The sequence below is a fragment of the Phoenix dactylifera genome, unplaced genomic scaffold, assembly GCF_009389715.1.
Source record: "Phoenix dactylifera cultivar Barhee BC4 unplaced genomic scaffold, palm_55x_up_171113_PBpolish2nd_filt_p 000503F, whole genome shotgun sequence".
Lineage (NCBI taxonomy): Eukaryota > Viridiplantae > Streptophyta > Magnoliopsida > Arecales > Arecaceae > Phoenix > Phoenix dactylifera.
In genome coordinates, this window is record NW_024067920.1 from 17,129 (window position 1) to 89,217 (window position 72,089).

Consider the following 72,089-nt stretch of genomic DNA (forward strand, 5'->3'; position numbering starts at 1 on the left):
TTATACGGATATGGATATGGTGTGTGTAAAGCATCTTCTAGTGGCTACTATCTTATGCAGCTCGGAGCATCTCATGAGTTGGATTTTGCTGTTGGCATATTTGGATGGGCTCCTACACAACCATATTATCAATCAGTAAGATACCCGAGAGTGCTTATAACCCAGCGTGCGTTACTTATGGAATAAATATATAAGACTACAATGTCGCTTGGTTAGAGGAGTAGATTGATTTTTCTTGTCATTACTTGAATTGAGGATACTTTATGTTATTCTTTATAGCATGCAACATCTCACTAAACATTATATGATTTGTATAATTTTAAAACAATATAATGCATCATTAGGTTAAATCGGGCTTATAGAAACGTCAAGAAATATCAAAAAAAGGCCAAAAAAATATCAAATTATATTTAAAATTATTGAAAAACTTCGGTGATTTGGATTACAAATTAAATATTTTTCAAAAGTGAAAAAAAACAATGAGTGTGCCGGTACGGAACCGGCATGCCTTAGCCGTACCAGTTCTAATTTGGTACCGAACCGGTATCGAATCGGACCGACCCCCTACTGGTACGAGTCTCGGTATCGGTCCGGTGGTCTTTGTGTGAAAGTACAAATTATGGTATATAAGAGCAGATCAAAAGTTTTTTTGAGATCTCTACTAGGTCCCAGGCTCAATTTATGGTTCCAATATGCCCTGGCTTTAAAATTAGTGAATGGGCTATAACCGCCCGCCCTTAACTGCACCTTTTAACTGTGTGGTGTTGTAACTGCTACTTCCTATCCGCCCGGGTATTGAATATGCTTGCCACTTGTCTCACTGCTATTGGGCAATTGATCGGAGCAGTGACGGCTGTTGGGCGCTGAATTGGGGCTATATCATCTATAATTTGTGGTGCCTCAATTGCATCTAGCAACTCATCACTTACAAATTTAATAATAGGACTGCTGGAGCTGAACGAAGATAAATTCAGCTTCATGCAATAATTAACGTACATCAGAGTCAACTTTTACTTCATACTCTAACGAGCACATTACCAGAAACATAACCACGCAAAAAAACAAACGCATTTCCACTGTGCAGTTACAAATCTGCTCAGAAATATGATCAGGCAAGGCTTCTGATTGTTGAAGTGGGAAGAGAATGTTTCGCTGCTTTTCCTCGCAACTCCATAATTCCATTTTTCCACTACAAGATAGAGAGAGCCTTTTGTTGAGGATTAGTCCCACATTGGATATGTTGAGGATTAGCTCCCTTTTGCCTTATTTTCTCTTTGCCCTTTTTTTTGTTTGATGCCTCCCACCACCTTTTATTGGCTGAATGAATAGAGGTGGTGATTCACCTCCCTTACATTCAACAGGGAAAAAAAATATCAAAGTCCAGAAGTCTTGAGGCTGTTTCATTGTTTGGTTGTATAAATAGATCACCATGCAGGGCACCTCGTAAAGAGTTTTTTTGTTATTTGTCTCCACTAAAAAAGAAGGAAAAAAATATCTTGGAGTATAACCCTACAAAATTTGAATCCTAAGTCGCAAAATTGGACTCCGTTGCCTCATTTTATCAAAGATTCCTCGTATTCCTCCCCCTTTAAAACAATCTGTCTTTTGAGTTTTTTCTCTCCATCCATTGCAGGTTCAATAAGGTTTTTTTTTTTCCTCAAAAACATAAGGAATAATTTTTGTTTGATAAAATTAATCAGTGTGTCAATGTCATTTGTTGCCTTTACCTGAGTCACAAAATATCTGACCTTCCAAGAATTTTCTTAGAATCACCAGATATTTCTTCTAAATATGCATCTGCATATTTGATCACTTCAAAGGAATTAAAAACCTGTATATTTGATTACTTTTAAGGGGATTAAACATCCAAAAGCCTTAAACTATGTCTTTGATTCATTGCTTGAGCAATTTCCCTGAAAGAAAAGATTCTCTGCTTGAATAAATGGCCCCAAAGTTACTATACATATATTTTCTCTAATGTTGGTTCTACAAGAATCTAGAGAAGTAAAATAGGAAAACCTTACCCAAACTATCCTGCAAAAAAACAAAAAAAAAAGGCTATATTCAATTGCTTGATACTATTTTTCTATCATTTGATTCCTGCCACCCAACCTACTGTTTGACCACCACTAGTTCACCTTTCTGAAACTAATTGAAGTTCCTCTGCGCAGATCTTTTTTCCTTGAGCTGTATAGTATGTCGGCATAGATCTTCAGTAACTTCTGTTTAACTATGTCAAGGACTGCAGACAAAGCATTCTGGGTTCTTTTGTTTGTTGAACAAATTATAAAAATGGACGATGATAGTCGCCATGCATCTTTTGAAATATAAGCTCAACATGAATTATTAACCAGGTTTGATTGTATAAACCAAGGACTTGCCAACAGAGGAAAAAAATTCGCTATAATGCTGTAGCTGAATATACATCTACCCCCGGCCGCTGCACTTAAAAATAAAAATAATAATAATAATAATAATAAAGACATGAGGATCCAAACAAATCACAATTGCCTGATCTTCAACAATAACAAAAGCTCATCCTGAAAGTCTTTCCTATCTGCTCCATCTGAAGGAAAGCATGTTGAACTTGGAATACCCCTCCAAATTGGCTTCTTCTATCTTAGACTTTGTATGTTAATCGTGGCTCTTTGATGATGCATCTACCCTGTTTCTGTAGCTCAACAAGCATGGCAAATGCCACTGCGTCCCGTGAGCTCTTCTTATCTGTTCGTGGCTCACCCACCAGATTTATAGCTCCAGAATTGGGTATATGCAATGTGATGCTTGATGTGTAACTATTGAATCCTGTTACCCCATCCAATACAATTGGCGTTCTGCTCAAAAGTTAAGGGAACAACATAAAATAGACTCAGATGAGGACTAGTATAGATAAAAGAATAAGATTCGAGTTTTATTGAAAAAGATTGATCCAGTTCACTTATAATATTTGCTTGATAGTTGTGATAAAGGATAAGTTCTTGTTTCACTGTGATATGAAATCACTAATGTCAGGCTTCACACTAGTACACCTAACTCACATTTCATCACTTTCCATCCATGGTCATGTCGATGGATTTACTTCTTTGTTGTTTAATTCAAGTGTTGGGGCTATACGGACCTGAACTTTTGTTCTGTTGATTCAAATTTAGGCATTGGCCACTTTGATATTGCACAGAGCTCAAATAGAGCATTCCTTGGTCCTCCTTTTTCCTTCTTCAATGAAAAAACTGGAACATCTGAGATTCATACACCAATCAATAAAATTGTCAGATCATGTAGAGAGAGAGAGGAGCCATCATCTTCTTTTCTTGTCTGTTTGGGACGTGTTTATTTTAGTTGTATTATGATGAGCTCTTATTTGGGGAGAAACTTTCTTCTTTTGTTTTGCTTGACTGCTTGGCATTGAGTGAAAAGCTCATTAGAAAAAGAGGTTGGCTTGCTTGCAAGGTATCTATGCGCTGAATGTTATGAACTTATGATCTTTCATGTCATGTGTAGCTGACCTGCATTTGTATTTTAAAGTTGAAGTTTCAGCGCACACTAAATTTTCTATGGACCATTCGGTAGGCTAGCATGTGATACATTTTGATTCTTACCTCACTTACATGTTCTTTAATTTCTTTTCATTTTCTTGATTTAGACATGTTTGTGGTGTATATGAAAATATAGAACTTGTTGACCAATTAACATGTTCAGGTAGAATACAGGGTACATGATACAGCTTGGTGGTGCATTTTGCACTTCCTTTGGATGAATTGATCAACTACAAAATCATGGAATAGTAACATCTGTTCTTACATTCCGTAAGATTGAAGTGCTGAGAAATATATTTGACAAATGCAAATGTGGATTTTGTTTATTACTCAGTGCAGATTTTGTTTATTACTCAGTGCTCCTAGTATCAGGTTAATAATTGACATAGCACAGATTAGGAGATCTACCAAATCGAATTGTCAAGACCTACCACAGTTTACATCGAACCAGCGAACTTCTGGAGGGCACAATCTTAACACACATAGCAAATTTTAGTGATATTGGAGTTGTTGAAAATGTATCATGAGATCTACATTTATATCTCATAGCTCCCAGCCATATTCTATTGTTTTCTGGGTCAGAAAGTGGCTGAAATCTAGAGCTGTGATTTAGGGACAATTTTATTCTGAATTTTGGAATCAGAGTCATTTTAAAGTCCTTCAGTCAGATGTGGAGGCGTGAATATATGTTTAGGGTTAGTAGCATCAGAGCTCTATTACCTAGCGAGCAAAAGGCTTGTAAGATTAGTTTGAATGCTGATGTGAATCCCCAAATTTACCATAACTTTTGACACTTTTTTTTTTTAAGAAAAAAAACAAGCATCACAGATGAGCTTGTTCAAAGTCAAATCTGGCCTTTTGCATTTACATTTGGCCCCTCTTGAAGTTGCCTTGGCTAGGAAGAATTCAATATGACTTCATAAGAGCAAGCACCAGGTCACGAGCTGCTTGAAAAAGCTTTCTCAACTTCCATGGATTATTTCTGAATCCATAAACCCAACTTGCTACCTATGGAACAAAACTAGCTGGTGCAGGTTTAGGGTCACATGGAAAATCTATCCCTATTCATACGGTTACAGAAATTTGAAAGGTCAAAACTTCTCCATCCTTTTTATTAAAAAAACAAAAGAAAGATCACATCTACTTCCTAATCGAGCAGCCATGTTACCATTATTACAAACAATAGTTTTTATCATCTTGCAGCTAGCTCAGACATGTTTTCTGAAAAGTCAGCAAGAGTGTTCACATATTCATATCCAAAAGAAGTACACAAGCACCTTTGTTTACAAAATTCTTATTTATTCTACACAGAATACTCATTAGTAAGAGAATTATGTCTAAAAGCAAATTTGACAGAAGATAGGTACCTGGCTCATTCAGCTTGGAAGTACTGATTTCCTTGACAAGATCATTTAATTGACAACTTTCCTCCAAAAAAGAACCTGGCGATGGTTCCAAAGACAGCAAGCACTCAGGCACATTTTGTAAGTTGGTTCTAACAATTTGCATGTCTTTGGGAGGCACACAGATTTTGACACTTGAAGCTGAACAGAAGTTATCATCTTGTTGCCTCCTTTGGGATAAATATTGAGCATGTGAAATTCCTCTCGTCTGCCACAAAAAAAAAAAAAAACTCCAGCTTCCAGTAAAGGAAAAAAGTAGAGAATTTTGCATTTTTTTTTATTTTTCTCCTTGCATAAATACATAGTTGAATACAACAAAAAATGGTTACGGAATAACTTGTCTAGGATGACAATAAACATATGTGCATCCAAGGAGAATCAACAAACCTCGAGATCCTTTAACAGCTGGAGAGCTGCTTGATCCTTCGCAGTCTTCCTCTGCAGGTTACAGCCATGTCTTACCAATAGATCTTCCTCAAGTTGTATACTAAGTTCAGCAACAACCTGCTCTCCTCTGTAGGTCACTTGTGTATATAGAGGATAACCCATACGGTTACATAACTTAGCTAACTCATGTAGAGGAGGTAATTCGAGCTTGTCAGGTGTAACCATGGGAGAAAGTAGTGGTTTGAAAACCTCCCAGACTCTATCTAGGTTGAGATCTGTATCAATCAGGACCGCTCCTGCAATACTTTCCAACAGATCTCCAAGAGCCTAAAATAGATAAAAGTCAGTAGCATCTCTGGAAGAGAAATAACTATTGAAATTGACAAGGAAACGCTTGCAAAACTCCTAGTTTAACATTCAAATTTATAAACTGTAAGAGAAAGGCTTCAATAGGACTAGGTCCAAATAAATTCAGCAAAGTAAAACAAATAAATAATCAGATCATAGCATGGACCAACCTTTGGCGCTTTAGGCATGGCAAAAGATGTCATTGAGTCACCTGTGCCTTGAAATTCTGATACGTCTTTACGATATTCTCTTAATTTCTTTGAAAGCCCTTCAGAAGAATGCCGAAGATGTTTTTCAAAGTTGTGTCTCACTGTAGCTTGAGCAAAATTTTCGTTACTAATTAATGCTGAACGCAAATCAGACAGTTCCCCTGGATCAAGATCCACATGAGTCTGAAAGAGATACCAAGTTATGAGCAGGCCCAGCACAGAGTCTCCCAGAAATTCAAGCCGCTGGTAGAATTACAAAAAAAAAAAAATAAGGGTGGATAAAACATTTTTTGTGCACATATGCTGCACTTGTATCACTATAAAAGAAACATTATTCAGAAAGGGTGCTGTGGGTGGAAAGAGGAGATATTTAAGCACTTGATTCATTGCATCAAACCTGATAACAGCATTTATTTCCTACACCTTGATGAGATGGATGCGTGATGGCTTCCAATAATAAACCCTTATTTGAAAACCTATAATCAAGTTTTGATTCCAACCAATCAATCTCATTGCCTCTAAGATGATGCAACCAGATAGATGAGTTCATTTTCGCTTCCTCAATCATTACTGGCTCAGGAGAGACATCCATGCCCAACCACCTTAGCAATGAAAGGGCAGCACGTAAACCACCACCAACATAATATGCACCTATCAGTGCTTCAACGCAGTCTGCAATAGTTTTTGAGCATATCCATCTATGACCCTTATCACAAGCCTTCCCAACCACTGTAGATGCTTCCTCAGACCAATATTCTTTTTCAAGAGGCACTTCAGAAGTGTCTACACCACACGTGCAAGGCAAGGGGCGCAAAGAGATTTGTCCAGGAGCAACCCAACGTCGTGGATCAAATGGGCAATCTTGAATATAACCCTGTAGATGGAAAGATTTAAAAGTTGCATCTGAAAGAATCAAGAAAGAAAGATAAAATAGAATTATGACAAGCACATAAATACAAATGAACCATTTATATCTTGAGAAATCATGATCAATTCATTAATAGAGCACATATCCTGTTGCACTTAATAACTCACTACACGTGTTGCACTTAATACACCTTTGTTTGTTTTAGACTTCTATTGGCCCATGATGAGCTGGTTCCGATCCTGCACTGTGCTATGAATCATATCCGTAGGTCAGTCACGGTACATAGCTTGATTAAATCCTTAGTTTAAAACTTAATTTGAAACTGAACCTCCTCACATCCTGCATTATCTACCACATCTACAGAAGCTTAGCTGAAACTTTTTATATGCAAAGTTTGCCATCTCGATATCAGACCCCGTACCAGTACACTGTGTCAGCACACAGTACAGTATGATATGGTGAGGCATACCAAATATCGGTACAGTATGAGACTACATACCGGTTAGATACCAAAACAGTATGGTACATCCAGTACGGTACCGACCGGTATGGCGAACCTTGTTTATATGCATATCCTGATCACATGATAAAATCTTATTTGCATGTCCATTTAGAACATTTTAGAACATGCATCAGAAGATCTTTTTTTGCTGCCCCTGAATTTAAAGCGTAGATCTTTTAGAAGGTGTGGTCCTACGATGAGCGAAACAGAGGAAAAAGATTCATTAGCCAACCCTAACTAGTTTGGGATTAAGGCCTAATTGAGTTGAATTGAGTCGTCTTCTTCCTCATGTTGCAGTCATATTTGCTGCCAGCCTAGTCATAAAATTTACATGGTGACCAAATTTGATCAACTTCAGCTGCTTTATTTATAATGGCATACAAGTTTTGACATGGAACAAGAAAAGAAAAATGAGACCATGTTTTCCAAACAAAGAAGATTCAATGACATTGAAAGATGTTACCCAACTCTATTTTCAGTTGGGATAAGACTAAGTTTGCTTTCTGTCCAAGGTTTCACCCATACATATACATACATTCACACATACATATATATATATACACATATGTTTCAGTAGACGAAATATGTATATTACTACCACAATGACACAAAATATTCATCATGAGAGCAAATAAAACTACACAATAAGGTAAATTGGATAGACTTATTTTAGAATTGAAAATTTAATAAGCATTGGGAAAAACATGAACGTAGACGCACAAAAAAAGGACAATTACTGTGGAATTGTTTAATCCTTACTTGTTTACTAAAATACATGCCGATACCTTAATCATGTTTACCACCTTCAAAATTATAAGACGGCTACTTTATAAACATCTTGGCCTGCTGTAATTGTATTTCCATTCAAATGATCTGAAGTGGCACATGTCTCAACAATATGGAGGACAAACATGTCACTTACCTGCAGGTAGCGATGGGTACCTAGCTTGTGAAGTGTCGAGTTAGAAACTATCCAAGATCTGTACTCAGATAATTGTCCTTCACTCTTCATAGGATACTTCAGAAAAAGAAGACAACTCACAATGTACTTTAACACTGAATCTCCCAACAATTCCAGACGTTCCATAGAAAAGTTGTCAGAGCATCTTGATGTTGTTATTGCTTCCAGAATCTGATCAAAAGAAAAGCGAAATGAGGATAGGGATAACGGAATAGTTGATAAACAGTATTTTGAAAACAGGACAGACAAATGAAGAGGACAAACCAATGAACTCGATATACTATGGCCGCTGTAAATGCAACATGTTTCTTGTTGTAGTTGGCAGGCCAACATCATCGACTCCAATCGATGCATTACTGAAGGGAGTAAGTATGAAGACCTCAAAGTATCGCTTGATACATTAAGATGGACCAACAGCTCAGGAGGAATATGCACAAGAATGTTTGATTTCTCACTTGAACCGAAGTAACCATCTGCAACTGACATGAATGACATTGGCATATGAAAAATTGTGATATCAGCCTTTTAGGCATAGAAAATGCTGCATTACGCATTCAGTGTTTAGAGCAAAGTTGATAAAAAGTACATGCACAATTTATATATTGGAAGTATGCATAAGTAATTTAGAGAACTAACTGAATAAAATTTATAGATAAAGATAGTAAGACAATACACAATTCTAAGCTTAGCTAATAAATCCTCCATAAAAGTTACAAAGGAAAAGTAAATTTGATATTTAACAATGCAGGAGATCGCTTTGGAAGAGCTTGTATGTCAAATCATTATATGCATGAACTTGAATAGAAGCAACTTTAGATCTAGCAGTTGAATATATCACAAGGAGATTCCAAGTGATGCTATGCAAGTAAATGATTTATATTATATACTAATATTTATAAGATCACGCCAGCTCAAACAAATAAAAGTCATTCTATATTCCTTCTCCCCATTTAACATTTTTGATGTTTAAGCGGACGAAACAAGTTAAAAGGCGATGTTTATTGCAGCATGAAAAGGATTTGCCTGCCATGTGCATGTGCATGTTATATAAAGGAATTGAAGATCTGGTTATCATTAATATGTTACCCAAGCATAGTCATGATATGAAAGGTATTGGTTATTTTTCTACAAGTCTTCTGAACTTTAAAGAACAGTTTCGGATTTTCAGCCTCTTTCTTTAAGAAAGAGGGGAAAAAAGAAAGAGAATCTTTTAGCTTCCAGTAAGCTAGCAGGATAAATCAACTGCAATCACAACATTTTCTTTTTCTCAGAAATTTGCCTTTTGCAAACAAAACTAGAAATAAATATTTCCTAAAATAAAGAAATGGTGTAACAGACAAAAGCAACTGTAAAAATGTCGGGTTTTACATGCTTTCCATGTTTCAACTATATATCCATATCCAGAAAATAGCATTTCATACCTAAAATGGGCATATACTTATTACCAGGCAACACAAATTCCTCATTGAGGGCAGATGCTACACAAAACATGTTTAGTCTAATGATGAAAGTAAAATATAGAAAATTAACCTTTATACTTGGTACTTGGAACCAGCAGATTGTAAGGATAGTGACTTTGCTTCACTAATAACAAGGGCTGTCCTGGATGCTGAAGCACAATGTTGTACCTGGATAGGTACGTATAACATGAATAACAAATTAACTGAAAGAATGAAGAGACTAGAGAATATTATAATTAAAAATCAAAGTTCCAAGCACTTACTTCTGATGGTAATAGTGTGAAAATGAATTGAATTTTGACCGTTTACCAGGGTCATCAAATGGACTATCCGCGCACATATTGTTCATTATGTCAAGGACAGTGTAGATCCTCCCTGTATGAACTGCCAGAACCACCATACCTTTAATATATTGAGTGTAAACTGCTTCATTAGCCATGTGAATAATATTTGTCCCCTCACATTTTGTTGCATATGAGCTCATACTACAAGTTAATGAACTTCTATGACAATTTATTGAATATATATTTCTTAGAAACTCAACCACAGAAATACATGCATCAATTTCCTTCCAGTTAATTTTCATAATGCCAGTACTTGTTGGAACAGGAGACTCCATGGGTAGAAGCATGTACATGTATGAAGAGCTCCATGGAAATTGTTTTTCATCTTCAAGCAAAAATTCTCTTGGTGTTTTAGTATGGGAAAATAACTTCCCAAACAATCCATTGAAAAAGAATTCATGGAACAATTTTGATTTTGCCACCTGAAATGAGTAATTAATTTTTGGTAAGGACCTCTAAAGATAAGTGATGGTAAGAAAAAAGATCCAACTCAAATGTCAAGAATCACTTGGGCACAGAAACCTGGCTGGCATTTAACTCGATTTGCCCACATGGGGAAACAGAAGATCTGACCATCTTGTTCAAATGCAAGTGAAGTTCTATTTCTGCATTTGCTACATCGTCATCTAGTCTTGCCTCGGTTAAGAGAACAAATGGAGAGTAGTTACCACTGTCTACATTGCAAATAAACTTTATTTCATATGTATTTAGGATGACATCATTGGCTTGAGACGCCCAAGTTCCTGATAATGCCCGAAGAGTGGTCATCCCATGAAGTTCTTTTCTTTTTGTTGTTCCTTCAAACACCACAAATAGAAATGTTGAATCATTGGGACACAGTTGAATGGCATAAACTAAGGATAAGCTTACAGAAATCCAATCCATGTGACATGATCTTATCACATAAATATACTAGCTTGCCAATATCAATATTGGGAACAAGAACTGCATAAACAAAGACTGAAGAAGAAATCTAAGATAATGTTAAAAGAAAAAAATGCTGGTAAATTTTGCATTCTATATTTGTTTTTGAGCAAATCAGTGGCAAGCCATATCTCATTTCATGATAAATGAAATGCGACATGAACATGAAACAATGGAAAGCAAAAATAAAAAAATAAAGAAGAAAAGGAGAAGAAAGAAAGGAGATGGCAGGGGACCTTATGCATCCATAGACACCTCTCATTACATAAATGCATTGCTTCATCATAGCATGGGTTCATCTTATGTCATACAACCAGGACAATAAGTTCAGGAGCAGTGCAAGAGATGGATGCAAGAAACATTAGACTGAAAGATTCTAATAGCCCTTTTTTTTTCTGCAAGGAATTATAGTAATTTGTAATCACAAGTATGTGAACAGGGATGCTGAACTCATGACAAATATTTCAAGAAATGAGGTCACACTTAAGAATTTTCAAAGACCACAAAGAAGATAGGAAATTGAGGTCTGGTTTTCAGCCCTTGTTTTTAATTTCCATTTCATGCTTAATCCCTGGCCAATGCAAAGTTTTGTTTAAAAAAAGGGTATAGCTGTGGACAAAAACAGGCATAACTATGCGCAAAAGCAGGCCTAACTGTGTCAAAGGACCAAGCATCAACTGGCTGCCAGGGTTAAAATTACTAAGGCAGTCAAACAAATGACAGGATGTTAAGTTTCTGAAGAATTTAAAATAAAAAATCTATTACCATCACAACAACAAAGCCTTCTCCCAGGTGGCCAGGCTCCAAGACAGCCAAACATCTATACTGAGATGATAGAATCCTAACATAGAGTAAGCACTAACTGTGCATCCGTATATTGTTTGTTTCCTAATCCCCACCAATTTCAAATGCATAAATTTGTAGATTGCTAGGTTTAATATCAATCTCCACTTTCTAATTAATTTGAAGTAGTCAATCACAAACGTGACTTGTCAAAGAAATTCTATCTTTTCCTCCTTTATTATCATGATTGACTCTATACCTATATGATCACATATTCCTTTTCTTATACAGTTATACTTTTACTCCTAGATTTAATAATATTGCAACACCCCTTAACTGACTAAAAATAACTTCCGAGTAGCAAATCATTGCATTCAAAAAAAAAATGGTCTGATTAATCTTTTATACAAAATAGCATAGTTTGAAAATGATGCATATATTTTTCAAACCTCATGATCGTTCATATTTCTCTTAGATGCATAAACTGTTTTATGCTTGAGGATCAAAGAAAATTTAGCATCATAAGGCATCCATGCAAATCAATATTTAACTTTGAAAAATTGATTTCCTATTTTAAGTGAGAGTCCACATGGACTTTGGAACAACAAATGTAGAGAAGAGATGCAGCTATTTGGATTTAATGCATATGTTAGGCTCTAATTCGCTGTTGATGGATTTTTTTTCTCCTGCTGGTGGATCAGCAAACCACTCCCCAATTTTGACAAACACCAGTTTACTATGATGTGAAGCAATTAGTTGTGCAGATAAGCAGAAATGACAGCATCATTTACCTGCACCAGAATAATTTTCACTTGTTCTTTTAACAAAATCATTCTCCCAAGTCTCTACAAAATCATGACCCTTGACTGCTCCCACTTCATGTTGCCCCTTATGAACATTTAAGAAGACAGACTGAATTCTGCTGCAATTCATGCTCACTGGACTTATTCGTCTGTGGAAACTCTCGCTGGGAAGTAATTTCTTGCAAAAATAGAAAGATAAAGTACCTAAGGAAAATGTTTGGCAAATTAGAAGAAAAATAAAGTAATCAAAAGAATTTTAAGATCATATATACTCATATTTAATATTGATAACCATGGTCTACTATGCCAGTACCGAGCACCGTATCGGTCGCCCAGTGGCACAAGTCGGTACAGGCCTGGGTCATGCCGTGTCGGGCTTGTACTGACACAAGAAACCGTGGGAAAGAGGAAAAGAGAGAGTAAGCGGGGGAGAGAGGGAGAGGAAGAGGGAGAGGGAGGGAGGCCGGCAGAGGACCGAACCAGAGGATTCGGAGTAGAACCAGTGTGAACCAGGCTGTTCGAAGCAAAACCGGTGCGACTTCAAATCGAACGGTTCGCACCGGTTCGAACAGGTTCCCCCGTCCTCCTCCCTTTTTAAGGGGTGGGGAAGGCCTAAGAAGACTTCTCAAGCCTTCTCAGGCCTTCACGATTTTTCAAATCCCTCCCAGGCCAAAAAATGCACTGGCAAGCCTTCTTAGGCCTTCACGGTTTTTTCACCCCCCCCCCCCACCCCCCCACCCACCCAAGCCAAAAAAAAAGCGTTGATTCGGCGATTCAAGGAAGATCCAACCCAAAACAAGATATGTTCCCCCTCTCCTACCCCATTTCCATTTTTTTTTTCAACACCAAAAAATGCCAAGAAGTTTCCCCTCCCCTACTTCATTTCCTCTTTTTTTCACCACCAAAAAATACCAACAAATTTCCAAAATTAGAGGTCATGCCAATTTTTTTTATTTTGGCATGATTTCATGATATGTTGTAGATCTATGGATGATCTACACAATCCTACTAAAATATTAATTTTTCAGATTATATATAACTTTTTAAATTAAAAAATATATTTTTATATTAAAATTTAAAAAATAATATTCAAAAAATGACTATAAAAGTATAAGCTTATTTAGGGATATGCAAGATACTTTCCAGCAAAATTTGGTGTTTATTTATTTAATTTTTAATGTGATCATGTGCATCATGGTCTAGGCATAAATTTTAAAAAATATGAGAAAAAAGTATGCATACCCACGGGCTTAAAAAAATATATGTAACATCCATGAAAAGATTCTATATGGATCTAGGTTCAAATTAATTTTCTAAAATACTTTTATTTCAAAAATATTTTATAATTTAAAGATAATTAAAAATATATAATTAATAAAAAAATATGAAAAATTAGTACTATGTATTACATAATTTAGAATTATTTCTGAAGTAGAAAACATATTTTTCTAAATTTATGATATTTATATATTTTTTAAATTTTAAAATTATTAAAAATATATAAATAATCAAAAAATAAAAAATTAGTACTATGTATTAGATAAGTCATAAGTATTTTCTGACGTAGAAAATAATTTTTTTGTCGTAATAAAAGTTTACTACTTTTTAATATTTAATAAACTAACATGCTTGATAAACCTACATAAATGGAACCATCGAAGAAAAAGGACCTAGAGTGTGACATCGGTTGGGACCATTGGTAAATGCTCTCGGGTTGGCACGATTGGACATGCAAGTGGTGCCACACAGAATTCAAGAAAGGGGAGTAACCAAGTTGAAGCAGCACCTGGGACGTGCTTGATAAACCTACAGAAATAGAACCATCGAGGAAAAATGACCTAGAGCGTGACGTTGGTTGGGACCATGGGTAAATGCTCTCGGGTTGGCACGATTGGAGATGCCCACAGAAGATCCAACAGCTAATGAAGAAATACTTTGCTAATTTCAGAGCAGCGAAGGAGAGGGATACAAAGAAGGCAAAGATGGACCGTCAAGCGGCAGAACCACTTTCATCACTCAGGGAGTTAGAGACGTCCACTCCAAATGATGAGAAAGCACAGATCCAGGTTGCCATTCAAACGAGCCTGGATGATCAGTGGCAACAAAATAAAGTGACCAAGCATATGGCTCGATTTAGGCTCTCACACTACGAGTTGAGCTCTTGTTCCGCGACCAGCAGGGCAGATCCAAAGTTCAAAAGGACCTCAATTGGGGAGATCATTAGTAGAGACAGTGGTTGCATTGCATCTATGTTGTAGACTTTTGGTAGCAGAGACAAGTCCTCCAGGGCAATTCCACCAGGAGCCACTATCCATGATGTAGATCCACATGTCTCCTCCAGCAAGGATTCAAAGTAGCAGAGGGTTCACATCATGCTAAAGAAGGATAGGAAGACGGATATGTAGCAAACTATTGGATCCTAGTTCCACTTCAGCCATATTCCAACGAATGTGGCAGACAACATATACTATAGATTTGTCATTTTCTCTATACAAGCTGCGGGTCCCAATATAGATCCTCCAGGATAGAAGGGCAGATGAGTTTCTTGACGACAATGAGCTAGAGAAGTGGATTACCTCATACCAGAGCAAGTGGCCCACATATAGATTGACGGTGATGTGTGATGAATAGACCTGTCCTACCATGCGAAGCATCAACTTCTTGACATACTATGATACGAAGACTTTTTTCAAGAAGTCGGTTGATAATTCCGATCAGGTGCATGACACTATGTACATCATTACATTGATGGAGAAGGTGATTGATCAAGAGAGGAGAATTTAGTGCAGGTCATCACTGATAATAGGCCACAATATAAGGCCGCCAGAGAGATCTTGATGGAGTGGCGGCCATATATTTTCTAAACCCCATGTACTACACATTGTATCCACCTCATGTTGATAGACATAGCGAAAATTCATAGAGTGCAACAGACAGTAAAGACAGCCCAAACTATCACCAAATATATTTATAACCATACATGGATTTCTTCACTGATGAGGAGGTATGCAGGGGGAGAGATCTTGAGATCAAGTGTGACACGATTTGCTACTGACTACTTTGCACTTGATAGCCTCCTTTAGAGAAAAGCAGCACTATGTTAGATGTTCGTCAGTGTTGAGTGGCAGAAAAGTAGATTTACAAGGACCAACACTAAAAGGAGCACTATAGAGGATTTGGTGACGAGGCAGACATTCTAGCATCAGACTGAGAAGATGGTAAAGGCTATCAAGTCATTGTATGAAGTGTTTAGACTATGGACAACAAGAAGTCCCCCTAGATGGACTTCTTGTATCATATAATGGAGAAGGCAAAAAATCAAATCGAAGGGCAGATTCGACGCATGCCCAGAAGTACATCAACATTATTAAGCGACGATAGGACTACTAGATGGGTAAGGACTTGCATCAACAGGTAAGTAAGAACTTTAAAAATTAAATTGCTCTTGTACTTGCAAAATTTACTTAAACAATTAAGAACTCTACCTGCAACTTACTATCTAAACCCAACATTCTAGTACACCGTACCTAGAATCGATATGGACGATGAACTTCTAACCGCTCTGCATAATGTGATTTACAAGATGAAGCTTGATCCAAAAGTCGCGGCCCTATAACTAGAAGTAGTAAATTAACTTAAGTGACATGCATAAGTTAACTCATATCTTCAATGATTAATATATTATAATACAGTTATTTTTCACAGACGAAAATATTTAGGAGGGGCACTGATAGCTTTGGAGTCTCAGCAGCTGTCGTAAGAAGAGTATGAATCTAGATATATTATATATCAATGATAACTATTATCTGACATTAAAAGGTTACCAATATGATATTATCTTATATGTAATTTTCTTCAATATTTTTGCAGCTGAATGATGGATTCGTTTTTCTTTGTCTATGAAAATCTTAAGTGGCTAGCTATCCGGATTCTCTCTCAGACGATCTTCTCGAGTAGCTATGAGCACAACCAGTCCACCTGCACTCTCATCCACGGCAAGCAGAGGAATTGTTTGACACAGAAGCACCTCAATAACCTTGTATATGTTACTACAATTTGAAGTTGAGGCTGAAGTGCATTCAGAAAGAAGTAAAGTTGAAGTACATGGATCTGATCCACAATGTTTTTGTTGATGATAAGGATGATCCTAGGATCAGATAGTTTGTGGGCCAGCAGCAAAAGTCGGAGCTTGATGAGCCAGGATCGCTTCCATGACTGGCGAGTTTCGTAGCTAGCAAGACTAGGGTGGATGCAGGGCAATAGGCATATCGCCATATTCAATGCATTTTTTAAGCTAATCAGCCACAGCAACAAGAGTCACTAAAGAGCTGGTAATCCCATGACTTACTGTCCAGACATGCTCCCAAAAATATGATCGAGGATTGCTTATAAAAGGCCACCACACTATCCAGTCGACTCAGACAAAAAAGCAACATCCATCTTTCCAGCATAGCTAGACAGAGAGGCACGAAAAAAAAGCAGGCAACTGCTCAGTACAACAAAAAAGAAAAAGAAAAGACACTTACAGCCCTGATAGAGAGCGCGGAGAAGTCAATTCACTCAGATTCAAAAATCAAGAAGAGCAGCGATAACAAATCTGATAGCCAAGGATGGAGAGGACATGAGACTATTGTTATGAGACAGTCTTAGGATGGTCTTCGAATCACTGATGAATTTCAGTTTACACATGTTACATAGGATAGGGATCACGATGCATGATCTGGTAGAGCCCATAAGAATATGATTGCATATAGGAGATGGACTTCTCAATATTGTTCAAGAGGACATAATGCAGCTGCAGATGCCTCGCATGTGGAGTAAAATGCATAGACGTATCAACCTATGACCTATACAAATACGAATATGGATATGGCACGTCTAAGATATCGTCTTTCGGTGGCTACTACCCTACAAGCCTAGAGTATCTTATGGGCCAGATTTTATTTTCGGTATATTCGAATGGGCTCTTCCACAGTCATATTATCGGTCAAAGGACACTTCTCAGAGCCAGAGCTTTAGTGAGAGATCTGAGATTGATTATAACCTAGAGTGTGTTCCTTATAAGATGAACGTACAAGACTAAAACGCCGCTTGGTTAGAAAGATGGGCTAATGTGCCTCCTGATTATGCTAATGATCTAGATATTTACAAAAAATATCGCTACTCGATGAGATTTTAGATATCGGTATGTATGTTGTACTTTAAATATATGTAATTGATTGTATCATTTTATATTTTGTATCTCACTAATTGATTTTAGGATATTTCATTTTGCTGCTTCTAATATGCAACAGCTCACTAATCATTTTATATTTTACATCACTCTAAAACATCAACATGCATCATTTAGGATGTATCGGGATCACAAAGACATCAAAAAGTATCAAGAAACATCAAATTATACTTAAAATCATTGAAAAAATTAAAAAATGATTACCATTAATTCAAACTTAAAAATATTGAAAAAAATTGATATGTTTGTTCGGAACCGGCATGCCATTGCGTACCATATATCACTACGGTACCATATCGAACCAATTGCCAACCAACATAGATTCTGATACCGATTCGACAGACCTTGCTTACAGTAACACATCATACATATTGATGAACAGTCCCCCGCCCCCCAACCACCACCAAAGAAAAAGGAAGAAGAAAAAGAGGAATGCTTTGCTTAATTATGGGAGCTATTTTTTTATAAATCTCATATTTCTTCTTTGAATCACCATAGTATCTAGTGGAATTTTAAAGAAACATCTATCATCCTCGTACTTAAAAGAGATTACATATACTATTAAGAGTTAAGACTCATCCTCACACTTTAAAAGAGGATGCATATGCTATTAAGAATTTTGACTCAATAAACTTATTGGATTGGATATGCATTAACATTTGAAAAGTTTGAGCATAGAGTTTATGGGTATGTTTGGATAACCAACACAACTCTAGTTTCATGTATGTGGCTTGCCTGTTATAGGAACTAATTTCCTAATGGTATTTGTATAGGCTTTGGGGGATCACTCAAACTAGTGGGTAGACCAAAACAAGACGGAAGTCGTGATCTTCTCATAATTATTACCTATTGAGCATCATACACCCACCACCAATTTGTACTTTTAGAGTTTCCTAGTGCCTACCTCCTGTGATCTTTATATGTTCTCCGTTTGTGCTAGGACGGTGGTCCATTATAATCTCATTGGAATCTCAGAAATATTCCTACGATAACTTTCCTACGATATTTCATTGGGTTGCAAGCATTATCATTTTATAAGACATCATATCCACACTATATACCAGACATTATTCCAACAACCTATTTTTGCTGCCTTGAGACTCATGAAGACCAACACCAGCCAATTTTGCAACACAGACATCAGTTTCTTGGACCTTAAATGTTTACATGCTATCTTAAAGTGTCTGCCATACAACCAAAACAACTACTATTCTTGCCATGTATGACTTCCATGATAGGTTATTTTTCATTAGCATTTACTACCAGCAACTCACCATCAACCTCATGCATTTTCCTATCACTTCAAATTTTGTCAGCAATCTAAAGTTATTGTTAAGTTTCTTCATAGCAATTTCCTTAGCTAGCTAGGCTACCATGTAGTCCTACTTTGCCAACCTACTACACTACAATCATATGGCATCCATGCCATTTGTTCAAAGATGATCTCCTTTATCACCTATAACATCTCTTTCATAGCTTGAGGTATGTTATGCGAATACTTCTGCGTCATCATCATATCCTTGCTTTCAAACTATCTTATTGTTAAACATGCTCTTTTTGGAACCTCTAGATACAATCATCATGACTTTAGACTTGTGGTTTATGATCAACCAAGGTCTATCGGACCGGTATCGAGGCTCGTACCAGCAGGCCGGTACAGCATGGATCCGTACCATACCATGTTGCGGCCTACCAAATAGGGAAAGAGAGGAGAGAGAGGAATAGAGAGGGAACGAGAGGGGGAGAGGAAGAAGGAGAGAGAGGAAGAGAGAGAGGGAGCGAGAGAGGGAAGGGGGAGAAAAAAGAGGCAGGGGGCTCATAGAGGGAGAAGAGGGAGGAGGAAGGGAGAGAGAGGGAGGAGGGAGAGAAAGAAGGGAGAGAGAGGGAGGGAGGAGGTCTCACGGAGAGGCAGAAGAGAAAGGAGAAGGAAGAGAGAGGGAGGAAGGGAGGAGAGATGGAGGGAGGGAGGGAGGTGGGGCTTACCTAGGAGCAACCGGCATCGGTCGGCATTGATCAGCGTCGAAGAGGGTGAGATGAGCGCAAGCAAAGTGAGACGAGAGCGAGAGCGAACAAGAGAGACAAGAGCGAACGAAACACCATGCCTCACCTCTTAAGCCGTTTCAAAGAGTCAAACCAACCCGGTTAGAGATCGATCAGGTTCGGCATGCACCGACCCATCCGATTCAGCATGCACCGAACCGTCCTATTCGGCACGGTTCTGCAGTCCCTGGAATTAACAATCTCATTGGAGCTTCCCAAGCTTTTAATCAGCAATGCGCCTCAAGTAACTTACTTTTTTGATTTGGCACATTTGCCATGTCCAACCCAATTATTCTGATACATATATTGATAGGCTATTTGTCTAATTCTCTACTATCTTGGTAAATAGACCTTTTGTACACCTCATGGTCAATTAAGATAATGGTTATCTATTTGTGTATAATTTATAGGGTGGCAGTGTATTTACAACATTTACAAATATATAATATTGCCAATATCCATTTCATTCTATATAAAAGCTTATGCATGGAATATGTAATTACAATCGATCTATTAGTTCCATATATACATCCATTATTTCCATTCCCAACTCATACAATATGAGTCCTTTATAGCTGTCTATATATAGACTTATTGAAATTTAAGTCATACAACCATTGCAACACTTGATCCCTAATAGTCAGATTACAATATTAATTATTGGACTTATATCGACCAAGGGTGGGGTACAGTATGTACCATATGGTGTGCCATATTGACCAAGGGTACTCATACGCTTTGACATGACCAGTTTGTCCCTGATTTGGTCTATTTTGTCCTCCAAATTCTTTTTGCATTTTATTCTATTTTATTGTCTTAACGCTATATCTTTGCAAGAAATATGATAAAAGTATGGATTTAAGTGCCCTAGCTACGGTTTTTGATATGTGATGAATTTTTTATATTGCTAGTTTACTGCAAAATATCGCACAGCTTGCAATTAAAAATATTCTGAAAATATATGTGTGTTAACAATTGGAATGTGATTAGGTACTGGAGATTACTGAATTAATGAATGATACCAAAGCTTACCAAAATTTAAGATGAAATAGTAAACTAGTAGCATTGGTATGACAAATGAACTAAGAAAGAATGAGTTTATAACATTATTGTCGACCAACTATCACGTTTTTGACATGAAGAATTAGAAATGTAGTCTCTTACCTCGATTCTACATGGTCTACGCAGAGGGCTGATAGATTTTTTTGTCTGCTACCGGCTTCATGTTATGTATCCACTAGAGGTAATCCATGTATCGCTCCAATGTCATGTAATGGAAGCATCACCCATGGAATTGCCTTATATATTACATTATTTTCTAAGAAATATTGCTCCTCTTCTTAGATTTTCAAGAAATAAAAAATACGATGGAGGGATCTGCCAATCTAGAACAATTTTCTAGCTCAAAATCTCGACAATCTTTGCTTCAATTTTTGTTTCTTGCTTCAGAGAGTTGCTAGCTTCTCCTTGTGCTTGTTCACATGCTGATATCGTGGAAAATAAGCATTAAAACTATTAAAAACCCCTTCCCAAATGCTACCACTAGGTTTGACATTGAGTTGAGCTCGCTACAGGGCGGTTCAAGCCTAATCTGCCTTGAGTTTCCTGGTTCAAGGCTAATATGGGCAATTTGACTGGGGTTCACCAGAACAAAGGGCGTATCAACATCTTTACTATCAACTCTTGGCTAGTACAATGCATACTAGCCAATATAGGGCCGATATGGTTGGAATTTTAAATCATGATTCAGAATGGGTTATATTTTGTGTTACATACCATGATTATCCTTTCAATCATATTAGAATAAAAGAAAACAATGTCAGAAGCAAGATTCACACGTAGAATGCATGTGATGAATTACAGGAAAGGATGGTCTAATGGATGGCTATGATCCTGTCCCCATTTTAACTATCATCTTATTGCTATGTTCAGACTTCATTGGACTTTTGAGTATAACTATGGCAAGAGAATGTTGATTCAAAATCCTTTAAATATAAAATAATGGGCTAAGGTCAAACAACTATAAAGTCACTGACAGTTTTTGCACTATAATATAGTAGAGATATGATAACTATTCAATTATACTATAGCATGATCTATCATACTATGCCATACCATCCGATATAGGGCACATCTTACTGTATTGGGTGGAAACCGGTACAAAACTCAAGTTCGGATCGGTATAAGCTTTGTACCGTCTCGTACCAAGGTGTATCAAGATGAGTACCGACCCGTACCAAAAAGACCGAAATAAAAAATGAGAAAAATATTTTGAGGGTTGTTTCGGTATGGGGCGCATACCATACTGTACCGACCGTACCAAACTAAACTAGTAAGATACCAATACGATACTCAGTACTGAGATTGTGGACCTTACACTATAGTATTTACAATCTTTCTTTCAAGAATCTATAGTTACATTTAGAAATGAAACCCTAAGAAAGTTTAAAATCTAGTGTAGAGACATTCTATAGACATCCTTCTAATTGGAAACATAAGTTTCCTTGATAACTTTGATGAAGTCGGTATTAACAAATTTCCTGGTCTATTTCATGACTTAGTTAAAGGTGCTTTATTTGAATTTGGATGAATGCGAAGTATTCAAAAGTGATTGCTTGTCAAAATAGGAGCAAGGATTTAGGTTTATTGAGGGACCATTGAGGGTTCCAACCTGTGCATTGGAGAAGGATTGTAACTTGAGAAAAATTAATAGTTCAAAAATTAGATGTTCACAATAGCATTTGATTGTAGATCCTTTAACCTACAAGTGAGAAGCTTATATGCAGGAGAGGAGGAGAAAATGTACTTCAGGTTTAAAAACAATAGGAATACAGGAGCAGCTTCCAATTTCAAGCTATATTGAGTCATCATCTTTGGCGCATTATCCCGAAGCCATTTTCCCATCAAATGTGGGAGCACAACTCATAGTTGAGAAGATTCATTAGACTAAACAGCTCTTCTTACTGGTTGTCCGCTTGAGTTCAAAGCTCTATAAAATATAAATAGATGCCAAATTCTTAGCCAAGGAAAATCTAGGCAAGAGAGGGGTTTTCCATGAAACAGATATAGGCAATTTGTGGGCAGTGAAATCTACCTTCTTGGTTGTAGTTTAAGATCATGCAACCAAAGAACAACCCTCCAAACTTCCCTGAGATTTGTAAAGAATCTGGATGAAGGAGAAGATGATAATTATTGGTGTAGGGTGTTTTATTCATTTCAAAGGCACATATAAACCAAAAGACAAATTTAAAGCAGTCCACACTCCACGCTCTGATTTTAGCTAATTCATGTAGTGTCATTAAACAAAATGCGATATCTTACATAGTTTATTCTTAATCTTGGTCAGATTATAAGAATTAAACTCTGAAGAGATGCTTCAGTAGCTCGGAGAAAATTGGTTGCTTGAAACCCAAATTTCTGTACTATAGCCTCCTACCTGCATACTTAGGAAACAAGACCCAGGATAGAGAGTTACTCTGCTAGAATGTTAGCGAAGTTAAAATCAAAGGAGGCAAGTAATTTCAACTTTATCTTGGATATTATAAAGTTAACAAGCAGAACATCAATAGAAGGGATGGGTTTTGTGGACTGACCCTCTCAGAACTAAAAATAAAAAGAATCGAGTTATTTCATTAGAGTTAGAATGAAAGGGGAAGAAAAGTCATCATTCCATTTTTCAGACCAATCTGAGTACGAACGAAAGATTGTGATTTGGAATGAACCAAAATTCTTGTTTGTTTGGTTACGGCAATAACGCTTAGGAATAGTAAGACCACCCAATATGGCTAACTGTGTCCTCAACAAACAAGACATGTACAATAAACTAACAAATCAATAGATCTTTTGAGCTATTACATTTATATCGCATGTCTGAAAAATGTTACACAACTACAGCCTTCAATGACAGATATGATACAAATAGAAAAAGAAATATAGAACAAGCATATAGCTCAAGCGTAATGTATAGCAAAAACGTAGTTAAGTTAATTCCAAAGCATTGTTAGCGGTCATAATAAAGCAAATAATGAATAAAGATATACCCACTGCGAGAATAGAGCTAAGAAAATTACTTGCACATCTACGGTACCATATGGCACCATCTTGTCCATATCCATGTGCTCCTCGATAACTCGGAGCAACTTCAAACAAACAATTACTGTAAGATAATCTACCAAACTACTTGGTAAATTTTAAACATCAAAAGAATTTAAAAGAAACTTCATTTTCACTAGCGACATGGTCCTCTCTAGGTGCCTTGAACAAGATTAGAGTCTTGCATGCCGCCATCTCGACTTGAAGGACTCCGGTGTAACCACAGGTGAAAACAAGAATCAAGAATTTATCCATGGATAACAGAGGGTTCGTCAAAGAATACAACCTTCCAAGCTTGGAACCCATGGAGATCCCCTCAAAGCTGCTCCACCTTCCACAATCCATGGGAGGTGGAGCAGGAGGGAAAATCGGAGGGTTTTGGTGATCAAAATGAAGACAGGGCCCTCCAGAAACCCTATCCACAAGGGAAGACGCTGCATGGGGCGTCGCCGGAGGAGGAGGAGGATGGCGGCGGAGTGGGGTAAGAATGTTGCTGTGAGTGGAAGGGAGCCGGAAGCCGCCCCTCCCGCCTGCCTCCTTTCCATTGCCGGAAGGCGTCGGAAAGGATGGAAGGCGGGTTATTGCGAGGAAATCTTCGGGCCGTGAAAAGTTTTATATACACTCTAGTTTGTGCAACGCCGGTTCCGGAACGCCATTTTAGGGTGGGCAGGGGCGTTGCCGGAAAGAGCGATGCACTACGTTTCATTCCAAGCGTCCACGGATTTCTCAATTATTGATTTGGAATACTAAGGATTGCCCCCTCTTGCTTGGTCGCAAGGAGATTTAGAGAAACAGAGAAGAAAAGAAAATTTTGTTTAAATGTGTGAGAATATTGTAAAAAAAAAAGTGAGAAACAAGTTTTTCAAATCTATCAATTGAAACACAAAAGCCAGTCTTTGCTTTGCACATAATTTTTGTTTACAATTTAAAGATATATATCGAACACCTTCAAAATCCATATTCAATAATCTCAGATGCATAATTTTCAGGAAAAAAAAGTAGACGAATACTGCAATGCAAAGGTAGCCAATGCATTAAAGAAAAAATTGCAAGAGTATCTGAGGTTTAGATAGATGCAGTTCCATTAACACTGCGCTTGACATAGAGATTCATTTCGATGTATCATGTTGTTATTACACTTTGGATATGTGCAATTGATACTGTAAGAAAGTACAAGTAAGATGCGGTCATGGTGGAAAGAAATTCAAGAGCCAAATGCACCCTATACGACCAGAAGGTAGGAGCCAGAATCTAATCACTGAATGGCTGTACTTTGCGTAAAGTAGTATGGATTGTTTATTCAGCTAATGACTACATGCTTTTACCACATCATGAGATCAGTGGCATTTCCCCCTCTTTCGCACCTAACCTTCTCTCTCTCTTTTTCACATCATGAGATCAGTGGCATTGGTAGGGGGACGGGCAATTTAGCGAAGGCAGCACAAATTGTAGTGACATTGTGATAGAGGCTATGTCATTGGCAATATAATGGTGGCAAGGGAACCAGTAATATAGTGAAAGCAGTTATTACGATGACATGATGTGGCAAAAGCGGCGGTGGTGGCGATGGTGATGCTAATGGTAGAGTTGGAGGTGGCCGTTTTAGAGGTGATAGAGGTGGAGGTGGCAAAAGAGGTGGCAATGATGTTGAAAGTAAAAATTTTTTCTTACATTATGTTAAAAAACATTAAAAATATTTTTTAAAAAATAAAAAAAAATTAATAACATCAAACATTTTTCTTGTTTTGAAGTATGCAATTTTGTGTAAGAAATAAAAAATAAAAAATAAAAATACCCTACATGTCTAGTTTTGCACCAAACTTCTTACACGGCTAGAAAAATGCAGTTGTTACTTTCCATCTATTTGGTTCAACAAAAATATATATATATAGAAATATAATTTTCTAGATTTTTCCAAAAAATTAGACTTTTTCTACATCCTAAAAAGTGAAAATAGCCAAATTCAAAGAGAGGGAGAATTGGAGTTTCCATTTAAAACAGTTCAAAAATCAGACTTCCAAAAGGAAAATATCTTTCCCTTTAAAAAATTAGTTTCAAAAAAAAATTAATCAGATTCAAAGGGAATATAGAATCAGATTTAGGGAGTTTGGGGCTTCCATTTTATTTTTATCTACCTTCTTCAGTATCTAAAGCACTTTAAAATTCAGACTTCCACAAAAAAAAAAATCTTTTCTTTTCACAATTTATAGATATTCATTTAATAACTTGTTTTTGTGTCTCCAGTTATGTGTGTGCAAAACTTTGTGTGTGTGTAGAGAAGTTATTGATTGGACTAGGTCAACCGCTGAGTTGGTGGACCAATCCAACCAGAAAACAATATAGAGATGGAAGAGGAGGGTAAAGAGAGCTTTTGTCTGCTGATTCGACTGATCTATCAACTCAATGGTACACCAAGTCCAACCTTGTGTGTGTGAGAGAGAGAGGGAGGGAGGGAGAGAGAGAGACATTTCTAAAGTAGAAGACTTATCAAGTTGATGACTGCTAACAATGACTACACCTTGTCGAAAATGGTAAACTAGAGGGCGCATGCATATATATATATATATATATATATATATATATATATATATATATATATATATATAAAGCAAAGAAAGACTACAATGATACAATAGAGAGAATTTCCAAACTATTTACTTATAGAGGACATAAATGAAAGTAATGAATACCAAACAATCTAGGCTTTCCATGTGAACTAAACGTAAATAATGAGGATAAAACACTCTATAGGTCTTCCATAAAGATCACCACTGGAAAGTAACAATGAATTTAGTAGCTTTTCTATAGGAATACATGTCACATGATCGGAACTTCATACAAGGCACTTGGTGCTTAAGGTGATTTTGGAGGACAGTCCTAATTCCTGTAGCGGTATAATCGATTGCCTCTTCATATTATATTTGCAGATAAACTAAATGAGGGCAATGAGGATAAGGCATTTTATGAGTTACTTTCAAAGGAGCCAGTACTAGAAAGTAACCGACGCATGTTAGTAGCTCGTGTATGAGGACAAATATCATTGCATGATAGTAAATTTGCACAATGGTAGTTGGTGATTAGGTGATTCTTAAGGATATCCCTACTTATTGCAATGGCAAAACTAACTGCTTTCTATATTATATCTATAGATGAATTAAATAAAAGTGATGAGAAAAGAGCACTCTATAGTGGCGTTAGGTGACCTAAAGAGGATCACCAAGATGATTTTAGATCACCGATGATCCTTGTCCTAAGATAATTCGATCCCTAATGATCTAAGATTACTGTATTTAGTATGTTATGTTTTGGTGATTACAGATCTCCATGTATCCATGAGTAACCTATTGGTATTTCATGAAAATCCAAAATCACTAACCATATAATACCTTATGCGTTTCATAAAATATATTTATTAATCAAGTAAAATATATTACAATAAAGTATTAATATATTAATTATTAATATATTTCATAAAAATATACTTATTGATTCTATAAAAATATACTAATTTTAGTATTTTCATTTATACTTATAATATATTATTATTTTACTAATATTTATTTTATCTTAAAAAATAAGGCAAATAGAAGTAATATATTAAAATTTTCATAATATGAATATAAAATAGATAATATATTCCTATTATAATATAACATTGTAATCAAGTAATAATGATTAATAATATATAATAATATAATATATCATAAATATAATATATATAATATCAATATAATATATATGATATAATATTGATATCATATATTAGGTATATTAATACTTTTTTTTGTTGGACTGAGGGATATTTTTATTGCTAAATTTTAATCCAAGATCACTACTCAAGGGTGATATTGGATACCAGATCTCAAGGATGGGTTTTCTATCACTAGATTGGATAGTGATTTGAAAATAGGGATAATTCGAGATCAATGCAATATAGGATTATGATGGTGCAACCAAATGTAGTGATCTTGTCACCTCTACCCACATCACCCTCGATATGGGGATGATTGCCCCACATTAAATGCCCCTTACAGGTTACTTTCAAAAGAGGTAGTATTGGAAAGTAAGTGATGCTTGTTAGTGGCTTTTGTATAAAGACATATTTTGGTGCATATTAGAGACTATATAAGATGATTCTGAAGGACAGTCCTAATTATTGCAATGGTAGAACAAAGTGGTCCTCCATACTATATCTACAACTAAACTAAATGAAAGTAATAAGAATGGAGGGCTTAATGGGTTACTTCCAAAAAATCTGATACTAGAAAGTAATCGATGCATGTCATTGCATGTCAAATGATTGTATAAAGACACTAGTGTTTAGGATATATTATATCCTACACCACGAGCACTAACGTGGCCATACAACATGCCAATTGGGTCATCTCATTTCTATGGGTCAATTACAGAGACTAGCGCATGATGAATGGGGCCTATAGGAATGAGATGACTTGACAGTCACATGGTCCATGCGATGCAGGATATAATTTCTTGGTGTTTAGACTGATTTTTGGGGATAGTCCTAATTTCTTCACTAGTAGAATATAGTGGTCTATCCTATATTTGCAATTGGAGTGAATGAAACTAATGAGGATAGAGCACTCAATGGATACTTTCCAAAGAGTCAATACTAGAAAGAAAGTGATGCATAGCAACGTCTCCTATATAAAGATAGGGCACTTAGTGTTTAGGTGATACTCAAGGGCATCCCTACTTACTGGGTTGGCAGAATTGAGTAGTTTTTTGGTAGTACATCTACAAATGAATTAAATGAAAGTGATGTGAATAGAACACTCAATGGTTACTTTCAAAAGAACCCATACTAGAAACTAACAATACTTGTTAGTGACTTGGATAGGGATGCACTCCATTGCATGTTAGTGACTTTGTACGAGGACTTTTGATGTTTAAGGTGATTCCTAAGGACAACTCTAATTATTGAAGTGGTAATTAGAGTAGTTTTCGACACTATAATTATAAGTCAATTTAATGGAAGTAATAAGAAAAGGGCACTACATGGGTTACACTCAGAAGAGCCAATACTAAAAAGTAACTAGTCTATATTAATAGCTTCTGTATAAAGACACATATTGTTGCATATTAGCAACTTTTTACAAGGACATGGAGTTTGGATTAATTTTTTAGGGCATCCTAGATTACTGCAATGGTAGTGTAGTCCTCCATACTATGTCTGCAAGTGAATTAAATGAAAGAAATGAGGATAGAGCACTCTATTAGTTTGTTCAGAAAGAGCTAATACTAGAAAGTAACTGATACATGTTAGTAGTTTCTGTATAAGCAAACAACTTGTTGAATGTTAGCAATTTCAAACAAGGATAATTAGTATTTAGGGTGATTCTCGAGAACATCCCTAATTATATTACAATGATATAATAGAGCGTTTTTTATGCTATATCTATATATGAATTAAACAAAAATAATGGGGATAAAGCTCTATGAATTACTTTCAAAGTCGATACTAGAAATAACCAATGAATGTCAATGATGGCTTCTGTATGAGAATGCATGTTGTTGTATTTTTGCAGTACACGGACGCTTGTTGTTCAATATGATTCTTGATGACATCCCTAATTATTATTAGTGGTAGACAGTTTGATTTTCATTATTATATTAAATGAGAAGAATGAGAATAGAGTGCTCTATAGGTTACTTTTGAAAGAGCTAGTAGGAGAGAGCTGTTGATGCATGTCAATGGTTTCTATATAAGGAAGCATGTCATTGCATGCGAGTGAATTCAAAAAACGAACGCCTGGTATTTAGAGTGATTCTCAAGACATCCCTAACTACTATACTGGTCAAATAGGGTAAGTTTCGATATTATATCTAAAAAGATTTTTTTTTGAGAGAGAGAGAGAGAGAAAGGGAAGGAGACCTACCTACACTCTAATTTCCTAGTTCTCTATATTTAGGGATGCGCCACCTACGACTCAAATTCAACCTCTTATTATTAGGCAGTTGGATATGACCGACTTCTGGAATCATCAGAGGGATCGGAACCACATTCATGAGCTGACAATTTTTTGGATAGGTCGAACTATTAGAGGCAAATGGAAAAGGAATGGCAAGTGGGATCAAAAAAACTAGCGGACTAATCACTAAATAGATACAAATAGGTGAAAATTCTTGCATCATAAAAGAAAAATTAAATGTGGAAATCTTACAATGAAGAAGAAAATAGTTTGTGGCAATCCTTTTCATGGATCTCATAATGGCCCTATGAAGAGCTAGAATCTAGCAAAGACAATCTACTAGCCGATAATACTTGTAGTTTTATTTTCCGTGTCAACCATTATTTGGCTTTATAAACCATGAGTGTTTTTGATTCCTAAAGCAAAGGATCAAACAGTAAGTGATCCATCCAATCCTCTTCCATATTTCACACAAATAGAAGACAATGTTTCTTAATGAAGAAAAAATCATGGTTCAATGTTCTTTAAACAACTAGAGAAGTTATTGTAAGATGTATATTGTAGGTAAATAGAGACTAGATCCAATATCTCCAATATTATAAGGTGCTATGCATGTGTGTTAAAGCTATAGAAGCTAATAATGTAACCTTCCTTAGTTGACTGAGTTTATTATAGTTTGGAATGATACGCAAAGGTATACAATGTGCAATTCTTTGCTATCAATTCTTAAAAGAAAAAGGAGAATCTATAATCATGTGAATGAAAGAATTTTTTTTAAGAGGCAATTCTTTGGATTTATATTTGGAAATTGGTTTGTATATTATGTACTCAACTAATACTAGCTACATGTACCTAAGATGCACTTGATTAGGAAAAGGGAAGTTGTGGGAGCAAGGCAAAAATTTTAATTTTTTCTTTAATTTTTTGGAAGATCTAAGTGGCTATACATAGCGAGATTAGGGATGAGAGTCCTTGAAAATTCAAAGCATATGGAGGCTTGTCACATTGAGATCCAAAAATTATCTAGCTACAAATAGAAATGTCCAATCACAAAGGATCCTCCCGTTAATTATAATAGAGGAAGCATTCGCTATGCATGTTACCTATTTCAGAGTTTATGGAGTGGGTAGAGGTTCTCTTTATTTCTTGCTTCGGTAGAGGTTTTCCTTTTTCTTTTTTAAGCTAAGATCATTTTTTTTTCTAATTAGGATCACCTCTAGTTTATGGTTGAATTGGACGCCTAGTCTCCAAATCATGTTGTTCTTGCACGATATCCATGATCCAGTGGCGGCTCATGTAGCATCATGCCTACAGCCCAAAACAATCCCAATCATCATGCTATACATGGATGACCATGATTGGAAAATTGAACCTCTCTATTTCAGCCTCGAAATAGAGAACATCAAAACTTATTTATTTGCTTTCTCTATTGCAATTTTGCAATTACACAAGGACTTCGATAAATATTATTTTAATTGCATGAATACACTATAAATGCTTTTTTAAATTTTAAAAAATAGCTACACAGAAGAGTCCATTTACGTTGGAAGAGTCTAGTTACATAAGCTTCTCTCATTAAATATAATAGATATTATCCTCTTGACAATTAACCTAATAGGACAGGTCATCGTCTTGGTTCCTAATTTTCCTTGTAGATTTTGGTGGGTTTTCTTTAAAATACTTACTTGATAGGTCTTGCACAAAATTGCAGTAACTCTGCTTCAATAAATCACAGAACCTCCTACTAGATCTCCAAGTTGATTATATGCAGGAAACCACTATGTCATGTTCCAAACAAATTTCTAGGTGGATTTTTATCATATTTGCCCCTCTAAAATATAGCTTCTTGTTATCCTTGTCAAATTAAAGTTTTTTATCCATGATTAGTCTAGTTCATCGAGAGATTAATGGTTAATGCAATCATATGGTGATCCTTACCTATTCAATTGTTTACAACAACTCAAATCAAATTCAATGGTTTAGGTTGATGACTGTCCACCAAATAGTGGTCCAAAAGTAACTTTATATTCAACATCTACATGAACTCCCATCAGGTGATAGTGATTAGAGGAATGAGATGTAGAAATGGTTTTCCAAGAGGTTTGCTCCGTATGTGAGGACATAGTGGTTATAAAAAAATTCTTGAATACTCTAGTAGGTCTCCATGAAGATTGATAATCACAAATACAAAGTAGATATGGTACTGATTGCATGCTAGATGATAAAAATAGAACGATACACATGGCAAGCCAACAAGGGCCACATAAAAACCTAGCAACGGCCATCTAGAAAACCCTAGTAAAACGTAATTTAATAACAACTTTGTTGCATCAAAATATACTCTCAGATGGTCTTGAGAAGTTGTTAGAGCCGCACATTCCTAGTCTCATGGCAATGGCCAATACTTGGTGTTACATAGGATAAAGTTGTATATGTTGGAATGGTAACCAATCTCTTGCGCAAACATCCAACCCTAGTCAAATTTAAAGGTTGTCCAGTCTCGCCCGATCTTTTCTTTTTGTACTTCAAATAATTTCATTGAGACAAGCAATCAAATCAGATTTCTCATCCTTTGTTTGTTTAGTTTCCTCTTATTTCTATATTTTATCTTGTTGCTGCTCCAGCTGCAAATTTTAGGGCCTTGTTGCCAAAAGACAAATCCATATGATCTGATATGATCTGACCAACCATAAATATCTTGATTGATTTGATCTATCTAGCATGTAGCATGCCTGCCAAGCTATCAGTTTATTATTTAACAACCTGTTGACCTACCAATCTAGCTTTGTGTTTCTTAAGAAACAATATAATACGAGTTTTACTAATAAGAGACGATTGTGTTTCCGAAAAAACTCGGTTTTCAAGTTTCATGAATGTTATCAATTTCTCCAAAGCATGTTTTGAAAAACAACTAAATAGATATGTTCATAAAACAATTTTTTTAAGGTTTTGATTGAAACTCATTTTAATAAATTTAATAATCAGATAAGCAATGAGCAGTCACCATTGCTTGAAGTTTGCATACTCCTGGATTGGTGGCATGGAGTTGTTGCTTTCTTTCTTTCTGCGGTAGAATCACATTCCTAAAGCCATCCTTGTAGCATTGTCATCATACTACATAAGCTTCTGCAGCTAATCCTCTCCACTCTGCAAATGCCTGGACCCTTTTTGGTTGGGATTGTCTAATGTTTTAGCAATGGTTCCACCATCCACTTCTTATTCCCTGCAGTATACGACTCTTTTGTTGACCAAGATGTTATGGTAGTGGCTTCTTATTGGAATGATATATCTATTTCTTAGGCTAATCTTTCTCAGCTTCCCATCCCTTTCGATGCTCCAAATGAAAAAAAAAAAAAAAAAAAGATAATGATCACGTACTTCTTTCCTGCCCCCACTGTCAAACATCTAGATTTCTTAAGCGATGGTCACTGGCCTTGTGAATCGTCCCTCCTGAAGTTTTGGATGCACTGCAAGTCCATTGTTCGGAAGAAGGAAACAATAGTCTTTAAACAGCTCTTCACCCTGGACGCAGGTTCTCAGGAAAGGCCTTTTGCCTTTGCAAACATTTTTTCCCCTTTGAAGGAGAAGGGAAGCCAACGCACCGGATTCATTAAGACAAAGTGACAAGGAGAAAGTAAAAAAGAGGGAGAAAAATTACAAATGGAATGGAAGTAAAGGCTTGGCCTGAAGCCCAAGCATGGAACCAGGCCTAGACTACGAATTCCCATCTGATCTCTCTCTCCAGCCGGATCTCTCACCTCGCCCTATTCCTTTTCCCCTCTCTCCTATCCAATCACCCTTCGGGCTAAACTTGGGTTCAGGCTTGAGTCAAGCTCGGGATATCTGGTATTTATGGTTGTTGGTTAAAAATCATGATGAGGATTATCTCCTGCAATATCCATGGATTTGGACAACCAGAAAATAGGATTGCCAAGGATGGTATACTAAGCATGAAGTGCAACCTTATCACCATTCCGGAGTCTAAGCTGATGTGACCTTCAATTGTATGTTCAAAACCATGGGAATTGGAAGAATGGACAGCTATCTCTCTCTCCAAATTCAACTGGATCAACAGGAGGGTTACCCTTGGTTTGAGCAGCAAGTCCTTACCCATACAAATTCTAGTACCAAATCCTTCACCATCTCTATTCTGTATAATGTTAGATGTAATTGCGACTGGGCATTCACTATAGATTAGTATCCTTCCAGAAGGAGATTTTTAGTCAGAGCTTCTGGAAATCAAGAGTATGCTTTCTATGCCATAGCTCCAGGGCAAGACTCAATGCCACATATAAGCTATCAGAAAGGAGAGGCTTTACTGAGCAAAGAGGGGACACTAGAGCCTTTGACCCCTTAATCCACTCGTTCCCTAATCGAACCCAACTTGAAGCTGCCGGTTTACTAGGTCCAATGAGAGAATCTACCCTTTGCCAAACTAGATAGGTTACTCCACTGATTGTGAATAAGGATTCCCTTCCACAATACTCAAGGACGGGGCCAATCTCTTTGCCCCTGTATTTCTAGGCCAATGATCTTACTACCAAGAAGCAAATGCCAGTATTCCATGACTTTGTCACAATAATCTGGACAATTACAATCCTGGTCCACAAATAATAGCAACTTAGGAGCTACAATCAGAGAATGGACAATGCAAAATACCGCAAACATCATAAAAGAAAAGGCTGAACTATTGAAGGAGATAGCTAAAAGGGTGGAGGCCATGGATCTGGATCAGGCTCAGATTGAATACACACTCTAAAGGAAACACTAAATAATATATTATGGCAAGAGGAGTTGTTATGGCACCAAATGTCAAAGATTCAATGGCCGAAAGAAGGAAACATAACACTGCCCTCTTTCATAGGGTCACATCTACTAGGAAAAAGTTCAACTACATTGCTAGCATTATGTGGGATAGTATAGAAACATCTGATGCAATTATGATGAAGGAGACCTTAACAGATTTATCTCAGAAGAAATTTGGGGTAACGCATGTGAATCAGTTATGGAAATGAACTGCAACAGGATTTCGCAAGATCATTCTCACTTATTGGCACTATTGGAGATACCATCTATCTTCAACGAAATCAAAAGAGAAAATTATAGCTTACCCAGCGGTAAAGCTCTTAGAGTAGGATATACCCTTAAAAACCATCCGCATGTAATTATAAATATTATTAAAATAAAACATAGATTTTTCTTCTTAACGATCACTTAAGCAGTATAAGATGTAAGTCACACATCACCCTTATAATTTTGTCAAAAAATTAAAGGTAATAACTTTTTATTGAAGATAACACTCCGAGATAACTAAAGAAGAACTAAGATGTATGAGTCTCTCAATAACAGTTTATAGATCTTATTATCTTATAACTGAAACAAAAAACTGCTATCGCGCCCAAAAAGGAAAACAAAAACATTTGATGATATGATTTAGGCATTCTAGGAATTAACTAAGATTAGGAAATGCTGTAAATAATTGCCCAGCCAACTTTTACCTCCAAAAACTCCACATTTTATGTCTAAAAATGAGTTGATTGTGATTTTGGCATTTTTCGTAGTTTTGTATTCATAATAAATAGAAAAACGATAAATTATAAAAGATACAAATACATTCTAGGAGTCCGGTATCTAACTAAAGTAGTTAACGTTTATTTGCATGGTGAGAAAATCTAAGAGCCCAAAGTAACAACATGAAGAGCCAATCTATTTTCCTAATCACATGCATGCAATATAAATTGTCTTCAACAATATCAAATGTGAACGGATAAATTCACTTCAAAGAGCGCAAACAATGAGAAAAAGGAATACAAGATATCTGATTTTAGTAATAAATCAATTGACAAAATTCCTAGAAGATATTGCATGCATTCAGGAGCTTACCTCATCTTCTATCCAACCGGTTCTTTATCAGAACACATATCCTCAAATGCAAGTGCACAATGGAAGGAGCCCCTTAAAGAATGAAGCAAACCAAGAGAGACACAGATTAGTTTGTGGGAGGCACAAACAAGAAGGGGATAAATATAAGCTGTAGTGCAGTTTTTGGACGGATTAACCTGCATCTGCAGCTCATCAAGTCCAACCCTAATCTCCTTCATTTAATCAATTCATTGAATCTTAATCTCCAATCCAATCGAATAAATCCCAATCCCATATGTGGAATCTAATTCAATGCATTCTAATTTTTGTGCAATCTGATTCAATACATTCTAATGTTGTTCACCTAAAGTAGTAAATCTTGTTGTATTTTTCGATCCAAATTATCGTATTTACTTCAACATAAGCATCTCTTAAATTTTTGTAACTTATCATCCTGTTCAAGCCTTCCAAGATCCCACCTCTCTCCCTCCCTTCCTCCATCCTATTCTTCCCAAGGCTCTCTCTCTCTCTGTCTCACACACACGAGAGTGAAGAAGAAACCCAAATCCCCGATCCATATCCCCTCTCTCCTCTCATCTCATTTTTGTGGAATCCAATAGTTGCACTGCCGATCACTGCCATATATAATGAAGATGGCCCATAGCAACACCATCCTCCTTCACCCTCCTCTCAGTCTGATATCAAAAGATCAAGAACCTCATCAATATTGGCCCTGCCATAATCCTCCACCACCTCCCCACTCCTTCCTGCACCCACATCCTCGTCTCCTCCCCCTTCCTCTACCAACCTCCCCACTTCCCACATCACTGACATCATCCAAAGCGATGCACCTCGCCACCTCCTACCTCCTAACCCAACCTCCCTCCATCTACAATTGCCTGATCTCTTTCCTCCGCGCTTTATTGGACCTTCCCTAAGCTCCTTCACCCAAGCCCTGGCTCAACCCCTCCAAATGCTGCCATAGGATCTCCCTCTTGTCTAGAAGCTAAATCTTCTTACCGCTTCTTCTCTACCGACCTCTCAATGCCCCACCTTCCCCACCACAGTCAACCATTAAACAAGTAAGATTGAGACGCTGCAAGTATAACACTTACAACTCAAGCTGCATTGTGGCTTGAGGTGCAGTGAAGATCCAGCTGCAAGAGACCAAACAACCTTTTATGGTACAAGTTGAATTGCAATGAATGATAGAACTCAATCATCATCGCTCAGATTGTGGTGATAATCGATATTCTAAAGAAGGAAATATCACCCTAGAGGATACAAAAGACCATGATAAGCATAAAAATCTAACCTCATGTCCGCTTTCTTGATCCTTCAAAAAGGGATACTCAATTTGTTGAAAGACCATAATAGACATGATCAGTATGGAACAACTGAGAGGGAGGGGGGAAGAAAAATAGAACAAATAAAAAACTTAGAAATGTTTGGATATTCCTGTAAAACTATCTTGCAAAAATTGAACTTATTAGCCCACCCAACCTAGCAGCATACTGAAGTCTCAACCCTTTCTTTTTTTTGGTAAGAAGAGCGAAAAACTTCACTATAATCTTATGAAAACTGCAACTCCCCCAGCATCCGCTCCAATTAGAGGGATGAGATCAGCGGGAAAAGTGTCATTTCAGACTGCTCTAGAAGGCCCCACTCTTCAATAATTTGCCAAAGAGTCAAACTGATGTCCCAACCTAAATCCTAGCATGTAAGCCTGTTGGTCTGAAAGGAAATAAAAGGACCCATGCAGATCTTTTTTTTTCCTTCCCACAAGATTTAGACTAGAAAATGTTTAGTTGATAGAAGCCATGCTTACATGGGCTTCCCATCCAAAAATCAAGCAAGAAATTCAACCTAAATCTTGCTCCATTACCCAAACAGACCCTCATTTTGAACATCTTGCTTCCCCTCTCTCTAATCTTTCAGAGGGGGCAAATTAAAAAAAAACTGAATTTGGAGATAATGGGTTCATAGTCATTTCCCACATCTTTGCACTCCACTTGTATTATTTTCCTGACCAACTGAGAACCCATACACCTCCGTCTCCCAAGGTGTTGAAAGCAATTTGTTTTCTTTTCGCATAGAAAACTGTTGACCAGGTTGTAAACAAGCCACTGGCATACAAGGAAAATCACAAGCATGACCATCGACCAGGTGCAACATCAAAACGCCAAAAAAATTTAGACCCGACGACCAGAAACTTTCATGCTCTTCATACAAAACAAGAAAAAGAAGGGGAAAAAATTAAAAAAAAAAACCGGACGTTTTAGAAGATTTATCCACAGCCTGCACAGCTATTGTCAACCATGTTAACTTTACGCAACATTTTTATTTAAATAAAGCTTTCAACTAGTAAATGATCTCAAAAAGCCACAACAACACAAAATGCATGCAACATCTGAATTTAGAAAGAAGAATTCTCACATCTGAATGAAAATTCAGTACATATTCTACAAAATCCAGAAGAACGAGAAACAAACTTCAACAATTTCTTTCGAAGAGCTCATATGTCTTCAATAACTGCCCTACTTTAGAAACTAAAAAGCAATAAAAGGGGAAATCATGTCCACAAGTCTTCTTCCTCTATCGCCTGTCTAGAGCATGCTTTCTTCCTTTTTAACGATACTGAAATGCCATAGAACAAATATTGCTTAGACACTTGGTATAATCTATAGCAACACAACTGAACTTAGATACGAAATCATAATAAAACATTTCACTAGCTAACATATCAATTGTATAAATTTATGGATATAAAAGCTTAAGCAAATAAAGAAACACGAGCATCAATCAGGATTCGCTCAAGCATGTTAAGGTAGACAAAAGAAAGTCATGAAAGCATACCGACTTCATTTATCCCTGTCACAAGTGCACAATCACAACCATGCAAGATAGGAGTTATAGTTTAGCCAAAACAATCATGGAGAAAGGCACACTAAGGAGAAAAAAAAGCTAAAAGGATGAAGGAAAAAACCAGGATTCAACTAAAAGCCTTCTAAATTCCCAGCAAAAATTCAAAATGCTAGTTTGGAAAGAGCAGTTGCGAAACCAGAAGAATAGGTAGCAACAAATGATTCTGAATGCTTTTAAATTTTAAAAAGAGAAAAAAAAGGTGGCATACACTAATAGGATTAAACTTAAAAACTAGTAAATAATCTTCATCTTCTGAGCACTGGAAGACACTTTAAGCATCTGGTACAGCTCATATCCATATAACTCGTTATGTCAAGGAAAACCAAACGGAAAAGATACAATACTGATCTGCCCAAATTTTCAAGCTTCCACATCACCCAGTTCAATGAATATATACCTTGATGAAGCCAATATCCTTGGCATTGCTGCGGAAGCACTGCCTGCAACACATGAGCCCGTACTTCCGAATCAAACCATGCGGATTGCCACAAACACGGCTGCCAAATACAAGTAAAAGGCTTGTTAGCAAGAAAATGTTGGAAACAAGCCTCAGAATACAAGAACAAACAGCAAACTTGCACATTAACAATCTTCCACATCCTAAATAAACAGCAACGAAGAACATAGCTTGTTTCAATTTTCAGGAACAATCACCTTTAACAGAATACAACAAAAATATCAGAATATTGTGACTATAATCAAACAAAAAGATTTAAAGGGGTATAAAAGGTCCAAAATGGCAGATTTCATCAAAAATTTAACTAATATATGCCACCACATTTATTAATAATCTACACACATATACATACATACATACATACATATGCCACCACATACACGAATAATCTATACACACGCGCGCGCATGTGGGTGTGTATATACATATGATCAAGACTTCAGCTAAAAATCTTTTGATCACAGAAGGACTCAGAATGATGTATGTTTGATATTAAAATTCCTAATCGTCACTTGACGTCCTTTTAATTTTTCAATCCCTCAAAAGGGGAAACAAAAGAACAAAGAAAGCAGAAAAGTAAAATCTTTACGGAGAAAGCTAATAATTCCCGAAATCATTAACTAATCGACATGAATTACTAACAATAATATCGCAGATTGAAACGCATCGATCAAAAAAGAATTAAGAAACACAAAAATCGAAAATAAAAGGCATCAAGGCACCAAGATAAAAAAAAAAAACAACAAAGATAATAGAGAACAGTAGCGAGGATAGAAAACGAGAAGGATCATACCAAGCCCTAGATCCAGGGCCATAGTTCTTGGGATGGGAGTTCCAGACGTTGGAGTGACCCATCTTCGCTGGCGGCGGAGATCGCAATGAAAGCTCTGGGAACGACTCGCAAAACCCTAACCCTAGCCTGCTGTGGTGAGAACCAAAGTTAACGAGGAGTCCGCCTTTATACCATTATTATTATTATACACCTACACCGACTTTAATCGCACAGCCATGACCCATCTACACCGTCCAACAGATGGACTTTAGGCGGGGCTATAGGGGGGGCTAGGTTCGGCATTCTTCCCCGGACCCCGAACCGGCCCAACCTTGACCCAACCCGTTGTGTTCGCAGGCCGGGTACAGACCAGCTAGCCCCGACCCACAAGCAGATTGGGTCAGGTTAGCTGGTCGAGACACTTAACTTGTGAGGGCATGGTAAAGATAGAAGTTAGTTATTTTTGTAAATATATAATCAAGTTTTTTAAAAAATAATATGAGTGCCTAGTTCAGATATTGTTGCTTCTATCTCTATCATTTTGTGACCTTATAATATTTATGCAAACGTAATTAGTTTTTTCTAGTGCAAGTGGTTCAAAATAATTAAAAAATTTATTAAAATGAACAATCTAGTAAACATGTCCATATTTAGAAAAAAGTTCCAAACTAATTGGGCTATGCTGGTTAAAAAAGTTAACAAGTCAATTCAAGTTAACTGTATGGGAAGAATATTGGTCATCATTCTGATCTCAGTTTGTTCCAACCTTCTTGACCTCGACCTTAACGAAGTGAATGGCCTCAGTATTGGCTGACGCACCATTCTAGTCGGTCTTGCCCAAAGTAACGTCAAAGGTCATTGAATGGGTTGGAAACTTGGAATCATAGTTTTAGCAACAGTTACACCAATACCATAGTAGAGACACGATCAATGCAATTATCATTGTGTGTCAATCGTAAAAAGCCGTTATCATACTGTTAATACACGATTACTCGTTAACGTGCGGTTATGGCACTTCCTGGCAAATTAGGTAACGGATACTGCTCTTATCCTATATACAAGGATGACTAAGGGATCCTTAGGAAAGTATTCTTAAGCTCTCTCTTTCCGTAGAGCACTCTTCCGCACTCAATTCTCTGTCTCTTTTCTACGGTTGCTCTAGATCTCCACTAACTTAAGCATCGAAACGACTTCTTTGCAGCAAGTGGACTTCTTTGCAGGTTGATCTCCCCCGCTTTTTTTCTCGGTTTTGACCGACCTCAGCGTACCTCATTTTCAACCAACCTAGGGATACCTTGCTTTCAACCAACTTCGGCATACCTCGATCTCAGCCTATCACAGTACAAATACCAATCAGATTCAAGTTAGGTTTAGATTAGGTCCATAGAAACTTATATGTAACTTTGACCCAATTCATTACCACCTCCACATATTGGTGTTCTACGGAACATATTGTTTTATATATTGTAGTTAGGTTTTTTTGGGTAATTCCAAAGTTCAAAAAAATTTGAGACCACTATAATATTTTTATTGCTCTTCCAGACATGCGAGGCATGTGATTTAATGTGCAAGTCAACATAAAATGGATTCTAATTAAATATGGTCTGAGTGAGAAAAATTACTCGCCTTTTATAATATCTGCCTCTACATTTGATTTGGATTGGATTCAGATACCAATTTTTGATTTCAATCAGATCCGGATTCGAATCCAAATACTTAGTAGTGAAATTAGCTGGATATTGATACAGATCTGTATTTTTTTTTTCCAAGATTCAAATCTGGATATCCGTGCAATAGATAACAATGTGGGCGTAAATACCCAATTTGAGCTGAAATTCATATTTCTCTTTTCCTATCATCCCTTTGAACAGTTCCCCCACTCTTAGAGATATGCCCGGCCACAGTTTCCAATCCCATCCCTCCTCCATTGGCGACCGGAGATGAGTACCATTAAGATGATGGTCACTAATCATACTCAGTCATCATCTGAATTCGCATCTCTTCCTCGCTTTGATTGTTCTTCTTCGAGGTATGCCCAAGGGCTAAGGTTTCCATCCCTCCTTCATCAACAACCATCATCACCACCATCTAAATGAGTGGTGATGAGGAGGCGACAGTGGCTTCATAAGATGAGTGGCCGATCCCATTCTCACCTTCCTGACCTCTAGGATCTAGGCGGCCATCATCCTCTGTTATCTTGATGGCTGTCATCACCTCCATCACCTTGATGGCTATCATCATCACCATTACCTTGCAGCATCGAGTACCTCCATGGCCTTCTTCACCACCGTCCCAATACTCTACCGCAGCCATCACCACCTACTCTAGATCTTTATCAGCTCGCCCCTCCCCCTCTCAATCAAATTTGATAAAACTTTCTCTAGGCCCTCTCGCCTCTCCTCTCTTTCTCTCTCTCATAGTCTTAGCATGCTAGTACACTCAGAGGAGTATTAGTTGAAGAAAATATTGGGCAAGCAACAATATTAGGTTGTGTCCACATTTGTGGTTTAAGTTGTGTTGGTTTGCCATAGAATATTATGTACGATTGTAATTGGTGATGCACGAGATGGTATTTTGTTTGGTTAATTGGTGTGGAAAAAATGGAGGAATATTTCGCTATGACAACCTCATAAAATGGCTTACTTTGTTGTTCTAATTTGCAAATTGGATTTTAGAGTTAGTTGTGGTGTTTCTCTACATAACTATATAAGAGAGGTGATTAATTTGTATTATTAGGTATTCTGCATGGTAAGTCCAATGGTAGGGAGTGCCTGCCCTTAGTTGTATGGAGATTCTAATTTTCAAATAAAGAATGAGGCCCGCTCTTCATTTATTCTCCAGATTGATGTGTATAAAAAATAATCTCTGCTCATAAGGATATGTCCTGATGTTAATGTTTCTTATAAGAATATATTATTGGTACAAAATAATAGAAAATTAAAAAATTTCTTCAAGGTGATGGCACTAATCAGGTTGAGGCATGGAAATCTTGCTCTTTTTAAAGAGATTCAAGTTCTTTGTGGTTGGCAAAGCCTAAAAACCAGTGCAATAGATCTTTTGGCTTGTTCTTTCCAGAATAGTTTATAAGTAGAATAAGTTGTATGATGTGTTAATAATGTTAGAGGCTTCTAGTGAGGGGTCTCTTTTAAAGATTCATGGAGCCTTCCCAAGTTAATATGTTCCATTATTAGCCAAAATTATGAGCTAGTGGAGAGAGAAGGTGATAATTTTTAATGTTAAAAAAAAGGATAATTAGGCCTTCGACACATGAGTAAAAAGTAGTAGGAGAGTGTGAATTAAATATTCCATTACAAAAACAATAGGAATAATTGACCTCATTAGCACATGAATAATGGAGTTAATGCATGAAACTCCCATGCACATCATTAGCACATGAATAATGGAGTTAATACATGAACCATGCAGGGCGATGGTGTCAAAACAAGAAACTTCCATCCATTCACATTCCCCTCCCTATCTCAAAATATATTAAAAAATTAATTTCATTTTAATATTAAAATGTACCAACATTCTCCCACTCATTTTAATATTCAAATGGAAGAAGAGAGTTTACCGGCCAAAGAGAGATTGTTATGCCTTATGAAGGTGTATTTTGCATTGAACCTTCACTTAGTAAAATAGCAACCTCTACTCCAAAGTAGTAGTCTTAGAATTGAACTATGTTGCCTAGGGGAAATAAAGTATCAATGCCCACACATAACAAGTGTTGACATAAGTTTTATTAACTAGCACATTGTGGCCTTGTGCTTATTCTGATTTTTCATGATCATATTTGAGAACAAGCCCAATTCTCATAAGAAGTTGCCCCACTCCCTACAGATGAAATCTGTCAAGGGTGCTTTTGTAACTCTAACACCTCATTCATAAAAGCTACAGATTTTTATTAAGAGTTTCAGAAAACTCAATCTCCAAAATGTTATAGGATAAATGCACTCACATTATGGGCAAGGATTCAAAAATTAAACAAATAAATTGTTTAACATAAAAAATATAGTGCATTTCTTACAGCCACCATATGATTCGTTCTTCCTATCGAACCCAATTACAGGATCTTTAGTCCCTGGGTCGGGTGTCCTCGTACGTGACTTATGATTCTATGGGTTTTAATCCCATCCTCCTCAATGTGCTTTAGACCCTTTCTCTTGCCAGAGCCTTGGTTGATGGATCTGCAAGAATATCACAAGATTTAATACAACCAGGTTAATGATGCCATTAGTCAAATATGATATCACAATACTGTATTTTCTTCTTATGGCTTTGGATTTACCGTTATAATAACAATTCTGCACTCTACCAATTGCAGCAGTGCTATCACTATGAATCAAAATAGTCGAACTGATTTCTCTTAAAGTGGGATTTCAAATAATAAATCTTTGAACAAATTATCTTCCTCACATGTCGAAGCCAAAGCAATAAGCTTGATTTTCATTCTTGAATTAACAGTAATATTTTTTTTTTATTTCCAACAAATAGTACCAACACTAAAGTATAAATATAACCTATGGTAGAGAGAGCATCACCTAACAACATATTCCAATTCCCATCATTGAAACCTACAGGTATTGCAGGATACTTTTTTATAAAACTAGCCACAATTATTAGTACCAACAAAAATATTTCATTACTTTTTCAATGGCATGCAAATATTCTCTCCCTGGCTTGCTAGTGAACCTGCTAAGTACTCCAACTATATATACAATGTCAGATCTAGTACAATCAATCACATAATGCAAACTACAAATCAAACTAGCATATTACTTTTGATTTGTAACATCATTTTTCATTTTTAACTAGAACAAATGAACACTTGAATCAAAAGGAGTAGCTACATGCTTGCAATTAATATAGTTGTATTTTTTTCAACAATTTTTCAATGTAATTTGATTGATCAAGAAAATACCATTACATGTTTTTGTAATTGTCATACCCAAAATAAAATTTGCTTCACCAAGATCTTTCATGTCAAAATGGGTACTAAGCATATTTCTGGTTTCTTTGATAATATGCAAATTAGAGCCAAAAATTAATAAATCATCCATGTAGATGCAAACAAAAGTATGTGAGTTTCCCCAAGATTTATGATAGATGCACTTGCCACACTTATTTGACTTATAACCATTATTAATCATGCAGGAATCAAATTTTTCACGCCACTGCTTAGGGGTTGGCCTTAAGCATTGAGGGATTTAGTCAATTTGCATACACTTTGCTTTCTTGGCCAAGCTCTATAAAGCCTTCAAGTTGATCCATATAAAGTTCTTCATCTAGATCCCTATTTAAAAAATCTATTTTAACATCCATTTGGGGAATTTCCAAATCATCAATCGCAGCCACTGCAATTAGTAACCTAATGAATGTCACTCTAGTAACCAAAAGGAATGTATCAAAAATGTCTAGATCTTCTTTTTGTTTATAACATTTAGCAACAAGCCCCACTTTAGATTTGTCAATAGTCCCATCTAGTTTGAGTTTCTTTTTAAAGATCCATCTACACTCTATGGTTTTACAACCTGGTGGTAGGTTGACTAACTTCCAAGTTTTATTAGAAATTAGTAGCTCCATTTCATCATTTACAACCTCTTTCAAGAAAATAACATCCAGCGATGACAAAGCTTCCTATACAAGAATTGGATTTTTCTCTACATTCTGAACATATAAGTCTGCATCAAAATCTTTTTCCACTCTAGTTCTTTTACTTTTTATTGGTTCAAACTCAGAATTTACTTCTTTTTGTAAACATGGTGTAGAAATTCTTTGATTTTCTCAAGTGCACCACTTTTATTTTTAAGCAAATAAACATAAATATATTTAGAAAAATCATCAATATAAGTGATAAAATATTAATTTCCTCCATGAGTTAAAATTTCTTCAAGTTTAGAAATATCAGTGTGAATAAATTCTAACAATTCGGTATTTCTTTCAACACTTTTATGAGGCTTTTTGTAATTTATGCCTTGCTACTTGTTTCTCATTTTTCAAAATCTTTTCTCATCATCAAGATTAATCCTATACCACTCATGATTCTCACATATTTACTACTTATATGACACAAACAAGCATGCCAAAAATTAATAAAAGAGAGCATATATACAAAACCAACAAATGATTTATTATTCTTAATATTCAATTTGAACATTCTATCACGAGTATAACCCTTGCCCACAAAAATGTCCTTTTTTGTGATAACATAATGATTGGGCTCCATAGTTTGCTTGAAGCTATCCTTGTTGAGAAGAAAACTTGATATCGAATTCTTCCTCATGGATGGAGTGTACAATACATCCTTCAAAATTAATATTCTTATAGAGGTGAATTTCAACTCGACATCTCTACTTCCAAGCACTTGGGGCTTGTTTGGTTCGCGGGAAGCATTTTTCCTCCTACAAATATGATTTCTAAAAAATAAATTCCTAGAAAGAGGATGCCTAAGAACGTACTTTTGGCATATTTGGTTGACCATAGAAAAGTGATAAATTTTTAAAGTGCTTATGTTTGATTGGCCATCCACTTTGCTGGAAAAGTTATGTATAATTTCTATTATGCCCTTAATAAAAATTAGGTCTTTAATGCCTCTTTAATGCTTCTTTAATGTTGAAGGATTTTTTTGAAAAAAAGTAAAAAAATAGTGCGATTCCCATCTCATGGGAACGTAACTTTCCTATGTTTCTCATGGGAAAGACTTTTCCATAAAATATGGGAATCATATTTCCATAGGAATACAACTTTTCCGTCTCTCTTCTTTGAAAACTCCAACCAAACAAGAGGCATTTCATTACTTTTCCGTTGACCACACTTTCCCCCTTCTTTTCCTGCGAACCAAACGATCCCTTGGGTGGTATGTGAATCACCAAGCCAAATGGTCTTAGGCTCCTCAAAAGGAGCATAAACTTTGAACCAATCTTTATCATAACAGACATGCTGTTAGCACAAAAATCTGCCATATACCCATTAACACATTGCACCATGTTTATGTCTATTATCGTCATCATAAATGTCTCCTTGGTTATATTAGCCTAGGGTGCAAGTTCGCATTTTCGGAATTTGCAAATTGGAGCAATATGCCTACTCTTGCCATAAACAAAATATATTTTGAAAATTTGCTTATTTTGTGCTTTGTTTTTCCCTTATTATACTTGGGAGGTCTACCGTGATTTTTCACATTTTTCTTTTTAAGCTTCAATTGGGCATTTCTAGGAAAATTTTCATTGAGCAAGTTCTTATTTGTAGAAATTAAATGTATCTTAATTGTGATGGGCTGTTCATAGCTCTCTTGTGTCGTAAGTATATCTTGTCCTCTTGCCTCTTTCTTTATACGAATGCGCGTAATTAGTGCTTCCAGAGATGTCTCCTTATTTATGGTACATTGTCTTTTGAAATTCTTTCCATGAAGGTGGTAACTTGTTGATGATGCCACCGACAATAAGATTGTCCTCAATTTTGATGCCTTCAAATTGAGGCTTCTAATTATCATCACATAATCTTGAGCTTGGTCCATTATAGATTTGCCATCCACCATGTGGAAGCAGAAAAAGTGACTTGCAGCATCCTCTTTGGTGTCATACTTATTTTAAAAGGCTTTCGAGATTTTTTTTGGACAATAATATGTATTATCATAAAAATCATAGAAATAACCTGCAAGGCAATTCAAGAGATAATACCTACAGTTGTATTCATCATTTTCATCCTTTTCAACTCTTGCTTGATGTTCAACGAGTTCTTCGTCGGTCATGTTGATGGTGTTAACTTTCTTTGGATTCATTTCGGTGAGGATATAAGCAACTTTAAGAAGATTGAGCTAGAACAACATATGAGTAGAGAGAGAGAGAGGGGGTGATAAATTTTTTATGTTACAAAAAATAAGAATAGTCAGGCCTTTAACGCATGGGTAGAGAATAATGGGAGAGTGTGAATTAAATATTCTGTTACAAAAATAATAGAAATAATTGGCCCCACCAGCACATAAATAATAGAGCTAATACATGAAACTCCATGCACATGAAGGTCAAAATAAGAAATTTCCATCCATTCACATTCCCTCCATTATCTCAAAATTTATTAAAAGATATTTTCATTTTAATATTAAAATGCACCAACGTGTATCAATAAGTAAAATGTAAATGCTAGTTACACTTAGGCTTGCTGGTTATTCTCCTGCAACCGTCATCATATATTAGAAACCATGATAAGAACTTTTCTTCAGGCTATCAAAAGCACCGTCATCCTAACACTATCTTTGCTTCCATCTTTCGTGGCCTTCATAATTAGAAACCATACACTAGCTGTGTTAAACAAGCTATTCGTATCATACATTATGTTTGCAGGCTGGCAAATTAGTTTTAATTGATTTTACTTCTAAAAATTTTTATTTTGATATATAATTATATTGTTTATGTATAATTGATATAGAAAGAATTGTTAAATATATTAAAGATGCGGAAAAAATATTTAAATATCAGAGGAAACTAAAGAAATTAAATTAAATTTTTTCCTTAGCTTCTATCTCTTAAATTTTTCATTTTATCTTCATTTCTAGGATCAATTTTATTGACACTACAATGTCTTCTTGAACCAGAGCGGTCTTTTTGGAGGGCGACTCGATCACGGTAATTAGCTGGATCCATGGGAATCTGATTGTGTGGATGAGTGTCACCCCCTACTTCGAGATATCCAGGTCATGGTGAGGGGTGATGTTGAGTTCCAGGCTAGGCACGTTAATAGAAAAGCCAATAGGGCTGTGGACTAGATGGCCTCGTATGTGGCGGATCATTTTGGAGGTATCCTATGGGTCAGAGAAAGAGAGTTGCTTAACGATCATTTTGGAGGTATTCTATGGTTCGGAGAAAGAGAGTTGCTTAGCGCACTCCGTGATAGTTTTTTTTTGACTTTTTTGGATGCATCCACACTAGAGGTGGATGTCCGTTATAGCAAAAAAAAAAAAAACTTGTTTATTCAGTCACTATTAATAACACTTTTCTTGCGGCCGCCTAGCATACTGTGCAAACAATTTATTTCCTACCAAATCTTTTTATTATGAGATGTAAATGCATTTTAAACTTAAAATCTTAAAGGCTTTGATTAAGTATTCAATTATGGAGCTCCTCATTTTAGAATAATTATTCAATTATAGAGCTTCTTATTTTGTTGCTAGTGTATACTCAGTACTTGGTTGATAATAGTAAAAAGTAATATATAAGTACCAAAAAAAGGAGACAAACTTCTAATTATTCTTTTATAGCTATAATGTAATAATTAATAATTAAATATAAAAAATTTAAATTTAAATAAAAAGAAAAAGAGCTAACTTAAATCTGAATTTTTATTCAAATATTTTTAATCTCATCAAATTAATCCATCATTTTTAAATTTAGAAACTATATATATACAAAGAAGAATTGATTTGAATGAGAGTTCAATTAAGGAATTAGGAAAGATATTTAAAGTGAAAGAGAAGAAAGTTTATATGATATAAATTTTTGGATCAAATAGAATTAGATTTAGATTGATCAAATTTATTTTTTGTGGATCCAAATTAGATCTGGATGATATATAAGATGGATCGGATTAGATTGGATTGAAAAATACAATATTTGTTCCCAATTTAGAATTTAGATCAGATGTTATTTTTGAACCCATCCAACCAATGGGACTTCAAATACGGATCTAATCAAGTCTAACCGGGTCAGATTTGAGCCAGTCTTCTTTTTGCACACAAATTACCATGCCAAAATAATAAAAAGCCTGACGTTCTCCACTGCATGTACTTTCAGTCGATATCTTAATTCAGAAAGTTCGAGAGGAATACGCGACTTGCGCTCACGGCCGTCCCACCTAGGGCTCCCCTCTACACTGAAAACCCCTCTCCGGCCATCGCCGAAGTCCTCTCTCTTCTCTTCTCTTCTCTGGCGTCCCGTCCTCCGCTCCCAAATCAAAGCGGAACACAAACAAGACACCACCCTCTCCATCCAATCGCTTCGAGCCTTCAACTCGGTTCGCTCAATAAAACCCAAGAAAAGAACAACAATGGTGATGCCCCTCCCTTCCTCTCTTATCTCTTTTTATTTCCCTTCAATATCTTCACCTATACCTATGCTTCTCTTTCTTTTTCTATAAAAAAATTAAATAGCTTATATATTTTTATGTTTTGAAATAATAATAGACCACTGAGGCTGTGAACCCGAAGGCCTACCCATTGGCGGATGCCCCCATATTGGATCTTATCTAGCAAGCAGCCAACTATAAGCAGCTCAAGAAGGGCGCCAATGAAGGTTTCCAATCCCAATCGTCTCTCTTTACTTTAAACTCTCTTAAGTAATTCCAATCCTCGCATTCGTTTATGCTGAAATTATCTTGTGTGCAGGATGCAGCTACCAAGACTTTGAATAGGGGTATTTCGGAGTTCGTCGTAATGGCGGCCGACATGGAGCCGCTAGAAATTCTACTCCACCTGCCCTTGCTGGCTGAAGATAAGGTAGTTGCTTGGCCGAAAAACCCCATTTAGTAGCATCTTCTTCCACTATGTTTACTATTTTTATTGTTGTTGTTATCCATGGGTTTGTATTATGACAATTGCCACAGTTTTTAGTTCAGATGCCACCAAGGAAGAGTAAATCGATGTTTGTTCATTGGTATCGATGATGTTGAGAGATGGTTGCTCATTTAGTGATTGATATAGATGATAGAGTTAGGTTCTAAAGGTGTTTGATGAATCCTATACTGGTGATACACTTATTTATATCATTGAAAACAACTGAAGTATTAGTAGCTTTGTCGGATCCTATCTCAAGGTCCATGTAGGTTCGAAATTGTTGCCTCTAACACTGAATAGGTAAGTTAAGCAGGGGGCACATAGATACCAATGGTTATATTTATTCACTGTTTGCTTGACATTCTAAAGGTTAGTGGGATAAGTTGTGGAGAAAAGTGAAAAGGCAAAGAAAGAGAAGAGAGAGATCTAGTGCTTGACATTGCTTCACTGTTCTCATGAAATGAAGTTAACTGGGTTAGTCTGCTTTTTGGGATGTTGATTGATTAAGTTTAACACGCCATGTGGGGCTCTTGTTTGGATGGTTAAAATGCTATCCAACCACTAACCATAACATAACAATCATCCAAACAGGCATCGAAGATATTAGTCTATTTTGTGTTCCCTGCTAATGCATTTATGTAAATTCTGCAACATGGGATGTTATCGAATCTTATCTAGATTACACCTTTTCCTTTTCTATTCTTTTTTTCTTTTTTGTGAGTCTCTGATGTTTTTGTACATGATCACTGAGCAAGAAATCTATGATCAATTTTAAATTTTAGAAGACCCACCTTAGATAGTACTTATCTCCATTATATTGTTGATGTCTTGATGGAAATTTCATGTTTCTTGCCCAGAACTAATCATTTTCACAACACAAGTAGGTTGCTCTTCAATCATGCACGATAGTAAAATTTTAGATATGCTATATTGAGAATGCATGTTTCAAGTTATTCTTAAGCCAAGGGGGGATTTTTTTTTTAACTAAGTAATTTTAATTTAATTTGGTTGATCAAAATTACCAAAAATGCAGAAGGTTCTTAATTACTCATGTGAAGAGTATGCCATGTCGTGCTGTGTTATTGTCCACTGTCCATAGTTGTTAAAGGCAGTCACCTAGGTGCCCAGTGAGATGCCTGTTAGCAATATATCATGTAAATAAACAAATAAATCTATTAATTCAATTAATGGAAATTTTAAAGAGAATAATATACATGCATATTATTCGGCATCCAAATAATTTTATTTCAATGCAAAATAAATCTAATCTAGCACAAAATAAATCTATGCATTTAATAAATTTATAGCATAAAATTTCAAATCCTACAAATCTACTAATATTAAATTAAAAATAAAAGTAAAAGAAAGTAGCCTGATTGAAGAAAGGTCGAAGCGCGTAGACGCTGTCACAAAGAAGTATTTGCCCCCACGTACGGGTCTCCCGGCAATCCTTCTCGGAGATACGACGATCCTACAACTTCTTCTTCGGCACGTCTCGGAAGAAGTCAAAGCGAACTCGATCGGACTTGCAGATCCAGCAAAGAGCGTAATGAAAAGAACTAAATAAACTGAATGAAAATGTAAAAACAAAATTCGGAAGTGATTAAGAGGAAGAAGAATTTTTTCAGAATTTTTTTTTACTATTTTTCTCAAAATTTTCGTCCACCCAAAGAGATGAAATCAAGGGGTTTAAATAGGGGTTTTTACAGGGGCAAAATAGTCTTTTACGGATGCGTTTTCAAACACGTCCGTTTTCAAATGCGTAACGCCTGGTGGCGTTACCTTTTTCTCAAACGCGCACGCGGCCAAATTTCGGGCCGCGTGCGCATTTAAATTTTTCCTAACAATGCCTAGGTGCCAAATTGAGCCTAGCTACCTTAACCAAGCTGGTCTAAAGTTTTACTTTATTAAAGGTTTATTTTTTCCCCTTTTCTTTCCTTATTTGAATCCCATATTGAAACTTTGGGTGGGTAATGGAGGCTAGAGGTGGGCAACGGGCCGTGCCGGGCCGGCCCGGCCCGGGCCCCCCGGGCCCAAAGACTAAACGGGCCGTGCCTGGCACGGCCCGTCCAGCACGGAAGGCCAGCCCGGCCCGGCCCCAGGCCCCTCTATTGGTGGGCCGGGCCGGGCACGGCACGCCACGGGCCGTGCCAGGCACGGCCCGTAACGGGCGCAAACGGGCCGTGCCAGGCACGGCCCGCAACGTCTCCAGACGGGCCGTGCCAGGCACGGCCCGCAACGGCTCCAGACGGGCCGTGCCAGGCACGGCCCGTCTGGAGAGGGGGGAGGAAAATAGCCGTTTCCAACGGCTATTTTCGTGAAAATGACCCTTTTACCCCTCCCAACAGTCCAATAACGGCTGAATTGAGGGGTATTTTGGGAAAAAAAAATTTTTGGGCTTCTATAAATAGCCCATTCCTCCCTCATTCTCACCACACCAAACCTCTCATTCTCTCCTTCTCTACTGCTATTATTTCTCTCTTCAAAGTGCTCTTCTAGCAATTTAATTTTTAGTTTGTTCAAGTGCTACACAAGAGGAGGTTCCTGTTGAGAAGAGAAGGTCGCTTCTGTTGAGAGCACAAGAGGAAGCTCGGAATCTCGGCTCTGCCTCTGCCCTCCGACCCTCTACTCAATTCCTCCTTGCGGTTAGTTTTTATTTTTTGAATTAATCATAGATATGTCATCTTTTGAGGAAAGTCAGTTTGGCATTCCTGTTTCTGAGGGAGAAGAAACTAATCCCCAACCCCCTGTTCCTAGTTCCTCTAGAACTGGTGAACCGAGTGAAGGTCAAACCTCTTCTCGTAAGAGGACTAGTACTGTATGGAATGAATTTGATAGAGTTATGGTTGAGGGAGTCTGGAAAGCTAAATATAAAAAATGTGCCAAACTTTATAGTTGTAGTAGTAGTGGGGGAACAGGGCATTTAAAAAGACATCAAGAGAGTCATAGGATGCATGATTCTCATGCTCAAACTCAAAGTACCCTTAATATACAAGGGGGATTACTTGTAGGTAATTTTACATATAATCATGAAAATCAAAGAAAAGCACTTGTAAAATGGATAGTTAAGGATGAATTACCTTTTAGTTTATGTGAATCTTTTAATTTTGAAGAATATGTTCAATTAAACCTACAACCTGCTTACAAAAGAACTAGTAGGCGTACATTTAGAAAAGTAGCTATGACCAATTTTTTAGCAATGAAACAAAATTTAATTGAAACACTTTCTACTTTAAATGTAAAAATTTCATTAACTTCTGATATTTGGTCAGCATATGTAGGTAGTAATTGTTTTATTGCCATTACTGCTCATTATATTGATAATGATTGGCAATTAAATAAACGTATTCTTGCTTTTCGTGCTTTTGATTTTCCACATTCTGGGCAACAAATTTCAAATATAATTTATCAAACTGCATGTTCATATAATATTAATGATAAAATTATGTCTATTACTTTTGATAATGCATCTAATAATAATTCTGCTGTTGTATTATTAAAAGACTCATTGCATCCCATATTAGATGGAAATTTACTGCATATTAGATGTGCATGTCATATCTTAAATCTTTCTGTTCAAGCTGGCATGGGCATGATTCAAGATGTGATTTCAAAAATTAGAAATGCAGTTTCTTTTATTCATGCTTCTAGATAAGACTTCAAGAATTTAAGGAATTATGCATAAATCATGGTAAACGTTTTAAAAAATTTAAACTTGATGTAATTACTCGTTGGAACTCCACATATAGCATGATACATGATGCATACCCATATAAAAATTTATTAAGTGCATATATTAATGATCGTGGATTAGGATTTACATTGACTGAAACTGATTGGAATAAAGGAAAAATTTTGGAAGATTTTTTGCTTAGTTTTTATAATGCTACCAATGTTCTTTCTGGTATTTATTACCCTACTTCATGTTCATTTTTACAACAAGCATATATAATTAGTCAAAAATTTGCAGAACATAAATATGATGATGTTTTAATGCCTATTATTGACCTAATGGAATCTAAATGGAATGAGTATTGGGACAGGATATGTCCTATGCATAACTTAGCTGCTGTATTTGATCCTAGAGTTAAATTAAATGGCGTGCTAATTTTACTTGATGCATACTCTGAAAATATGAATCAAGATGCTGAATCTGCTAAAGATGAGGTAAAAAAACTTCTTTATGATATTTATGCTATATATGATGAAAAAATTCGTGGATCTAGAACACAAATACAAACCTCTATTTCTCCTTCTAGTAGTTCTCGTTCGTCATCTATTTTTTCATTCATTGCACAGAGAAGACACACACATGCTTCAAGTTCCTCTTCATCTTCTTCATCTTTAAGTAGTGAACTAGAATTTTATTTACGAAATGATCTTCATTCTGCATATGATGAAAATCAAATAGAGAATCTAGATGTATTATCTTGGTGGAAGAGTGTTAGAAATCAATATCCTGTTATGTCTGCAATTGCACGCGATATTTTAGCTGTGCCGATGTCCACGGTAGCATCGGAATCCGCTTTTAGTGCAGGTCGGCGTGTTCTTGACGAAAAGAGAAGTAGGATGACGGGCAAAACGGTGGAGATGCTTCTCTGCTTCAAGGATTGGCTGGATGCTGAGGCAAGACTTCAAGATAAAGGTGGACATAATACAACATCCTCTGATGATGATGATACAAACACTACTGAAGACTGAAGACTGAAGACTGAAGACTGAAGAGTGAATACTGATTCACTGAATCACTGATGATTAGTAAGATTTCTTAATTTTTTATAATTGTACATTTTTATTGTATTCTGGAGGTCAGACCAAGGTCCAAACCTCGGCCCTTTCTTAGTTTCTTATTGTATTCTAGAGGTCAGACCAAGGTCCAAACCTCCCTTCATGTACCATTTTGATTTAAATTAATAAACTGGTAGGGGTCTATGCCAAACCCCCCACCATTAAGGTGGCTTTATATTCATAAATCATAAATTCTTAGTGTTCAATATTTATTAATTTATTAAAAAAATTTATGAAGCATTAATTTTTATCGGGCCGAGCCGGGCCCAGGCCCGGACCGTGCCAGGCCCGCGTGCCAGCCCGGCCCAGGCCCTTATGGGCCGTGCCGTGCTGGCCCGCGGGCCTAGACCGGGCCGTGCCGGCCCAGGCCCGAAGCGGGCCGTGCCAGGCACGGCCCGCTGGCCAGGACCCTCTAGCCCAGCACGGCCCTCTCAAAGGGGCCGTGCCAGGCACGGCCCGGCACTGTAGCTGGCGGGCCGTGCCAGGCACGGCTGGCACGGCCCGCTTCGTGCCGGGCCGTGGACGGCCCGGCCCAGTGCCCATCTCTAATGGAGGCTACCACCTACCTATCAACAACTGGTAGGCTGGTCAATGGATATTATTTAATCAGCTGTTGGTGATGGGTAGCGGCGATGGCAGTCACTTAGAACTGGTGCCACTAGATTACTCGTGTTGCAAGGGCATGGGTCCAAGAATCACATTTGAACGCATGTCGGAGTGTCTGACTCAGCAAGAGATAGAAAAAGAGATACAGGGATATGTAAAAAATATCTATAATTAAATTATATATTTGTTTTTCAATAATGTGTAAAAAATTATTAGAGTATTTTTTTTTTTTGTTAAGGTCTTTCACTATATGTTTTTTTAAACTTCCTAATTTGTTAATGGATATAAGGAAAAAGATATTTTGCAAAGTTATTTCGATATCCACATACTTGATAGTATCTGAAAAAGGAAAACATGGTGTTATTATCATTGGGTTGAACTCCTTATTTGGAAGAGTCAAATTATCCAGTAAAGCTAGAGAAAAGCTAAGTATCCAAGTTGATGCATATCCAATTTAGATATGCATGAGACGTATTATTGAAGTCAGACACGAGTGTCCATGTAACACGGCATTGTATATACTTTTTAATTTTTTTCCTTGCTTTCTTAGTTTCTTTCTTCTTCTTTAGACCAATGTTCAGCATCTTCTTCTTCTTCTCCTCCTTTTTTTTCTTCTCCTTTGGTTTCGCCTCGTGTTCTTTTACTATTACTTCATCTGGCCATGCTTCTCGTTTTTTATGTTTTTGCATTTTGTGTTGCTTAGTAACCTTTGTTGTACTTTTCTCTCCCTTTTTCTTCTTATTTTCCTTCTTCTTGATGGGTATTTTATATAGCCCTGCAATAGTCGGCTACTGCATCCCTACCATATTTCTCTTCTTTCTTCGTCTTCTACTCCTTATTGGGTGTTGGCTGTCTAGTTGTGGCCCTACGGCATGCTTGTTATTGCAATGGGTGCAACTCTCTTAGTGCATTCCTTCTTGTTGTAGGTTTTGATTTTTGGAGACTTTAAGTGCAAAAGGTTTTAAGATGCCTTATATGTGATATATGTAAAGCCATTCATAATTAAGAGTTTGAGTTCTTACCTTCCTGGGTGGCTGACTAGGCGCTTGCCTTGGCCATAAGGGGTGTCCAACACTTGGCTTTGAACTAAGCAATTTGACAAGCTTGTTACCATCTCAAACAATATAATCTATACATGGAAATTTCAATTTCTTGTGCTAATAGTGGTTCTTTCATTTTTTTTTCTCAAGTGTTAAGAATTTAAATGATGATATTCTATGACCTAGGAAGAATAAGGTAGAGCATGCAACCTCTAAAAACTCCTCCTTGCATGTACATCCACTGCATCTTCATTGCCTTGAAATGATGAATATAGCATGCAAGAAAGGATAAACTATTAATTTTGCGTGGCAATATTCCAAGGTCAAATTAGCCATTTGTTCAGAAGATTACTTATTAAAGCTTACCTTAACTGAAGTATGAGTAATCATGATGGCAAAGTAAAGGAAAATGCATAAGCCGTGTAATCTTCCTAATGTTCAAATCAGAAATAGGACCATTAAAGTTCTATTTTTTTACTGGCATAGCCATCCAACAAGAGAACTTTACTGCAGGTGGAAAATTGTTGCTTCATATCTTGGCATTAAAATTACTTTAATTGCTGGAAAAAGAGGCACAATTTCTTTTCAAAAGAAACTATACAAGATTTGTGGTTATTTTCTCATAGCAATGTTCAATCAGTATTATATACTGACTATTTTCATGGCAAGTTAATTGAAAAATAATCAACAAATTGGGAGAAGGTTCATGCAGTTTAAATGCATGGATTTGGTTTTTGTTATAATAAAACTCTTAGTGTTATTAGCGCTCTGGTCAGTCATTGTTATTAGGAGTTGATTGTTCTGGTGTCATGTTACCATGCGGTGAATGTTAATTGTTTAGCCAATCATTGTCAGATATGAATTTATATTGATATTAGGTCATTGAGAGCTGTGTTTCTGCAGTCCTTTTTATCATTTATTTAATGCATGTCACCCATTATATGAAAAGTGAATGGTCCGAGGATTGCAAGGATCTGCAAGGTGACTGATAAAAAAGGTGAGGGTAAGGGTATCTGGCATGTTTCCCAAGTAATGTTCCCCAATTCCAGCACTAGATGAAATGCTGCATTGGTTCTGGTATGCACCTGAGTGTTGGGTCTGGGGTTTCAAAATCCTAAAATTTGTAGATCTGTTTAAAAAATTTTCAACTTATAGTGGGGAACATGTTGTATTGTGAAACCTGAAGAGGAGAGCACTCTGCTTCATGTTGCATTTTTGCATGTTTATTAGAGTTCTGACTGTATTAAATGACAAGTACTTTAATGGTGTATTGCACATTCGAATTGAGTTCTGTTGCTGCTTATTAACACTGTTGCTGGAGGTAGGAAGAAAACATTCTGCTCTGCTCTGACGTTAATGGAAGAGATATAATCTAGCTTATGCTATTCTGTTACCAAGTTGGTTCTGGGCTGTTTGGAAGTTTGCATAACATGGCTATGGAATGTACCCAATATGGTTATTGGGGGGAACAAGTTAGCAATGGAAGGAGAGAAGCTCTTCTTAATAAAGAAACTTTAGATCATGAAGACCCCAATAAAAAAGTGATATGCAAACCACCCTTTAGAAGGAACACATTGTCCTAATTTTTTGGGACCGCAAGCTTGGGTGGATCTCTAGGTTATGTTAATTTTTTGGTCAACTTTCTTCTCACCAGTCTTTAGGCCCTTCACGGGTTTATCCAAAGCGGGCCAACTAAACAGGGCCTTTATTTGTAGATCGATGTTCGCTATGTTACGCCTATTCTTCCATGATCTTTCCTCTACTCTAAATCTAGCTGCATTGATGCTATAGGTTGCACAATCACACCCAAGGATCGGTCCTCTCTTTATAAAATACATGTATGCAGAAATGTGTCACTGAAATACTGGCTAGCTTTTCTTGTCATGGTCAACTAGCATATCTAAAATTCTAGAGCTATAAAACCTCGTGTTGATAGTCTGACAGCTAATAGCTAGATTTTTTGTACAGTTTTAACGTTCATGTTCGAGTTTTTGTTGCCTACTTGTGGACCCGTACACATAGAGACATATTACTGCAATACAAGCTGAAGTATTATGACTAGTTCTCTTGCGTAATCAGCTAATGTCTCATAAAGCTTGATGCTGTTTAACATCAATGACTAACACTTGTCATTGGTTATGCCAGAATGTGCCATATGTCTTTGTACCATCCAAACAAGCTCTTGGTCGAGCCTGTGGAGTCACCAGACCTGTGATTGCTTGCTCCGTGACTAGCAATGAAGGTAGTCAGTTGAAATCCCAAATACAGCAACTCAAGGTATTCCTCTCTCTCTTATTTGGTCTTTGCCTCTTAAATTCTCTTATGCTTCTGATTCTTAGGATCATAGCTCATTTCTTCTGATTGACTCACAGGATGCGATTGAGAAGCTCTTAATCTGAATCAGCATGATGTGCATTACGCCCAGGGAATTAGGACTTGGTTATTGGGCTTGGTCTGATAATGATGGCATGATAATTGGGGAGAATGTTCTGTTATTAATCCGAGCCTACTTTCTCATGTTTTGGCGTCTAATGTGGGTTGCTTGTGTTTGCCAGAGAGATGAATGAATCACCCAAAAACTGTATTCCAGTTGTTATTTGCTGCATGCTTTATGCATTTTATTGGACAAGTTTAGTAGGAATGTGAAGTGGATGATTTGTAGATTAACCTCTAATAAAAGGCTGTCCTGGAGTTACAGTGAAGTTATTAGAAAGGAACAATTGCTTCCATATTTAACTGCAACAGATTTTCACATTGTTCGATGCTGATTGCTGTTTCTCAATCATTTTTCCTTTTTGAAGCTTAGTGTTGCTTGTAGGGTAAAAAAAAGCTGCTCTAATGTTGTGATAAATCCAGGAATTGTTATTGAAGAAACTACCGTATGATCGTTTATTTTGAAACCTGAGAGCAAGTATTAATAACCATTTGGTCTTGCTAGAAATGACTTGGCATTCTGAGTTCTTTAACACAGATTTTGAACTGGCTCTCCCTCTGCTTCTGGCATGCTTGTACTACCAGGATGCATGCAAGCAAATGTTTCACTTCTTGTGCTCTGTTTTGTATCCTCGTAAGATGCTTTGCCTTGTTTATCCATGGCTAACTGGATTTCGTTGAGGGCTTAAACACGCTGTTTGAACAATTCAGAGATTTTGCTCGGAGAAGCTTGAGGAGATTGATCAAGGTATTTCAAGTCGGGGGATGTTTGATCTTACTTTACTAGCCGAAAGTGCAGTTTATTGCGAACATAGCAAATGGGGGGTATGCTAGTCGGTAGGGAGTCTGATATTTTCTCTTTGGTAGATGTAGGGAGTCTGATAAATTAAATGGAACAGAGATAAAACGCATGATTTAGATGTTTATGTTTTTGTAATTTGACATGTTTTGCCTACCAACCGATGCATATTTTTCAAAAAATTGTGAGGTTTCTTAACCTTTATCATAAGCCTGCTATTATGAGATTTCTTTTAAACAAGATAAAAAATCTGATAAAAATGCCAAAGTTTCTCAAAGATCAAAAATATAATGTGATCAGATTAATGCAGAATTTCCGGGCAAGGTTCAAAACAATATTGTATTTCCACTTATTTGATCTATTCACACAATCATACCCTTGTAGGTCATGAATCATCATCATACATGGACATGTGTCCTCTTGATTTTAGTTATTATGCATTTCAATGGATTATCTACTAGTGCATAAAGAAAGAGGAGTTACTATAACAATTGCCTAGTGGATGAGTAACTATGCATCGTTTCCATTTGAAGAGTTAACTTTTGCATGAAATATTTTTTCGTAATCATTTTTTGTGAATTTCCGATATAGTTTGTAGACTGAAGATTTGATGTTGTTCTATTCAGTTGTTTCTTTGTACTGTATTTTTGTTTTACTTCAAATATATAATAAAACAATGAGAGAGAAAAATATTAGGAAAAAGCATGGATAAATTATATCTTGAAGTTAACAAAACCATTTCATTAGTTTCTTTCTGATTTTAATAGGTTATGTTAATTAAGTCCCTCTGAAGAGATGAATACAACCATTTCTGGATTGTACCAGATTTATTGATGCTATGGATCCAATTGGACCAAGCCTTCAAACAGCCGGGGGGGAAGAAAAACTACGGTCCCAATCAAATTTACAAAGGTAGTAAAATAACCGCAGTGACATATAGTCATAGCAGACATGTCAGCATACTGTAGCCTTACACATTTTACCAATGACTTCCTTTGGCAGATTGATATGGATGATTACAGATATGCTGGAAAACTTATTCGACAAACCATCAGTGTTTTTTTTTTGGTGTACAAATAGGAGGGGAGGGGGAGGGGGAGGGGCAGAACTCCACCTGCGCAGCAGCCCCTACTGGGCCTTCCTTCAACTAAAGAATGTTCGATGCAGGTTGCAATTTTCCGCGTGCTCTCCCCAACCCGTGGAAAACCCCACTGGGCCATCCATGTGTGAGGACGTCACCCCAGCGCCACCTCAGTACTGATAGAAGGAAAGCATATACACACAGAGCCATTCGGACATGGGGCATGCGGTCTTCTGATTTAATCGATGTTCACGCCTTTCGAACTCGGACAATTCGGATGGAGTCCAAGCCTCCTTACCACCATGCTACCACCTTGGTGGCAACCATCAGTGTTTACAAGAATGTCATGGATACTTAAAAAGATGCTATCTTGGCAAGATAATTAAAAAATCTTGGCAAGATAATCTTTTAATCCTAGCACTATAAATCCAAGTTCTAATTGCTAAGGATATGTTTAGTATTGTTTTTGTTTATTGTTTTTATTTTCAAAAATTGAAAAAGAAAAATGAACTAGACTGGACAAAGTTTATCTTTTTTGAAATGATATGTAAAACCTTTAGAGCTTTTGGAAACAAAGTTTATTACTTCAAAAAAATGAACGAATATGAAAACAAGGAAAAGTAGAAGTTTTATGCAAATACTATCTTCAGCAATATTTTCTGTGCGATGTTTCACTAATTTATGGAAATATATAAACAATAACAATGCCAAACAGGTCACAAGCTAATTATCAATGTATTACAACTACTATTACCACCTACTATCACTATCGGTGTTATTATTTTTTAAAATGACATAATTGCTAACAAATAAAGTACCTAAACTAATTATGTAAAATTTACTCTTGCTGGGACCAAAGGAATGACAAGTGTTGCAGAATTCATCTCTTATATTTCTGAATGATCAATTCTCCTACATATTGGTGCTCAGAGTTGTTAGATGAACAATTTTGTTGCCCATGTTCAGCTTGAGATTTGACCTGTGTTTGGTTTGGCTCACTTGACTTCAGCTCAATTAAGCTCAAAATAAAATTAAATAAAATTAATTAAATAATATATTATCATATTTTAATTATTATTATAAATTAAAGTATGTTATAATAATTATTAAAAAATGGATATAATTTGTATATAAAAATTATAGTTCAATCATGGTTTGAAGATATAAAGGGTCATTAGCTCAAATTATCTATGCTAAGGTCTAGCATGTGCAAACGTATGTATGTGGTATGGAGAAAAGAAGCTTTAACTAGTCTTAAGCACCACTCTGGAGTTCTCTTTTGATTGAAGAAGATGAGAGCGTTGGGTTTCGTCTTTAATTGAAGCTCTTGAATGGGCAACCTGTGAGGGCAACCATCTTCGGTGGAGCTTCTTGAGGCGCACTTTGGAGTGCTTTGGTTTTCATGAGATCTGCATTGATTGGGTGTTAGGGAGCGTTCGGAGGTCGAGATTTTCCATCTTGATTAACGGTATGCCTTCCCCCTTCTTTAGGTCTACTATGGGGCTTAGACAGGGATGTCCTTTATCCCCATATTTGTTCATCATCTGCTCAAATGTCCTGTCTCAAGCTCTGCGGGGTGCATGTGCTAACCGGGAGCTGGAGGCATTTGTTCCTGCCCCAGGATCTTGGTCTATATCACATTTACTGTTCGCAGACGATTGTCTACTCCTGGCCAAGGTGTGGGCAATGGATGCATGAGTCCTTAGGAAGATATTAGCGGAGTATTGCACAGTGTCGGGCCAGAAGGTAAATCTCAAAAAGTCAAGCATCTCTTTCAGCCCTAGCATTGAGCATAGGATCAGACAGGAGATTTGGGGGATACTGGAGATGTCGGTACAGGATGGGACCTGGTGCTATCTGGGAGTACCCATTATGGGCGGAGGTTGCGGGTGGCCGAGTGCTCTGGACTGGTGCAGAGGATTCAGAGCAAACTGGAGGGCTAGAGGGCATCTTCACTCTCTATGATAGGTAGTTTGACACTGATTAGATCAGTGCTTGCTTCCATGCCTGTCCACTTCATGGCAAACACAGTGGTTCCGAAAATAGTGCTGGTGAGGATCGAGCAACTACTTCGGAACTTTCTGTGGGGGTCATATGGAGAGGGTCATGGGATGTACTTAGTGGCATGGGAGAGCGTCTACCTACCAGTGAGGGAAGGTGGCCTCGGTGTGTTGTCTCTTGTGGAGAGATGCGAGGCGCTGATTGTCCGACATACAGCTCGATTTACGCTGGAGCCGCAGGGGTTCTGGAGTCAGACCATGATCGCCAGATATGGCCGAACGGGCACTGTAGGGGCGCTTCGCAGTGGGCGTCATTGCTCATTTATGTAGCGAGAGATCGCAAGATACCTACTTACAGTTGTGGAGAATACTAGATGGTTGATAGGCGATGGGCGGAGTATTGATGTGGTTGGCGACCCATGGGTGGATGCTCTACCTTTGAGACTTTGGCCGACTATGGTTGACATTGAGGCAGTGGAGAGGCTACGGGTTTGCAACCTCTTTATCCCTAACAGGGCTGCTTGGGATGAGGCTAGGTTGGGTCATATGTTCGGGACACACCTAGCTGAGAGGGTCCAGTCAATTTTGATTTCGAGTTATGCGGATCTGGATACCCGGGTGTGGAGCACGTCGTATAGGACCGGCGTGAGGATGGGGGAGCTCTCCCGAGTGCTCTGCTCGGAGCATGAGCCAGGTCCGGAATGTGCCCTGGTCTGGCGCCTGGGCCTCCATCCGAGGGTCGCACTGTTCTTATGGAAGGTCGTGTGGGATCGGCTTCCGACGAGAGCAGTACTTAGGAGACGGGGATTGAGGCTGCCCCCTGAGTGCAAGTTATGTGGAGCCGATGAGTCGGTGGACCATGCATTGTTTCAGTGCACATGGGCGAGGGTGGCGTGGCGTGCGGCGGGGCTGCTGTGGGAGGGTTGGTCTCAAGGGGACCAGTCCTTATGGACCATCTGTTGGTGGTCGGACAACCTATTGATACGCCAGAAGGCGATTAGAGCGACCTGCACAGCATACCAGATATGGTTGGCAAGGAATGCTCGAACCTTTGGCGAGCAGAGCATGTCGCCAAGGCTCGTGGCGGAGAGCGCTTGGGCGCAGGTGGCAGAGATTAGTCATGTTTCCTCCTTAGAAGGACTTTTGATAACTCGGAATATCTAGGGTTCCCATTCCGCCTCGGCAGCTTCTCATACGATGTTTTTCACCTGGGAGCCTCTACTCCCAAGCTTTCTCAAGGTCAATTTTGATGGGTTGATGCTGGATGGAGGCACAAAAGGTGGAGTGGGTTTCGTCATTAGGAACCCGAACTCTAGGGTCGTGGTAGAGGGAGGCTGTCAGTTATTTGACTGCACAGTTTCTGGTGCAGAGCTGAGAGCTGCTTGGGCGGGTCTTGGACACGTTCAGCATGTGCTCTCAACTAGTTCAGTTATCTTGTAGGGTAACTCGGCTACAGTCATCAACTGGATCTAGAAAGGTCTGAGGGTCGTTGCTGCTGACAATCCCTTGATTCGCGATATCTGGATGATGATGAGGGATAGAGGAGTGGTCCAAGCGAAGCATGTGTTTAGAGAAGCTAATAGGGCTGCAGATTGGGTGGCCACGTACGTGGCTAACCATGCCAGTAGCACCCTATGGGCGGAAGCTGGGGAGCTGCCTCGGGAGCTCCGTGATATTTTGTTTTCTGATTTTATTGGGTGCATCCGTACACATGTTGTATGAATCACCCGATCTACCCCCCCCCCCCCCCCCCCAAACAAAAAAAAAAAAAAAACCTGTGAGGATCTCAAGTTCTAATTGAAATTAAATGAGTTGTCTCAAGCTCAATTAGATCATGAAACTAGGTAAGCTACAACAAGCCCTGGTTGAGTTTCGATTCTCTGCAGCATGCGTTTTGCACCACAGAGCTTTGTAGTATAGCACTAGATATCCCCTATGCCATTCATATTGAAAGATGGATGGCTCTCCTTCATCTTGGGAGTCTGAATACGTCATATTTGGTGCGAAACATAGTGCATTACATCTGTCTTCGAAATGGATGACACGACAGCTATCCAAGCTGTATAACTCTCTTCGGTGCAAAATAGGCATTATAGGGGATATCGACTCGGTCAAGCTTGCTCCTAGTTTTACTGTAATGGTGATGGTACAGAAGCCTATGAAGTCAATTCGTTAATCAGTAATTAATATTCAGATACTTTAATGGTGCCAATTGCTTAAATTGAAGAGGAAAATAAATGCATTTGTTAGACAGCAAATGGTGCTATCATGTCCATCATGTTTCACTATATTTAGCTAGCAGTTCTTTTCTTTTTCTTTTTTTTTAATTATATATATATATATATGGAATTAGGAGGTCCATGAAAAAACCGATCAACTCACAACAATGGAGCAATAAGTCCCTGATCATACGATCATCTTAAGAATGCATCTTTGGTAATAAGTTTCTTCTCGGATACCGGACAATGACTCTTGTTGGGATAGTCCTTACAAGGGGAAATAGTTCCTAATTTTCTTTTCATTTGCCAATTTTGTGGTCCATGGAGATGAAATTATAGTATAAGGACGTATAACTTGATCGGAAAAAAAAGTCCCAAGGTGTGCATGGATCTGCTGGTTTGGGGCTATGGGTACTGGTGAAAAATGTTCATGGGCAGGTTCATGATTATATGTGTTGTGGGAATAAAGGGTCTCAGACTTAGTCCCACATCGACTGAATAGCGAAAAACTCTGTGCCTTAAATGGAGAGCTCGATTACCCTTCCATCAATAGGCGTCTTTTAAAGGGCAAAACCATGAGGAAGGCTTCCACCTATTCCAAAGCGAACAATACTTTCTGTGGGGATGCAGTCTCCTTTCCCTATTCCAGTTCGGTGGGGGCTAAGGTTTGAGGTCGGGGGAACCTAGACCTCAATAATGGCGCGCCAGAAAGAGATTCTTGACCTCGGCACAGACCTTCCCGTTGGGGGAGGCTGATGTTGTGGGAATAAAGGGTCTCGGACTTAATCCCACATCGACTGAATAGCGAAAAGGTCTGTGCCTTAAATGGAGGGCTCGATTACCCTTTCCTCGAGAGGCGCCTTTTAAAGGGCAAAACCGTGAGGAAGGCTTCTACCTGATCCAAAGCGGATAATACTTTCTGTGGGGACACAGTCTTCTTTTCCTGTTCCAGTTCGGTGGGGGCTAAGGTATGAGGTCGGGGGAACCCCGACCTCAACAATATGCATGTGCAAAAATGGTTGCTTAGTTTCACATGTGTAGGTGCCATAACAAGCACTGGATGCCAAATGTTTTTTTTTTTTGTTAAAACGGGTGGATCATACCTGATGAGTATGGATACATCAAATAAAATAAAAAAAAAACAAAATACCTCGGAGTGTTAGGGGTAACTTCCCATCTTTAGCCCACAGGGTACTACCGGAGTGACTGGCTACATAAGCAGCCATCCAATGTGCAGCCCCATTAGTTTCACGGAACACGTGCTTGGCCTGGAAGGCCCCTCCAGCCTCCACTATTGCCTAGATATCTTGGAGCAAAGGGTGGGCACTACCATTAACCCTAGGCCCTTTCCGGACCCAACTGGTGACCGTGGCCGAATTTTTCTCCAGGATAATGGAACTGGCCCACAAAATGATGCCAAATGTTTGATGGTTTAAATTGGATGTTCCATAAAATGTTGATGATGGAGTTGACGCTGAAGGGGAGTGTTGAAATCATTGCCTGACTATGGCACATGCATCAAAGGGGATGGGCAAGTTTAGAGTTGATCGCATGGTAAAGTTATCAACACGGACTTCTCAATGAGGAGTGTTGGAAGTAATTGCAAGTCGTAGTATAAATAGGATTATATTTTTAATTAGTTCTTCCAAAATTGTGTTTGGTTCCAATGGGAATAAAAGTTTCTTTTTAATGTCTTGTGCATGGCGTTGGAATTAATTGAATTGGTTGCTGGTAAAATGGTTAGTCCGTGAAGGCGAAAGTTGGATGCCAAGTAGAGTGCTTGGTTGTTTGAAGTTTAGCTTTGTTAGGGACTGTTCGGTGAGAGGGAAAGTATGAGAGGGAAACATAGTTCTTGTTAAAGTGGGATTTTATTTTCTTTTATTTTATTGTATAAAGCTGCAAATGGGTCGAGTTGGCTCATGACCCAACCTAGTTAGACTTGATCAAATTCATATTTAAAGACCCATAATTTACGATGGGTTCAAAAATTGGATCCAATCTAAATCCAAGTCAGATCTCAATGTATTATCTAGGTCTAATTTGGGTCAATTAAGAAAAAGGCCTGACCCAACCCAAACACAATCATACCCGGCCTAAGAACTCGAATCGTATAAATTTTCTTATCCTTCAATTTAAATGTCTTCCTAAAGTCATTAAATGATCATTTATTTAAATTAATGTCTTTTCTTTTTATCTCAACAACCACAGCTTCTCTCACCTATCTTCTCTTAATTATGTTCAAATATTCAAATAACATTGTTTGTTTTGCTGGATTCTTGCCCTCAAGTATAATAATTTATATGTTAAGAATTGTAGCTAGTAAACCAAAGAATGATCAGCTATTTAAATTAAATTATTTTTTAAAATAAAGATTCAAATTTCAGTTGGCTCTTTCTATTTTTATTTTTTTATTTAATTATTATTTATTATACTTTAGTTATAAAAAATATTTAAATGCTTGAATCACGTCACACATATATGATCTAATGTAGTTTTGACCCGAACCCAAGTATTTCAAGTTGGGCCAAGGTCATACTTGACCTCGACTTAACCTGACCAAATCGGCTAACAGGTGAGTCTAGTTCTAAAATAATGACAAACTATGAAATCGAGTCGTGTTGGGATCAAGTATGTCCGGTTTGACCTAACCGGTAGTTGTGTCATACATTGGAGAGACCTATGGCATCCCTTGTTCCATGTGTCTTGGTCTTGATTTTAAAAGGGGTGAGAGAGAGAGTTCAAATTTTATTCTTATCGTATATCCTGATGTTTGTTCTTGAGATCTTGGGCATCTGACGGTCCTACGTTGCATCATGTTATTCATCAAAATTATGGTGCAGGCCAATTGCTATGTCTTGAGACATACGAGGTCCTTATAAAAGGTCTTGAATCTCAATATACCTTCGGTGACCAGCTCTCCTCGTTTTCTCAGGCTACCTTAGCCTTTTCTATTTCATTTTAAATGAAACGTGCGGTGGGCGACCACCGTCTTGCTATTAAAAAAAAAAAAAAACTCAAAGTGGCTTCATCTTGTGAATTTAAAATTGATTTGAGGCCTGGCATGTAGAGCCTGATCTGGCCTAGCTATTTAATGGGTTCAGGACCTTTGAACCAAATTTTCATGGCCAATTTTAAATTCCAGAATTTTTGGAAAAATATTTTTTTATTTTCAGAATTTTGACTTCTGAATGAACAATTTAAATGGTGCACTTTAGTAACATATCATTTATTCAAACGTACTAGAAACAATAAAAATGGAATCCATCTTACAATGCAGTGTATAAGGATCTCATTATCTATAACGTAATTTTAGTTCATATAGAATATAATCAGCAAATATAGTAATCCCTTACCAAGTTCATTGAAACCCCCTTTTTTTTTTCTTAGGAAGTTCATATCTAACCAATTTTATTTACAATCTAATACATATTTTCCACTATATAATGTGAAAACAAGAGGAAATTAACTAAAGGAAGACTCTTGAAAAATAGAAGCCTCCTCAAATCTCTCGATAATCTTTGCCACTATATGAAGAGAAATTGGAGGATAAAAAACCTCCACAACAATAACAACAACAACAACAATATTATTATTATTATGATTATTATAATTAGTATTATTGTTGTTGTCATATATTATAAAAAATGAGACACAAAGAGTCACATAATACAGGACATACAAAAGTATTTATCTTTTCAAGTGTTGACACTAATATCTAATAATTAATAATTCATTTGACACTTTAAGATATATAAAATGGTTTACAAAATACTAATTCACGTATAGATATGATAGTAAGTCATGATGTCTACGGATATGTTGTTAAGCCTGATGTACATTGTTTATCCTTTTCATATTATCATAAGAATTTGGGATATAACGTTTAATTAACATGGTACGGGAACTCAAGGTTGTTGGAGATCATGAGTCTAAATCCTCTCCACTACAATTATTTATTTAATCATTCCTAGTTATTTGTTACCTTAATTCTGATCTATCTTGACTTTGGCATTCATCTACATACACAGTCTAGGCTGTACATGAGGAGGATGTTAAGTCTAATGGACATTATTGGTCCATTTTTTATAAACTTAAGCTTTTAGGGTTTACTAGTTAGTTAACATACATTGCTTCACATTAGTGATATGAGCGAAGAATTTTGTGTGGAAATTGAAGCTAAAGGAGTTATTGAGTTAAAATGTTTGAAGTAAAAGGCCACACATAATTCATCTATTTTTGTAAATTTATAGTACACAAGATTACAAATAAAGAAAAATTCACAAATAAAGTATGCTTTCCTAGATTAAGAAATATTTTTGAATAATTGCACAATATGCAAGAATCTTGATTCTCTATGATTCTTGGGCAGCATGATTTTTGCCGATAAGAAATATTTCTAAATTATTGCAGAATATGCAAAATCCCTTGGTCATCTTGATTCTCCTTGATTCTTGGGCTGCAATGGTAAGAAGTGATTCTTGCTAATACGCCCCCGCAAGATAGGAGATCCAACGAAAACACCTATATTGGAATGAAGAAGGGGGAACTATTATTGTGATAGAGGTTTAGTGAGTATGTCTGCAAACTGGTCTCAAGTAGATACATAAGAGACTTTTAAAAATCCTTTGGAAACTTTGTCCCTCACAAAATGGTAATCTATAGCAACATGTTTCATTTTGGAGTGAAATACGAAGTTAGAACATACATACGTGGCACCAATATTATCATAATAAATTATTGCATAAGTGGGAATAGGGATACCCAATTCATGTAGAAGAGACTGACCTAGGCTAATTTCAAAGTTGTGGCAGCAACAGCTCGATACTCAGCCTCAGTAGATGATCGAGCAACTAATCGTTGATTCCGTGAATACCATGAGACAGGATTGCTCCTAAAGTACACAATATAGGCTATAGTGGATGTACAATCATCTTTGTCACCCACCCAATCGGCATCAAAGTAGGCATGAAGGGATGGGGAAGAACAGTGCCTGAGCTGTAGGCCACGATAAATGGTTCCCTTGAGATATTGAACTACACATTTGATGGCACTCCAATGAGTTTTCGAGGGTTGATGCATGAACTGAGATAATTTGTTGACTGCAAATGCAATATCAAGTTGAGTGAGAGATAAATATTGAAGACAACTCGTCTATATTCGGTAGCTTCAATGTGAGGAGAACCATCATGAAGACTAAAAGAACCGGTTGTAGGCAAAGGACTAGCAACTTCCTTAGCTCCAAGCATATCCGTATGATCAAGTAAATCTCGGATGTACTTATATTGAGAAAGAAAAAAGACCAGATGAGGTAGGTACAACTTCAACACCCAAGAATAATGAAGATCCCCCGGTTCTCTTAGAGTGTATTTTTTTGAAAGAGCTTGAACAAACTTGTGCAAAAATAAGTTATTACTACCGATGAGAATTAGATCGTCAATATAGACAAGAAACTATGTAGTAATGCCACTATGAGAATAAATGAATAAAGAAGGATCGGATTTTGATTGAATAAAACCATACTCAATAACAGACGTGCTAAGAGCTTGATAGCATGCCCAAGCGGCTTGTTTGAGCCCATAGATGGCATTCTTAAGCCAGCAAATATGTGTAGGTAGAGAGGGATCAATGAAACCTGGCGGTTGTCGCATATAAACTTCTTCAATAAGGCTACCATGCAAAAAGATACTATTCACATCTAGTTGTTGAAGAGCCCACTCTTTTGCTATAGCTTCAATAAGGCTACCATGCAAAAAGATATTATTCACATCTAGTTGTTGAAGAGCCCACTCTTTTGCTATAGCAATACAGAGAATAACACTAATTGTAGTTGGTTTTACCACTAGACTGAAGGTGTCATGATAATCAAGGCCATGTCTTTGGTGGAAGCCCTTAGCAACAATTTTCGCTTTATAGCAAGCGATATTGCAATCAAAATTTTGTTTGATACAAAATACCTATTTACATCCTACTATATTTTGATTTTGTCGAGAAGGAACTAATTCCTAAGTGCCAGAGAGCACTGAATTCATCCTACATAGTAGCTCGCCGATTAGAGTCCTTTAGAACTTGGACACACATGTTGATTCTGAGTAGGGGGAAGGGGATGTTTGATGACTGTGTATAGTTGTTTGGTTTGAAGATATTATGTTGAGACCCTGTGATCATCGGATATGTGCGGTATGGTATTAGGTTAGAGGTGGGAACTGGTGGTGGTGAGAAGGATGAAGAGGCTTGGGTGGGTATTTCATGGGTGGATGATAGAGGCGAGGAGTTAGGACTGATGGGTGACACATGAGAAAGACTTGTAGGTAAAGAAGGAGACTTACGTGGAGATGCGAAGCTACCATGCAATTGCAATGAAGGAGGAGCTGCACTTGGGGGCCTTAGGCATGATGTCGATAGAGTTTACGATGCTTCATACAAATTACCATACTAGAACATGTTATTGCTCAATAATGATAGCCAGATTTGGTGGGTTGAATTGGGCAGAGTGAAATGAGAAGGATCGGAGTCTGTTTGTAAGGAAGTCAACCATGTGGAGAGGTTTGTGGGATCACATGAGGAGCTTTGAGAATGCAAAGAAAAAAGGAATATGGATTCATCAAAGACAACATGACACGAGACATAAATTTTCTTGGTGTTGTGATTATAACCAAGAAAAATGAAAGGTCTAGATCGAAGATCGAGTTTATTTTTAGTGTATGGCTTTAGCCAAGGATAACACAAAAATTTGAAGACACG

At 37.2% G+C, this 72,089-nt stretch overlaps 2 protein-coding genes and 1 pseudogene across 7 annotated transcripts; 1 reads left to right on the top strand and 2 right to left on the bottom strand.

Annotated features, from left to right (window-relative positions):
- Window positions 1-2,318: 2,318 nt before the first annotated feature.
- Window positions 2,319-25,515, bottom strand: LOC103715726 (endoribonuclease Dicer homolog 3b-like). 6 transcript variants are annotated; one of them, XM_039119205.1, is made up of 14 exons: window positions 24,177-25,514; window positions 23,869-23,937; window positions 12,514-12,729; window positions 10,538-10,812; window positions 9,935-10,437; window positions 9,742-9,839; window positions 8,476-8,690; window positions 8,293-8,382; window positions 6,278-6,754; window positions 5,842-6,123; window positions 5,324-5,650; window positions 4,901-5,144; window positions 3,119-3,236; window positions 2,319-2,834 (listed from the first exon to the last, which is right to left on the bottom strand). In XM_039119205.1, the coding sequence occupies exons 1-14, from the start codon at window positions 24,433-24,435 to the stop codon at window positions 2,621-2,623; spliced, it is 3,387 nt and encodes a 1,128-aa protein (XP_038975133.1). In that variant the 5' UTR covers window positions 24,436-25,514; the 3' UTR covers window positions 2,319-2,620. The 6 variants fall into 6 exon arrangements, with proteins under 6 accessions (XP_038975133.1, XP_038975132.1, XP_038975131.1 ...); XM_039119204.1 differs by having other exon boundaries at window positions 8,173-8,382; window positions 8,476-8,684; window positions 24,177-25,512; XM_039119203.1 differs by having other exon boundaries at window positions 8,173-8,382; window positions 24,177-25,512.
- A 12,556-nt stretch (window positions 25,516-38,071) lies between these two features.
- Window positions 38,072-40,021, bottom strand: LOC108511590 (40S ribosomal protein S29). The gene is made up of 3 exons (XM_017844852.3): window positions 39,858-40,021; window positions 39,005-39,104; window positions 38,072-38,319 (listed from the first exon to the last, which is right to left on the bottom strand). The coding sequence occupies exons 1-3, from the start codon at window positions 39,917-39,919 to the stop codon at window positions 38,311-38,313; spliced, it is 171 nt and encodes a 56-aa protein (XP_017700341.1). The 5' UTR covers window positions 39,920-40,021; the 3' UTR covers window positions 38,072-38,310.
- A 9,591-nt stretch (window positions 40,022-49,612) lies between these two features.
- On the top strand, window positions 49,613-59,550 carry LOC103715727 (annotated as a pseudogene).
- Window positions 59,551-72,089: the final 12,539 nt, after the last annotated feature.

Bases quoted from the DNA above. Each gene is read 5' to 3' on its own strand.
- LOC103715726 (XM_039119203.1), bottom strand. From the start codon at position 24,435: ATGGAAAGGAGGCAGGCGGGAGGGGCGGCTTCCGGCTCCCTTCCACTC. The intron at 8,691-9,741 runs GTTAATTTTCTA...CATTCATGTCAG, and splicing joins TCCAAGTACCAAGTATAAAG to TTGCAGATGGTTACTTCGGT. The intron at 3,237-4,900 runs GTACCTATCTTC...TATGAATCTCAG, and splicing joins TTCCAAGCTGAATGAGCCAG to ATGTTCCAGTTTTTTCATTG.
- LOC108511590 (XM_017844852.3), bottom strand. From the start codon at position 39,919: ATGGGTCACTCCAACGTCTGGAACTCCCATCCCAAGAACTATGGCCCT. The intron at 39,105-39,857 runs GTATGATCCTTC...TGTATTTGGCAG, and splicing joins GGCCCTGGATCTAGGGCTTG to CCGTGTTTGTGGCAATCCGC.